At 36.1% G+C, this 72089-nt stretch overlaps 3 protein-coding genes and 2 non-coding genes across 9 annotated transcripts; 1 reads left to right on the top strand and 4 right to left on the bottom strand.

Annotated features, from left to right (window-relative positions):
• Positions 1-961: 961 nt before the first annotated feature.
• LOC145639104 (uncharacterized) lies at positions 962-11632 on the bottom strand. Of its 5 annotated transcripts, none has more exons than XM_081690259.1 (10): positions 11315-11512; positions 10024-10075; positions 8926-8999; positions 7773-7874; positions 6981-7121; positions 5318-5369; positions 4752-4825; positions 3707-3796; positions 2113-2152; positions 962-1177 (listed from the first exon to the last, which is right to left on the bottom strand). In XM_081690259.1, exons 1-9 carry the CDS (start codon positions 11437-11439, stop codon positions 2134-2136), a joined length of 729 nt encoding a protein of 242 aa, XP_081546385.1. In that variant the 5' UTR covers positions 11440-11512; the 3' UTR covers positions 962-1177; positions 2113-2133. The 5 variants fall into 5 exon arrangements, with proteins under 5 accessions (XP_081546385.1, XP_081546384.1, XP_081546383.1 ...); XM_081690258.1 differs by having other exon boundaries at positions 962-1164; XM_081690257.1 differs by lacking the exon at positions 2113-2152 and having other exon boundaries at positions 962-1164; positions 11315-11511.
• A 14593-nt stretch (positions 11633-26225) lies between these two features.
• LOC145640370 (protein FAR1-RELATED SEQUENCE 5-like) lies at positions 26226-26813 on the bottom strand. Its single transcript, XM_081691661.1, has one exon. The coding sequence runs from the start codon at positions 26811-26813 to the stop codon at positions 26226-26228; it is 588 nt and encodes a 195-aa protein (XP_081547787.1).
• Positions 26814-26913: 100 nt separating this feature from the next.
• On the bottom strand, positions 26914-27840 carry LOC145640369 (protein FAR1-RELATED SEQUENCE 5-like). The gene has a single exon (XM_081691660.1). The coding sequence runs from the start codon at positions 27838-27840 to the stop codon at positions 26914-26916; it is 927 nt and encodes a 308-aa protein (XP_081547786.1).
• Positions 27841-43743: 15903 nt separating this feature from the next.
• On the top strand, positions 43744-43850 carry LOC145641197 (small nucleolar RNA R71). The gene has a single exon (XR_014115259.1). It is a non-coding gene; the product is annotated as a small nucleolar RNA R71 (small nucleolar RNA).
• An 18840-nt stretch (positions 43851-62690) lies between these two features.
• On the bottom strand, positions 62691-62797 carry LOC145641405 (small nucleolar RNA R71). Its single transcript, XR_014115434.1, has one exon. It is a non-coding gene; the product is annotated as a small nucleolar RNA R71 (small nucleolar RNA).
• Positions 62798-72089: the final 9292 nt, after the last annotated feature.

The following is a 72089-nucleotide window of genomic DNA, read 5'->3' as shown; positions in this document are numbered from 1 at the left end:
GGCCTTCCCTTCAACACTTTCTCTTTGTCCTTCCAATGAAAGAATTGGAATGCGTACAAATTCAAGCTAATCACCCTAATCATCAAATCATTAGTCGGGCCCACATCTTCAGCATAGTTCTTTTGAAGGCTTCGACATTATAGGATCTAGACGTACACAAACACCCAGTCAGCAAAAGGTCGATGTTTTCATTCGATTCTGCACATTCTACATCACCTAAATCGATTAACCCTCCTTCATCATCAGTAATCCGGAAGGTCGAGCACTTCTCAGCCAAGTCATCGGTCATCACCAGAGTCAACGCAACCATAACGGAGGAAAGCCGCTCGCAGCAGAGCAGCAGAGATACGTTTTCTTTCGAGGAGGGAAACCCTTTCTTTCGAGGGAGTTTTTATGACTTAATTGTCTCTAGCATATTTGAGCTCTTTTTTACATTATTCTTATACTTTATTTTGACCAGATTGAATAATTTTATAAAAAAAAAAGTCATATATTTTGCTAGATCCATCTCGATTTGTTCTATCTTAATATCAAATGCTTACAATTTTACAAATTGGTAGTTATAGTTATAAACACTTGAAATTATGCGTTGCAGAAACCAACGTGAAATAAAAAGTTTTTTAAATAAAAAAAACCGCCAAAGAAATTATTTCTTGTGTAGGACTGTAGGGGATGATATGGTACAAGGTTAATTTACACTTGAGCTATTATTTTAAATATTTGATCAATTTTATTTCAAGTTATTAGGTGTTAGGTCATCACATATTTGAACAAATTTAGAATCAACTCAAATTCAGATTGGGCCAACTTCGTGTTGAGTTGATTTCAAGTTTTTGACTAAGTTGGATTCAACCTAAGTTAGGTTAATTCAAGGTTTAGATTGAATTCAAGTTATCATTTTTGGGTGAAAATCAAATCTCGAGTTAAGTCATACAGGTTGGCTCTATATTTTGGAACCAACTTTTCACTCCAACATCCCCTTCACTAATATAATAGAGATACATATTTAAAATTTGAGTATCACACTTTGGAATACAAATGAAAATCTGAGAGAATTCAAAGTCTTTCAGAATATTGGTGCTCCGTAGCAGTTAAGGTGGGTAGAAAAGCTTGCCTGTAACTTTGATTTACCATACTGTTGTCGTCTCATATCTGCTTTCTGCCCTGCCACAAATAACTTCAACACAGTAAGGAGTTCTGTTTATTGTTGGTTAAAGTGAAGATGAATAACATTACTGAAAATTTGACAGGAAGAAATCATGGGAAAGACACAGACGCGAGCAATACATCAAGAGGAGTATCAATAGTATTGTTCAAATACTAGTTATAGCTGATTTATGGATTAAGGAAACAGAAGGCTGGGAGCGATTCGCTCAAGACCACATACTTAGCTGTACTTTAAATAATTTCCTGTATTTCATGTCTTGTTACTTGTTAGGCAACATAAGGGATCAGTTTTCATCAAAGGATGCCTAAAAAATTTCTGTTTCTTGATTCTCATCGAATTGAAATCCCTTCTGACTTCTTGCAGCAAATCTTCATGAAAGAACCTAATGACAGTAGCGTACAGATTTTCCTTTCAATCTTCAACCCTCTTCACCTTGAACCATGCAGAGAGCTTAATTTACCTTGTATTTCCCTACTTGGCTACTTATGATCAAGTTTGCATAAATCACCAATTTACAGCTAACCAAGTTACATCATAGTTCATACAATGAAACAGTAATAACGTCTGTAGCCAGATTTTACCAGGCATGAAAACAAGCAGTTTGTTCAGATCATAGTTATCTAAATCAATACTATCCACCAGAAAACAGCTTGTTTGAGTTTTCATGTAGTTTTTGCTTTTTAGAAATCCCCAATTGGATAAAGATCATAGACAGGGCATGCACCTAACCACCTATGCTGTTACCTTACATCCCCTTCCATGTTTTCTAGAACTTTAACCTTTTTCAATTTGTTCTGTATAGTTGATGTTATAGAGTGCATTACACAGACATAGCTCTTAGCTTTCCATAACTACTTCAATCTCCCACCAGTGAGAAACAAAGTAAAAAGGAGAGTTTGAAACTAGTATCTGCTTTTGGGATTAGTACGTGAGTAAAAATATACCTCAGAAAAATACAAGAACCCTTATTCCTTGCGCAAAAGCCTCAAACACAGTAGAAGAATTGATGGTAGTATAAATATTAGGCTGCCTGTTGAAACACTTTCCAACCTTAATTAAACATAAATAATATACACCACTTGAAAGAATGAGTATTTACTAGTGTTTGCACATGTTTTTTTTTTTTTTTTTTTTTTTTTTTTTTTTTTTTTTTTTTTTTTTTTTTTTTTTTTCCCTCTGAAACCATCGATTCTATAAGTTTCTCATATAAACTGAAAATTTTCCAACATGAATTGGCAGATAAGTGATCCAGATTGTTTGTAGAGACAGTGGTGTAGAGATAAAATAATCCAATAATGCAGCAATTTAACATAAAACATTATCTTTGTTCTGCAGTTTTCTCTCTTCAGTATTTGGCAATACTAATACAAGCTCAAAGGTATCTCAAACCCAGAGCATACCCCATCCGTTTGTCAAACATTTGAGAAGCATAAACAAGGACCAGCATGTATTCAAGACGTTACCATAGACATTTAAAAAAAAAAAAAAATATATATATATATATATATATATATATATATATATATATATATATATATATATATATATATATATATATATATATAGCTTCTAGTATCCAAGCTATTCCTTATATCTAGTGGCCATTATGTTTATTAAATGAATGAATTTCTTTGACGAAAACAGTTCCAAAATATAAAACCATTTTATCCAGTAAGATATGTATAGTAGCACTTCCAAATGCATTGCATTGTTGAACTTGCATCTTGTTCATGACTTCAAGTAAGCAAGTTTTCTACTATCAAGAAAAAGTAACTATAGAACATGAACAGAAAGGCTAACAGCTGTTATCAAACTTGGTTGCTAAATGAAACACTTCATTACTAGATGTAGATGTCAGAATTCAAAGAGTTCTAAATAACAATGAAACAAGTGATAAAAATATATATGGATAGCAAATAGTGAAAATTTTCAATAAAATTTGCTAAGCAAACAGGGGTATAATGAATTTAGCAAATTTTGGGACAGATGGGCAATCTTTTAGAACCCAGCCTCAGGTAGAAGCTTGATTGATTCATTCAGGATAATTTATGAAAGGAGAGCAGATTACCAGAGTACGATCCTTTCGATCATCATTGGGCTGAAAGAATAGGCCGAAGTATGCACATGAACCAGGTTCTAACACTATCCACTCAATTCAAATGATTTACTCCATATTATGCCAATGGCAAAAGTATTTGACAAAACAAATTAGCAAAGGTCCAGAACATTCGATATATAACTCTGACAAGTATTCATAGAGAGATATAATCAGAAAAGTTCCATTCCTCTTTAATTGCTATTTGTCTAGTATATTATTGCAACCTTTGATACTAAATAGTCTTTTTGTAAATCAGATTAAATAGAATGACAAAGGAAGTTTCCAGCTTGCTTGTCCTACCATCACACCCAAAAACATTTTGGATGATTTCAACAGTAACAATAGAATATAGTATAAAGACAGCAGATTTTACAAAGTTCTCGCCAGCACATCAATAAGATATATTGGAAGAAAATATGAAAAATATACATTAGACTTGCCTATGAAGGTTGTTCAACAGAACAAGGTACAAGGGATCATATGGAGAGAGCAGAAAAAATTGCCGCACGACATATCCACAGGTCGAAATGCTGAAAAGCAGGAAGATGTAATAAGTTGCTTAAAATTAGAAAAAAAAATATATATATATAGCACATGTTCACATTTAAGTATAAAGTTATCAAGGTTCCTCAACTTGTTTAACAATAAAGAAGCAAGAGGTACAATGCAAGAGGGTGTTTACTTGAATTAGAGATTATTTATGATTATTTGAGTTGGAGATTGTTTTAAGATAAAGCAAGGGAACTACAAAAATCGATTGAGTTCTTCCCTTGCTTTATCTTAAAATAGTGTACCTCTAGTTGTGACAAAATCAGCGTGACAAAGATTGAATGATCTTATGCAACACTGAACACCCCCTCACCTCAAAATAGAACAGGAGTATGTATATGGGCATGGTCCATGGAACACAGGGCAGAACATAATAACCAATTATCAGGCTTGTACATTTACATAGAAAGAAGAATAGGCTTGTCATATATAAGGAGAAAGATATTCAAGGTAGGAGCCAGGTGAATAAAAATAGCAGACTCTAACCAATGTACACATTTTCTAAACCAGGGAGAAATCAAGCAATTAACCATACAAAACAAGAAACAACTAGGGAGCTTTAGCAATACAAGATATGGAACAATCGATTGTCTTTTCTTGATTATCTATGCCAACATCAGATGGTGTATATCAATTTATACATAAGAATTTGTTAGCTCTTGTTGGGAGAAGTTTCGCAGCAGCACTTATTATGTAAAAAACAGAACAGGCCTTTCTGCTAATATTTATGCTACTGATTAAAATTGAAGTGAGTAATGATGTGAATCACCATGTATCATAGAAAATGCTAAAAAAGAAAAAATCAGCTTAATCCATAAGAATATGCAATGCTAAAGGTTGCACGAAAAACCCACACAGAATACAACAGCGAGGCAGTTTAGGTAATGTAAACCGTAGCTACAAGTGTAAGGAAACAAGAAGCTTAAGAGAATTTACCTGCCAAAACATATCAACAAAGTAATCCAGATGACTACATTTAACCAGCTTGATTCCTTGTAGCCAACCCAAATCTGCAATCACATGAAACAGAAGTGGCAGTCATGTTTCTGCATAAAAAAAATTGATATTGACCAATGGCATCAGCTTTGGTTATATCCAGGGACAATATGAGAGAACATTTGGAAGAAAAGGACATGTATATTATTAATTTCAGTTCCTAGTCTTCCTACGGAGGAGTACCAAGACCTATTGCCACTTTGCCAGTGATGATTGGAAACATTTTAAGACCTATGCAAGTGTCAAGCACTCAAGCCACTCAATTAGGCTATAATAAAAATGGCATAATTTCCATTCATATGCAATCATCAGTTAAATACCCAACTGACTTATAGCATCAATCTAACAGTTGGAGAAAATCAGTCCCTTAATGACGGGAAGCATCATTAAGCACAAGATCATTGGACAATTATATTATATCTAAAAGAAATATTTAAGATAAAGCAAGAGAAGAACAAAAACCAATTACATGTTTGACATTTACAAAGGAGATGAAGAAACAGTACCGATAAAACTGCAACATTGATGTAGAAATCAATGAGTGTTGCTACCATCCATCTGCATATATATAAAAATTCTACATTCAGAATACAATAGCAATTGGTTACAAAAAAAAAAAAATATTTCGATAAATTTTTTATTATAAATATGAAAAACCAAATAGCCAACACAACTTTCAGGTTTTACACGGTATTCCTTAAAGTTATCCTTAGGACAAAGTAAAGAGGCTATATCAGCAAAACTTTCGAGGATGAGGTGTTGACAATTTGGACATTGCCAAAATAATGAACCTATGAGCTATTTACTTCCATTCCTTCAACACTTCTAACACAAAGATCCCTTTAAAGACAGGGCAATGACAAATTAGTCAACCTATGAGCTATTTACTTACATTCCTTCAACACTTCTAACACAAAGATCCTTTTACAGACAAAGTGTTGACAGAGTTTCAAAGCTACATAAGAAACAAAACTTGAGAAGATGTTTTAGCGTGACAATTAAGAACCACTAACTTGAAAGTGATAATCGGTGCGACTGGGGTGCAAATAGTTTTCACCGATTTGTTTCCTAAGGTCCACACAACACACTCTCACAGTCTCACACAAGCAATTTTGGGTGAGTGTTTTAAGTCACACAAATTTATGCCCAAAATATTACAAAGGAGAAGAATGAGAATAATAGTAGAAAGGAGATTGAATTGTGTACATATTTCTAGTCTCAAAATCAGATGATATATTGGAAAACTCTGATGTGCCAACTAATTTGAGAGGAATTTGATTAATTCTTTTGTAAGCAACATACACAAGAATACATGCTAAACGTAATTGCAATAATTAATTATACATAACCTATTATTCATAATGAGACAGAGAAAATAACCATACAAAAGGAAGTAACCTACTAACCTCCATCAAAAGAAATGTTAATTAATATGATTATCAGAATGTTCATAAAGAGGGAGATATGAAGACAATTCAAGAAAAATAGATTTATCAACCAAAACGGGATTCCAGCGCACAAAAAGGGAGCTCACAAGTGAGTTGGGCTGCAAGCTCCACACCCAACCCATGGTCAAGAGAAAGATAGGAAGCTGACTCCACGACCAACCTGCGACCTCTATCACACAGCCACACACCACACCTAACCCGTAGGAAAGCGGGAACTCCAAGAAAAAAATGACATTGCTTAAAACTTTAATATATTCAACAAAAGGAACAATAACTTCTACCACACATACTATTCTATTGCCAAAATTATTCCACTGAAGAAATAACTCAGCCAAAAATATTTGCACTGGTAATTAGTAACTCCAATATCTCACTTTAACCTTTGTCATCTGATGCATTATTTTAACATGGGTCCATAGAAAACAATGCCTCTCATACCAAAGTGATCAATGAATTGGTCAAACGAATGATTCATTAAGCTGATATTAGTTTATATTAGATACAGTAAAGAAAATGAGTTTAGTCAAATGGTAAGCAGAAATAAGTCACTGCTCTATTCCCAAAAGCTGAGAAGAAAGCACAGAGGCAAGTTACAGTACGTCAAGACACCTCATAATAGAGTTAAGTATTTCTATTAAAATTGTCATATTACTTATTCAGATTAAATATAAGTTAGGAAAATCCAATTAGAGAATATATTGGCAGAATGAGAGAAGCTTACGGTACAAGAAGCTCCTTCTTGAAAGGTGAACCATTAGTTATAAGAGTGTAAACCAAGGTTCCAAGCATAAGGAAGCCTAGAGCACTGAAAATAACTTTTGCGGCGATCAAATGAAGTGCGCTTCCACTAAATGCATCTTTCCTGTTGAGGAAGATACCCGTATATAGAGAGTTAGTTTTTTGTTCTCAGACAATAGCTGGGGAAAAAAAAAAAAGCCACAACTTCAATTCACATAGGAGTATTGATTGCAACTCCACCTGTTTCATAATGTATAATCTCTCCTTAAATGGTTTCACAGAAATTTTATCAAAGATTAAACTGTTAGGCTGTTAGCTACCTTAAGTGGGGACTGATATTTATTATTGAAGATGGAAAAGGAAAGATTTAGGGGGGTATAATAACAGAGAAAAGGGAGATGGTGAAGAATAAGAACAGATTTAACACAGAAAACACAAGGAGATACGAATGAATTGAGGTGCAGATAGGAAGAAGCCACACTGATATCTGATGTCCATATTCAATTTAATACTAGCTGCCTGAAAATAACCCTTAACATCAAATCAAATAGGGGCAATAACTACAGCCAAGCACAGAATAAAATTCATATCTTAAAAGAACTATCGAAATTTTCCCCATAGCCAAGGTTAATTTTAGTGGCTGCAGGATCAAAATCTGACATATTTGATATTTCTATGGATTCTGGCAATGAAATGAAAATGAAACCCGCAAAGTAAAGGAAAAAAAAAAAGTAATAATACTATTTTCTTTATAAGAAAAGAAGATTTAGCTCACTTGTCTTGCTGTCGCAATAAAAGATGATACATAGGATCATGAGCAGATTCTTCAGCTGAAAGCTTGAATAATTGAATGGCAATGTATGTACAAGTAGTAATACTGAAAAGGAAAAAAAATAACACAACAGCAGATTATTTTTTATTTATTTATTTATTTCTCTAGAAGAGAATTGATCTACAAGAGAAATACGAGTATGAGACAACTACGCTACAACCAAACTTAATATATCAACTTAACAGTTAATATAAAAGCCAAATATTTTTTGACAGATTTTTAAGTGGACTTTAAATAAGGGATGAAGGGAGTAATGAATTTTTCCAGCCGCATTAAATAAGGGGACTAGGTTCTCTATGTAAATTCTTGGGTCTTTTTGTTTTAGCATTCTCAATATATCAACTCTTGCCAGAAAATAATTGCAACCCTACAACCTCACCAACCAAAACAATAACTTTTGTAAATGGGAACTGTACAAAACAATTGAAGTGGCAAGGTATAATAAAGGTAAGATATTTGAAATTGGATGGAAGGCGTACACAGGCCCGTCCCAATAATAATGGGGGCCCTGTCCTATGGCAAGAAATTAGGGATTGGTCCATAAATAAATAATAAAAATAAATGTAACTACATTTTATTTTATTTTATTTTTTGCTTTTTTTTATAGACGTATTAGAACAATGCTACTAATTAGACCCTCGATCTATTTCTCATTTTAAAAAATGAAATGAGCAATATTAACATATTTATGTCAAATATTGAAACTTGAAAAAAAAAAAAAAAAAAAAAAAAAAAGGGTAGAATTCTAAAATTCTTTACTTGATTATTTGGGATAGGTTCTCTTTTAGAACAAGAAGGGTGAAAAAAGGAAAAAACTTTTTTTTTTTAAAAAATAAATAAATAAATAAATGATAGCAATAAAAAATTGAACCCTTGACCACCTAAGCATTAGATTTTGGTTTTACATTTTAAAACCACTAGGCTACTACCAAAAATACGATACAATATTGCCACAAATATTCCTTATTAGATACATCAAAGCCTTTAATTTGGAGCCCCATTTTGTTAGGTGCCCTGTTACATGTCCCACGTTGGACATGCAGAGGGCCGGCCTGGGCATACAATATATGAGAAGAACAGATAAACCAAGACATACCTTCCAAAACAAACCAGAAGTATGACCCAGATTACTGATGTGAGCCAACTTGATTCCTTGTAGATAACCCATACCTAATTCAACAAAGAGCAATAGAGCATGGAGTTTTAGCAGCTGTCAATCATGAAAAGGAAAATAAAGTTACACTTACACAGATATCAAGCAGAAATGAAAAACAGGTTACTCAGTTGTCACTCTTAGACCAAGGAGAAAATTAAAAAAAGAAGTGCATTGACAAGGAAAATCTAGTTACACAGATTATAAACTTGCCCAAAATTAGTCTGATGTTGCACTCTAAGTGTTGAATATAAGGGGAATAAAAAAGAAGCTTTTTGTTGATAATGTAGAGGCTTGTTGACAATGGTCTAGATGACCAGAATGAAAACACCACCTTAACACACCGCCACCCCGGTAGCAGAATTTGATCCAAAAACCCTATTACTGGAGGCAGGAGGGTGAACTTCAAACAATTGGGGGCCTTTGGGGCACTTCTTATTTCTTACCAAACTAAGCATTTGCTAACAACAAAGTCTGATGGGATGGCGTTTCAGGAGTGAAGGTCATATAATCCCCCCCCCCCCCCCCCCACACACACACACATTAAAAAAACAAAACTGCCTGCCAAATCCCGGAACAAGAAAAAACAGTATTAAGGTTCTTCTAATAAAGAGTATGTTGCCATTCATAAAGCATGTGTACAATCTGCACAGATTAATGCTTATGTAGAGTACAATATTATTAAACATTTCAAATCCCAATGCAAATTGTTATACAATGTTTGCATATTACCAGATTTTTTGCAGTAATCTAGAATTTCACGTTTATTTAGAATAAATCATTAACGGATGATGGAAATCCCAAACCTTTAGAAATCTTATTACTTTTTTGTTACAGCAATCAAGCCCCTTTGGCCCTTTCAACATAGAATCATTCAAACCGAAAGTAACTGGTACCATCTGGTGAAAGGTTGGCTAAACATGACAATGAAAATAACAGAAAACTTACTTGAAGATCTCATGTGCAACTGTAATAATTAATGAGGAATAGCTTGGGGTTTTAGCCTATTTATCAGTAAGTGATGAGATGTACATATCATACCGCCAAAACAAAAATATTGATATAGAAGTCCACCAAAGTTGCTGCCATCCATCTGCAGAAGATCACAAAAAAAGATTATTAGCAATCATCACCAGCCAAAGTTTAATCAATGGAAAAATAAAGGGGGAAAAAAGAATACAACCGCACAGGATATTTAAACAAAAACAATGAAGTAAAGGCAGGGAAATCAAGCATCTGAGGCAAATGCCCACCTTCTGTAACATATTTGTTCTGCTGCATCTCATAAAAGCTAACAACAACAATATTAACCCAACACAGCTAAAAAAGCTCCCACCCTAGGCATGGGAAATGCAGCTCAATGTCTAAAACGAATGGTCCATCGAAGGCAGTGTTAGGTTCCCCCTAGGTTCCTATCAGCATCATTTTCTGACATTTCCATAGAAAAGCAACCAATAGCTCTTGCCCAGTAATATCAAGTTTCTTAAAACCCAATCATTTACCAATTAGAAAAAAGAGAAGGCCATCTCCAAATGCCTCCATTAAGACGTTATTTGATGTCTAACTTCCATTATAATTACAAAGCAACTCTCTACGACAATCACAATGCATTACAAATCAACATTGGTTTTTCCAATAGTTGGATCTAGGATGTTCCACCCAAAGTAACTTTCTTTTACCTAAAATTTCAACATAAAAGATCTTTACGACGAAGTTTAAGCAAAATTTATTACTCAACTAGGAGAGTGCTATTGTAACGAACGAACCTTAGCAATTTAGCATATGAAATGAAGAATTCTGACTACAAACTCGTAAACTTACACTAGAACTTTCAACACTATACCCCCAACCTTCCATTTTTTGCTGAAAAGGCCAATTACAAAGCCGCCCGCAACCTATTCAATTTGGCTCCCTAAGCCATTTACTGGACATACTTTTCAGCTATTTGATTACACCAATTGAACAAAAGCCACTTTCCAAACAATGCCAATGATTCTGCAAAAATTAACTACTGAATTACATCCCTATTGAAGATGCTACTGATCATTATTGCTACACAATACAACACGCCTACGCCGTCTCAATTCAGTTGTCATATTACTAGTTCAAATTACACGAACATCATCATAACAATCATTTAAATTTTCCAATACAATCATAAATACACAAATATGCAGTAAAAACTGTCATCAATATTCAAAATTGCTGGAAAACTAAGTAATCACAAAATACACAGAGATTAAACTATCATCATGAAATCAACTGAAAAACAAAGTGTCAATTGCAATAACAAATTCAAAGTTATAAAAAAAAAAAAAAGAAAGAAAATTACGGGAAAAGGAGGTCTTTACGAAACGGAAGACCATCAATGGCGATAGTATAGATAAGAGTGGCAACCATAACGCTTCCCAATGCGATGAAGACTGCTTTCAACAACGTGACTGTAGGATTCGCCATTGTTGAAGCTCGAGAAAGTTTTCGCCATTATTGGTGATTAAGGTGCTATATATGTATGTTACGGATATGTTGGTAATGTGTCTTGTACATCATTTTTATTACGACTCGTATGAGAGGATACGGTGATGCCACGCTTGCTAATTTTGACGCAGATGCCGACCTGTCCGACTGATTTCCCCACTCACAATTGAATTTTCAGTTTTCAACCCAATTGTCTTTCAAAATAATATTCCCTCATTTTCTTTTTATTTGCACCGTGAGTCCATGACTCCATGAGGCATGAGCCTACTTTTGGAGTGATTTTCATCAATATTATATTTCCTTCGTACTCCGTATATAATACTATTTCCCTATCTTATATCTTCTTATATAAAAAGTAGAAATTTTCTCTTATTAACAGTGTGTGGACGTTTATAACCTTAAAAAAGTCATTTTACCTATTTGCCCTCACGTCAAAAGCATACAAGTATGAGTTTAATTTTATTTTTTAACCTCTTTCTCTCTTCTTCGTTCAGTTATTTTCTGGCACAACTTTTCATCTTTCTCACTAAAAGCACACCTCTTCAATTCTTTATCCTCATCTCCACCGTCACCACGGGGCACTTATTCTTCTCTATTTTGAAAATTCACTAACCTCTTTCTACAATGGCGTGCATCTTGTTTTCTTTAATCAAAGGTTTCAATTGATTGATTTTACCAATTGCGCCTTTCTTAGGGTTTTAAACGACATGTTCTGAAATCTGATTTAATTTAGCAATACAATTTGGTGGCTTTAACGTTTCTTCCATTGGTAAATTCTTACATCTGTTGATTTTTTTTTAAGTATAATATGATGTTTTTTCTTTTTTGTCACTTGATTATCTTGACAAAGTTATGATTTTTGCTAATTTTTTCATTATTATTGTCTGTTGTTCTTGATTTGTAAAAGGTTTAATTTTATATAGTTATTTTGTGTTTAATTATTTTGTTAATTAATCCGATCATTTCGTTCTATGCTATAGTGTTTATTTAATTTGTTAGATTATGTATAGCCAAAGCTTATTTTTTAGAAAAACAGACAAAATTTAATTAGTCCAAAGCTTATTATTGGTTTTCAATGCAATTCAATATTTTCATACAATTCAATTTACAGTGGATGGGAAATCTGATTGGAAAGGAATGAAGCGATTTTCCGGGGAGGTATTTTTTTTTTGCACGATTCGGAATCCTTTTTGATATCCAAAGACCTCACATTATTCTGATCAATGATTTTTTTGTTCGGGGGAGGTACTTTCTCTATAGGTGATAAACTGATACCATGGAAAGAGGAAAGCTGAGAGTTCAAGAGCATGTTACTTGCCTTCAAATATAAAGAATTAAAAGTAGAGGCTCAACCTGTTGTCTTTGATCCGGGAATTCCACTAGGCTTCCTAATTGCTAGCTTAGGGAAGAATGTAGAAGGTCCTTGTTTTATACAATTTGACGGAGCCTGGAACAAGACAAACAAGAACATGGGACTTGGCTGGGTGCTGGAAATATATGGGTTCATTGGGTTCATCACAACAAGAGGAGGGTGCTCTATTGGTAATGGCATGTCTAGGTGCTCTTAGATGGTGTTTGGATATGGGCCTTCGATATGTAATTATTAAGATGGATGCTACTAACTTAGTAGAGTTACTACAAGATAATGGGAGGGTTGATAAGAAGAGCATATAATGGACTATCTCAGAAATCAAATATACAACAAGGAATTTTAATTGTTGCATTATACGGGCTCTTAGGTGGATGTGACTCACAAACAAGCTAAGAGGGCGGTGTCTAATATGCTTTCTATAAGTAAAATATTAGCTTGGTTTTATTTTGATTATTGTTGCTTTATCCAATGTCAAAAAAATTTTTTTGTCAAAAACAGTAGCTCCATTCTTATTATCATATGCACACTTAATTACGAATCTTGCTTAGTTTGATAGAATTTTGCTTCGATTTACAAGACACTTCACCTTTTAAGATAGAAATTGCCAATGTGACTATTGGAATTTCGCTCCATAAATAAGCTACGCAGTTACATATTAGATTATGAAAACAGTTTATACTCATAATATATTTTAATTAAACATTGAAAGTGTCATCTTTGTTTCGCTTTTAGTAGTATGTTATAAATAGATAGATACTTAAAATTCAATTTACATTATTTCTTAGTAAGGGTTTAAAAAGCCTACCTAACACGCTTCCAATAGTAGGACAAACTTTTACAACTTAAAGATAACGACTAAACATGCCGCGCGCAACGCGCGCGTACGCTCCCCTAGTGGTTAGAAAAGTCATAAATTTCAAGATTATGTTAGTTTTTTAGAGTATGGGCAATAACATCCTCATCCTCTAATATACTCTATCTTTTATTCTTATTTTGACACTTTATTTTCTATTTTATATACCCCACTTTCCACTAACTTCATCCTTTTAACTATTTTTCATCCTCTATTTTCCCCACATCAATTAAGGATCCTCTTTCTCATCTTCCTCTTCTCTCTCTCCTACTTTTTACAAAAATAGCATTGCCAAGTGTCAAATAATTATAGGTGCATGTTTATGTTTTTTTTTTTAAAAAAAAAAAAAAATCCCTTATCTCTCCTCACGTGTCACCCACCCCACAATTCCACCAAAAACTTGGCTCTTGAGCCAATGCACCTTCATCCTCCATCTATAGAGGATCCACCATCATCCTCTTTAATTGAGGATCCTCTTAAAAGGTTATACAACAATCCTAATCCTTTAACTTCACAAAAAACATAAAAAAGATGAGGATCAAATACCCTATTGTGGGTGCTCTTAGATTTTACCTACATATCGTCACTATAAAAATTAAAATTTAGGGCTTTTCTAAGCTATGCCCTCCAAGTTGTTCGGTTTCTAAGTTGTATTCATGCTTTTTCAAAGTTATAAGCCGTGCCCCCTACCTCACGATATTTTATCAACAATACTCTTTGATAGCCGTTAACGAAAGTTAAGTTATTTTATCAATAATGGTATTGTGGCGTTATTAATTTGACACGTGTCCCGTTCTTATAAGTTTAACACTTTAAAAAAAAAAAATTAAAAAATCAAAAAATAAAATAATAATAAAAAAAAAAAGTTATTGTTAAAGTCAAATGTTATTGTTAATAAAAATTAGTGAGGTTGAGGGCACAGCTTAGACGTTTGAAAAAGCTTGGGCACAGCTTAGTAAATGAAGATGTTTGGGGGCATAACTTAGAAAAACCCTAAATTTTATTTTTGTTAAAAAAGTAAAAACGCTAATTAAACGCTTGTTTGGCATTGTTTTTTATTTTCAATTTCTGTTTTATTTTTTTTTTTATTTTTTTTTGTTTTGAACAAAAAACCAAAAATAGGAAACGAAAAAGATGTTTCCACTTTTCTTGTCAGCTTTTAAAATCTTATATATATATATATTTCATATACGGCTAGTCGTACGGTGCGACCCACCATAATTTTTTTTTAATTCTTCTTCTCTCTCCTCTTTTCTTCTTCCATCACCATTATAATTTCCAGATCTGGTTTACTATTGGAAATTACTATTGGAAATTTATATTCTACAACATTTTCCTTTTTTCCCTCAATTTTATTTCTCTCTCCTCTTTTTTCTTCAAACTTCATTAATGCTGTCGTCTTCTTAGCCCAAATTTCTCAAACTTCATTAATGGTTTACTATTGGAAATTTATGTTCTACGAAATTTATGTTGAATTCAAGCTTATTTGCTGAAGATTTGATTATATAACTTGTAAGTTATTCAATTTTATTACTTAATTTTTTGTTAAATTGAAGAACGAAGAACAAATTGTTTTCGTGGATAGTGGTGGTTTCGTGGGTGGGTAGTGGTGGTTTGGTGGTTCTGGGTTCTAGATCTGGTTTCGTTGGTGGTTTAGGATGGTAGTGGTTTGTTGGTGGTGGTTGTTGGTGGTAGTTTTTTTTTTTTTTTTTTTTTTTTTTTTTTTTTTTTTTTATGGTAGTGGGTAAGGGGTTACTAGATCCGGTCAGGGGTTACTAGTTCGGTTATGGGTTACTAGGGGTTACTAGGTCGGGGGTTACTAGGTTGGTTAGGGGTTACCAGGGGTTACTAGGTCTGTTAGGGGTTACTAGGTCGGCGGTCAGGGGTTACTAGGTTGGTTATGGGTTACTAGGGGTTACTAGGTAGGTTAGGGGTTACTAGGTCAGTCAGGGGTTACTTGGTCAAGGGTTACTAAGTCAGTCAGAGGTTACTTTTGTCTTGGGGTTACTTTGTCAGGGGATACTTAGTCATTTGCTGATTTGGTACTCTGCCGCATGCACTAGAAACACACTACATACACACACACACACACACACACACACACACACACACACACACACACACACACACAAGACCGGGTTATAATGAGAACCTATTCTAGAATAGGAACTAGGAACAAATCTGGACCGTCAGATGTAGGAGAAAGAGGCGCGCGATCTGACGACCCATATTTGTTCAGACAAATTAAATGAAAAATTCAATTCAGGCGCCTTTTCTCTCTCATCTCTCTCTCTTTCCGCAATTTTCTCTATCTTTCCGCGATTTTTTCTCTCTTACTCGCCATTTTCAACTGCAAAAACCTTCGAAAACCGTCATAACCATCAAATCAACGACTCAATTTTACTATAAAATAACAATTTCATGTTTTACTGTCTACATTTTTCAATTTCGGAACAAAAATTTTCGATAATTGGCGAAAATTGACGAATATAAGGTATTTTATCACAACTTCGAAGTTCATACTATTTTGTTTTTTTTTTTTTGCAATTTTTTACTTATATTTGTGTTTTTTGCTTGATTATGTTGGAATTGAAGTAGCAGAACTTGAATCGGAGAAATTCGAAGTTCAATTTTAGTGTTTTCAGTTCAAATTCTTCATAATTAGGTATTATCGCAAATTAGTTCATTTTTGTTCAAATTATGATTAATTTACTTATCGTTTCTGTGCAAATTTGTTGTAATTTAGGTTAAAATCGACATGCATGAGAAAATTATTCAAAGTTTTACCTATATTTGTGTTTTTTTTTTTTGCTTGATTATCTTGGAATTGAAGTAGCAGAACTTGAATTGGAGAAATTCGAAGTTCAATTTTAGTGTTTTCAATTCGATTTCTTCATAATTAGATATTATCGCAAATTAGTTAATTTTTGTTCAAATTATGATTAATTTACTTATCGTTTCTGTGCAAATTTGTTGTAATTTACGCTAAATTTGACATGGATGAGAAAATTATTCAAAGTTTTACATAAATTAATATTAGGTTTTTTCATAAATTTTGGTATAAAATTATAATAAAGTGTTTTTGAAATAATATTTGAAAAACTTTAGATCTGTTTATATTTATGAACTTAAGTAATTTTACTTTAGCTCATACTAATTTAGAATAATTTTGGTTAATTTATGAGTAATTTTTGAGTGCATTATTGTTGCTATAGTACTTCTGTTCTACTGAGTGTCAGAAATTTGCTAAAAGTAGATAAAAGATTATTAAAAGTAGATAGAAATTAACTAAAAGTAAATTAAAAGTAGTTGTTTGAGTTTCTATAGTTTTGAGTGCATAATTTTTTAAAAGTAGATAGAAATTTGTTAAAAGTGTAGATAGAAATTTGTTAAAAGTACACAGAAATAGCCTAAAAGTTAATTGATTAATTGTTACTGAATTACTATGAAATTTATAGCTATTGTAGCTTGTGTATAAATCAATAAATTGATGTGACTTTTGTATTATGGCTTGTGTATAACATATCAAAAATGATGATAATCCTTGCTCATTACATTACCCTATACATTATTCTTGGTCATCTCATATTTGTTTTGAATTGTTCACATATTTAAATGGCCAAAACTACAAAGAAAAAACCCGCAACAAAACCAGATCCAGCAAAGGATATTGCTGCAGCAAAGAAGGCTGCTGCAAGTAAAAAAGTTACTGCGGTCAAGAAATCTCCTGCAACCAAAAAATCTCATGCGGCCAAAATGACTCCTAAAGCCAAGAAAGTTCTTGCAAATACAAAGCAATCTCCAATTAAAGGTATATAATATAAAGTAAATGGAGACTGTTATAAAGTAAATAGAAACACTTATAAAGTAAACATTTATTTGTATAAGTCTGTGTTTCAAATTTAAAGATGCATACTATTACATAATTGAATATAAAAAGTAAATGGTTAGCGTAGTAACGTAAATAAAAAAGCGTATAAAGTAAATATATATGTTTTAAAAGTTTTTTAATGTGTCTATACTTATAAACTGATTATGTAAACTAAAGGTAATAGGTGCTAAGCTTCAAAGGATTTCAAAAAAGCAAATATTGAAAAGAGAAGGATTAAGAAACTAGAAGCATCAAAAGGTTCATAAAAGTATATAAAATTAAATTCATATGTTATGTATTATATTTATGTAGTAAGGAATCTATTACACCAAGGTATTACATAAAAGTTTATAAAGTAAATACAGACTGTTATAAAGTAAGTACAAATTGTTATAAAGTAAATAGAAACTCTTCTAAAGTAAATGAAAACTATTATAAAGTAAATTGTTATGAAGTGAACTATTTACTATTATATGTCTATGATGTTTATTGATAACTTTAATAAAGTTAACAAAAATGCTTATAAAGTAAATATAAATGTTTTCAAAGTTGGTTAACATGTTTTAACAAATTATAGGAACAAAGAAAAGGCTAAAATCTGAAGAAGATCAGAATGAGGATTCTGATGGTTCATCAGAAGAAGACAGAAAAAAGGGAAAAGCCCATTTAAAAAAAAATGAAGCTTGACAATTCTGACCTTGATGTACATGAAGTTGTTGATGTTAATGATGATGATTATTGTAATATGGAAATCAAGAAAACACACTGCAGACCTAATGCAGTTGTTGATTTAATCAAGGATTTTAGTGAGAGGCAAAAAAAGATGTCATAAGTATTGGAGGACTGCTTGAACTAAAATTAACAAGAATTTCAACAAAGATGCTTCCATGGCTTTGTCATCATTTCAATGAAAGTAGCTGCATGTTCAAGATTGACATGTTGAAAGAATTTTCAGTGAATTCCTACGATGTTGAAAATATATTCTTGCTTCCACATGTAACTGAGAACAAAGTGAGTTTTCAGTTAAGGAAGCAACCTCTATCAAACTTGCTGATTCAAAAAGAATGGAAGAAGAAGCTAGGAATTCCAGAAGATGATGAGATAATTGTGAATAATTTGGAGAACAAATTAAAGACTCTAAAGGAAAGAGGGGAGGATTTTAAAAGATTCTTTGTGATGTATGTTTGCAGCACATTCTTGGCCCCTGTTGCAAACAGAGTGATTGATTACAAGATAATCAATTATGCAGACAATGTGAAAGAAATACATAACCTAGATTGGTGTGGTTATGTGATGAATAACCTATGCAAATTAGTGGGGAGCTTCAAGAACAATAAAAACAAGGAATCAAGATTAGGAATCAGTGGATGTGTCCTGATTCTTCAACTTGTCTACTTTTATCATCTAACATTCAGAGGGCAGCCTGAACCTACAACACTGCCATTGATCCAACATTGGTTAGATGAGAAAGTCAAAGAAAGAATTGTAAAAGAGGCAAAGACATCTTTTGGTAAAGGAGAACTTCAAAAAGATGACTATCCAGTTTGTAGAAAAAAAGGAAAGCAAGCATTCTTGGGAGATGTAATTGAGAATGCTTATAGAAATTTTACTGATAGAGAGAGAAGATTGGTGTCATTCAACCTACCAGAAGGTGCGATGATAGATAGTGAAATACATGAAGCTGCAAAAGATGTAAGTAATTTTTTTTTTTAGTTACAATGATTTCTTGTATTTCCTTTAAAATGAAATGTAGTTACTTTTATCTCATATTTGTTTACTTTTATTATATTGAATTGCTCTGCTTCTAGTAGTAATAATATACAGTAAATGATAAACATAAAGCAAATAATGTTGACTTAAAAGTAAACAAATTAACTTTAAAAGTAAATATTATTTGTGTTAAAAAATAATGTACTAATAAATTGTTGTTATTTATTTTGAAGGAAATTGAAGAAGAATTGCATTTGTTGACTAGAGATTCACAACTCTTTGCAATGATACATGCTGAGCGTATAGCTGCCTTAGGAGAGAAGATGAAAAAGCAACAAATGAATGTGTCTACATCTAATTATCAACAGGTTTCTGAAACACAAAGGCTGATGGAAGATCGTAGAGTACAAAGGGCTATGAATGAAATAGTCAAGCTTTATGATGATCTAAGAAATGTATCTAGTGTGATTCTGTCAACATGGGAGGAGCAACATAAAACTGAAACAGATTCTATAACTATTGAAGAAGATGCAGTTGATCCTAAAATTGTCCATTTGGATGTTGATGATGAAGATTTTGAAATAGAGGATCTGGATGATGAAAAAAAAGAGAAGGATGACAAAAAAGAAGAGAATGAAAACAAAAGGCAGGAGGAGAAAGAACAGGATGAGGAGGAAGAAGACAAGGAGGAGGAGGAAGAAAAGGAGAAAATTAAGGAGGAGGAGGAAGAAAAGGATAAGAAGGAGGAGGAGGAGGAGGAGGAGGAAGAAAAAGAAAAGGAACAAAAAGAAGATGATGACAAAAAAGAAAAGGAGGAGGAAGAAAATAAGGAAAACAAAGAACAAGAAAACTAAGAGGTGGAGCAAAAAAAGAATAATAAAAAGAAAGAAGAGAAGAATGAAGAGAAAGGAGAGAAAGATGCTGATAATCAGAATGTTGATGCTGATAATCAGGGAGAGAAAGATGCTGAAAACCAGGGTGTTGATGGTGATATTAGTAAGGTAGTACACTAGTATCCTAAATCAGCCAACACTTACAAAGGAAGCAACACAAAAAACAATTAAAGGTAAGTTGTCAACTTTAGAAAATATTTAATCAATCCATAGTCAATAGTGTATCATTATTTTGAAACTATATCTGCTATTTTATTACAGTTGTTGCTGAAAAACGACTTCAGGCAGAAACAACCACAATTGAGTTTAAGGACATTCATGGAGATAGTTTCAAAAGTTAAAATCAATTTAGATTGTGGAGAGAAAGATGTTGACATTGCTTTTGTTTCTAAGACATTGAAAGGAAACAAATCAAGAATGAATGAAATGCCAGAGCTTTATCAAGTAGTGACTGAAAACTGCTTTGTGAAGTACAACCCATTCAAACAGTAAGTTATATATTATTTAATTTCAAACATATTATATCTACTTTAAATTATATTTAGTTTACTTTAAATAATATATTATTTACTATAAATATTTAATTTTGCACAGTGAAGTGATTGTGAAATTTGAAGGTCCTCTCATGATAACAAGAGATGACACAACATCCCTAGCTCCAACAACCCTTGCTCAAATGATAAAATCTAATATAGTTCAATGTTGGTCATTTCTAATGAATGATTCTCGATTGAAAGAAGATCCTTCATGCTTTTTCTTTGGCATTGATCACAGTGTGAGGGTTAAAAAAACTATTAAGCTCAATCATAATTAAATATGTATGATCTCATAAAGTAATATGTTGTATTTTCTCATTAATTCACAGAGATCTCTAGAGCTGTCTCTCAGGTCACAAGATGCTTCCCAGCCAACAGATAAAAAAATAGAGGTGAAGTCTCCTTCAGTACACTCACAAGAATTGAATCAGGCATGGTACGATTGGATGTGCCTATGTGATGCAAAAGAGAAAATTATGACAGCTCAGTTGGTATGTCTTATTATTCATGTTTATTAAACTACATTGTATGGAATTATGATTTTGAATTTGTAGACTAATAACTGTAATTTTAATGACAGATTTTTGTTCCAATCTGTATGAGTAACCACTATAGTTTGATAGTGGTTAACTTTATGAATCAGACCATTCAATATTTGGATAACAGGGAGTATGATGACAGGCACAAGCCTTTCTATAGAATTCTTGGATCTATTGTGATAAGATTTTTTTTTGGTTTATAAAAGTAAATTATTAAAGTAAATAAGAGTACTATTAAAGTAAATGAAAATGTATTAAAAGTATAGATTATAATGACAGTTAAAAAATAAGATAAAATATAAAGTAAAAGATGTTCTGATTAAAGTAAATAATATTTTTATTAAAGTAAAATAATATCTATTAAAAGTACACATTATATTACCTATAAAAATATAAAGTAAAAGATGTTCTGATTAAAATAAATCATATGTTTATTAAAGTAATTTATACTATAAATTTGTTTTACTTATATATTACTTTACAAATGTTAAAGGTGGAGAAAATGTCAAACTTTCTAAAGAGAATTAATCATGAAAAAGCCGATGAAATTCTTGAATATGAGTTTGATGAAGTTAACTTCAAGTGGAAGACACCAAGATATACTCTTGATTGTGGTGTTTTTGCAATGATCCATATGCTGTGTTTTTCTAGAGAGACTTTTGATTCTGACCTTGATTTAGCAAATAGGAGAAAGGTGTATTATGCAGAAATATGTGCTACTCTTGCTTTGGCAGACATAAACACCAAAAGAAAACAACTTGAGAGAAAAATTTCAAGGTTTAGGGTGGTTAGAAAACTAGAGAACGAGAAAGGGGTAGAAGATATGATTTGTGTTTCCGATTTCTTGAAGAAACACAAGGAAGTAATGGATAACATGAGTTTGCAATGCTACCAAGTGATTGACTACTTAGCAATCAATGATGGTGAAAACTTTCCAAACAAGAGGTATGTTTTAGACTTCCTAAAAAACAAATAATCATATTGCATTATATATAAAATTTTTTGGCATAAGTTTAACTTTAACTTTAATTCTACATTACAGCGAAGTAGTTGGCTGGTTTATAGATTCAATTGAAATAGGAAGGCAAGATTGTAACGCTTTGCTCAATGAATGGAAAGTTTCAAGTAATGTGATCACTGCTTGGTCAAACCACCTGAATAACATTGAAATGGAAAAAGACAGGTCTGAAAATGACTTGGTCAGATACTTTTTTGGATTTAACTTCGTGGTAAGTTTTTCAAATTAACTTTTATAATTTAAAATTCTGCATTAAATAAATATTAGAAATAATAATTGGTTTTTTTTTTTTTTTGGAAGGATGCTTTAACAATGTGTTTGAATGCTCATGGAAAAAATGGAGTAACAAGTCTGCAAAAACTATGGATTGATTGGAACACTTCACAATCATTAGACTTGGATGCAGCTGAATGTGTAAGACTGAATTAATATTAAAGTAGAACAATATATGTTTAAAGTAATTAAAAACAGGTTTAAAGTAAATATGTGTAAAACAAATTTATATGCAGGTATTTATATCTCTGAAGTTAGAAGATCATTATTTTCTTGCTGTGATAAACTTCAAAGATGAAACAATTGATCATCTGGACAACACTTTGTACGAGACAAATGAAGAATATGAGCCTGTATAGAGTTTTATCTTAGAAACGGTAAAGAATCAATAGATTAAAAAATTATCTTTAAATTCATTTTTCAATATCTTATATTATACTAATATTCATTGCATTGCAGGTGATACAAGTACAGAAGTTGTTTAAAAAAAGGAAGCATCCACAGGCAAATGATATGCTGTCCTACAAGCTGAGAATAATTGAACTTCCATTCCAAAAAGAAAGAGAAGATAATTTCTCAGCAAGCTATCTACTGCTGCATTTGAAGGTTTATGATGGTGCAAATGACATAGGATTAGGAACAATAACAGAGGTAAGTTACCATACTTTTTTTTGAAGTCGTTACACTCTAGAACTAATCTATACTTAGAGTATAATTTATTTATAATTTATTTTTTTTATAGGAATTTGCAAGACTGAATCACCATCATATAAGAACAGTGCTTGACCTACTTCTCAATGAAAGAAATAAAATGAAACAGAAACTGCTAACAAATGTTGAGGATTGGGAATAAAAGAAAGAATCTGAACAATTGTAAATGATATCAGTAGACTTGAATATATCATAGATATTAGAGTACTTGAAGTTGTGTAGTATTAATGCAAAACTTTTGTTAAGTAGTGGTTGAAGATAAGTTACTGGTGCAGCTTCAAGTTCTGCAACTTCTAGTTTTGCTGCTGTAGCTTCTACTTCTGCGGCTGCAGCTTCAAACAGTGCCGCTAATGCTACAGTAGCTAATGCTATGTATCTGTAGTTTTATGTGTTTTTTTGTGATGGATGAAAATAGATTTTGGGTTAGTGTAGGTTTAGGGAAATGAATTTCAGGGACTGTTGTATAGCAATTTGGTAGTTCTAGTATAATATTAGGCCTTATTTTGGTTAGCATCAATTATAAATGTAAAAATTATGTGATGCTATTTGTAATTAAAACTATGGCTTTAGCCACTTAATATAATATTTCCAGTTTGTGTTAAAAAAAGAATACATATTATATATCTAAGTTAAATTACTAGGATTGTTCTTTCTCAAAAATGATGGTAGATATAAAAGTAAATGTAAATGGTGTTAATGTAAATAACAATGTGTTTAAAGTAAATGAAAAAAGTTTTAAAAAAAAATCTTTCTGAAATGTGGTGTTCGATATTAAAGTAGAGAAAAATACTTTTAAAGTAATAAAAAATGAATCAAAAGTAGAGATGGAGATGGGAAAAAGTATTAAAGTCAAAAATATGTTATTCGATTATAAGTAAATGAAAATAATGTTTAAGTAAATAATACTATGTTTAAAGTAAAAGGAAAAAAGTTTTTAAAAAAACTTTATGAAATAAGGTGTTCAATTTTAAAGTACAAAAAAATACTGTTAAATTAATAGAAAATGGATATAAAGTAAAGGGTGAAATGGGAAAAAGTATTCAAGTCAAAATCGTTGACCCGACCCGAATGACCCGATGCATGACCCAAAATTGACCGAATATCATTGACCCGAAAAATGACCCAAAACCCAAAATTAACCCAACCCAATCCATACCCGACCCGAAAATGGAGTTGACCTAATCCTGACCAGACTCCCAAGCTCACCCGACTCGAAGTTAACCAACCCGAATTTGACCCGAAGAGTTTGACCTGAAGTGTTTAACCAACCCAAATATGATCCGAAGTGTTTGACCCGAAGTGTTTAACCAACTCGAACGTGATCATACACCAAACTGGCCTGGGGATGGGTCAAGTCTCCTACTTCATTTGCCTCACTGATATCCATAGGTGGAGGTGGTTAATCGAATTAATACCATAACCTATGTTGATCGAATTACAACCGGCCTTACATCTTATTAGATTTGGTACAAGTTTAGGTGAGTTTAATAACCGGTCAAATTACATTTAAGTAAAGTCAATAATTAATGGTTAGAAAATTAACTCATTCTAGAATTTTAGTCAAACTGGGTTCAAGTCAATAATTTTACGGGTTATAATAAAGTTGAAATCACCAAGTCAATAATATATGGGTTACATTTGGGTCGGGTCATTTACACGTCAATTCATGTTCAAAATCGGTATCAAATACTCTTTTCAACTTGGGTTCCATGAAAAATGTGACAAGTATTTTAGAACAAAAAATGGATATGGTAACAAGTATTCTAGGACAAAGGGAATAATACAAGAAATTATCTTTAATTTTGTAAATAAGAACATTATATAAATCAAATAATTCATATGATATAAAATGTGATAAAAGTAAATGAAATATTTCATAAAGTTAATGTATAATAGCTAAAAGTAAGTAAACTAAACTTAAGTTCTGTAGTACAAATACTAATAGTAAAAGTAAAAATATTACAATAATAAAAATAATAAAAAATATTTGTTCATTAAATCTTGATCTTGATCTTCCAAAACATCTTCTAATTTCCAGGTTTATTATAATAATTGCACAAAAATAAACATCAGTTATTTGTCACAAATTAAAGTAAATAAATTAGAATGTAAAGTAAATAAAATTACAACTTAAAGTAAATAGAAAACGTAAAGAGGAAAAATACCAAATAAAAAAATACCAAGTATAATAACACCTGCACAAAATAAAAAGTAAATGAAGTTACTGTTAAAGTAAATAAATAGAAGTTTAAAGTAAATGGAACACACTTAAAAGTAAAAAACCTAAAAGACTACTTGTTTGGACAGTTTCTACTATCATGGGAAACACCAGATTGCCCACAAGCTCTACAGGTTCTGCCTTTTTTAGATTTTTCTTCAGTAGCTATTTCTTTTGCACTCTTCAACCTCTTTGAACTTCTGGCAGAACCTTTACTAAGACACTGATTTGGAGGCAAAATATTTACATCAACTTCATTTGACCCAACCAAAACCTAAATATCAGCATCTTTCACCTCTTTTGAACTAGGTGCATTTTCAGGATTATTCTTTGATATAATTGCTCCTCAAATGAAGATAATGTCCTAATAAGCTCAGATAAATCATCCTCAGATTGGTCAGTTAAACTCACACAACTGAAAATCTTGGACCATACATCATTGACCAATTGCTTCTTCTTATCATACTTAGAAGCATCAACCAGAGCAACATCTATGGCATAAGCTTTCTTCAGAACATCTTTTCTCCAACGATTCAAGATATAAGCATCAGGAATTTCACGTATACACTTGCCTTTCATAACAAACAAAATGTGTCTACATAAAACACCTTGACTCTCAAACATTCTACAAGTACAACTTGACTCATATGTTGCCAAGTCAAAATTTACATCAAAATTTTTCCTTTTCTCATGATCAACAATAACAGAAAAATCCACACCATCTCCATACAGAGAACTACAACTTTCAACACCACATGAAAAATAGGCTCCCTAGCATTCTTCTTGAAAATCATAAAATATGGCACGAGTGTAAACAACAACAACATGCTTTTCCAAGTGTAAATTAGTAACCAATTGAGGCTCAAGTTTATTAAGCCTGTACAACTCATCCTGTTCATGCCTTTGAGCATCAAGAGCAGTTTCATAACGGACAAAGAATTCAACACAGGTCACATGAGGGTTTGTAAAATTACAAAAGAAATTGTTTTCACCTTCAGACGTAGATGTAGAACGTAGTAGCCCACCTATAAATAAGTCCCTAAAATATGCAGGAATCCAAAGATGTTTAATCTTGAACATGTATGCAAACCACTCATGATTAACAAGATTAAACTCATCCATTACACTATTCCAGCCATCAACAAATACATGAGGATCAATCTCTCTATCCCAAACTACTAAACTTAGCTTTTTTAGGAAATCATTTTCATTACAAAAAGCAGTTCCAACATTTTCAGGTACCTTCCTCATTATGTGCCACATACATAGCCTATGTTTAGTCTTGGTAAAAACCTTTTCTATGGAAATACCCGTTGCAAGATCTTGATCAGTGATAATACAAGAGGGTTCTCTTCCCATGCACTTCAAAAAAGTTTGAAATAGCCACACAAAAGAATCTATGTCTTCTTTAGATAATAGAGCAGCACAAAATGTAACACATCTCTTGTGATTATCAACATCAGTAAAAAGGACAGAAAATCAATGAATATTTATTTGTATCATAGGTAGAATCAAAAGATAAAGAGTCCCCAAATAATTGATAATCTCTTCTACCAATAGCATCAGCCCAAAAGACACGGGTCAAATGCCTAATTTCATCAACACAGTAATCAAAATAATAACCCCCTTTACTGGTTTTCACTTTTTGTTCAAGGTTCTGAACAAACATTGCACCATCAGCATTAGAGATATAAACTTTCAAGTCCCTAAAATTTTTTTTGAAATCATTTTTACTGCCCCTGACATTTAGAAACCCATCACAAAGTTCTTTCATGATCCTATAAGACATAACAACCCCTATATTTAACTTTGAGTTGTCAAAAATAAACTTCTTATGAGCAAAATTTAAACCAACTTCATGTTTAGTAACCTGCCTAGTAATAGGTGTAGAAAAAGGGTGCGAATAAGATTCATAAAAACAATACACCATATACTTCCCACTAGTACAAAACCTAAATTTTATCTTAGCAGGACAACCAACTCTCTTCATAGTCTTTCTCTTTAAACAAGCACCTTCAACTTGTTTACCAGATTTCTTGTTATTTGTCACATACCCTTCTTTGCTACATAATAAATATTTAATTACAGTAACTCCTCTACCAGCAGGATCATTCTTATTCTTTTGTGATTTAGTAGTACTAGAACGGACTTTAAATCCACACTCATTATCATATTTGTAATAAAAGGCAATACCATCTTGAAGGGTATCAAATATCATTCCAACAAAAGGTTTGTTTTCAGAAGAACAACATGGCATATACTCTTTATCACCTCCAGAATTATAATATATTTTAGGAAGCAAAGGCTGAGTGGGTGTTTTGAAAATTCTTACATTGTTATCTTCAGTAGTGATAGAAGAAGAACAATGCTCTATGCTTTCAGACATGTTCCTGAAAAGTAAATGAATAGAAGGAAAAAGTAAATAAACAATAAATAAAAGTAAATAAACTATAACTAAAAGTAAACAATATTTTTTAAAAATATGCTCTACGCTTTCAGACATGTTCCTGAAAAGTAATTGAATAGAAGGAAAAAGTAAATAAACAATAAATAAAAGTAAATAAACTATAAGTAAAAGTAAACAATATTTTTAAAAAATAAACTAATAAAAACTATTAGAGATATACTAAAAAGTAGATGACTCAAAGCATAAAGTAAATAAAAAAAATTTAAAAAACTTGAAGAAACTAAAAAAAATGAAGTTATAAGAATTAAGTAAAACTAATAATGAAAAGTTAATGACTGAATGCAAAAAGTAAATTTAAAACAACAACAAATTATACTACTAGATTAATAACAGCAAGCAATATAGCAACTATATGTAGAAAACAAATACATTGAATCCGTGAGTGTAAAACCATAAAATAGGAATTAAAAACCAATATCGTAAAAATAAAACCCAAAATCAAACACTAAATTATATAGAATAATTCAAAGAACAATTAATAAGCAAAAATTAAGAAAAATTACAATAAAAAACCCTAAATCGAAAAACTCAACTCAAAATAAACAATGAAATCAAAATAAACAAACAAAATACAAATATAATTACAAAATTACCTCAATGAATGAAAAAAATCGAAGAATACGGGATAGGCTTAAGTCGTATTCACCTAAACAAAAATAAAACCTAAATCCTCTAACTATGTAGATAGGGAAGAAGGGTCCAACCACAGGGAAACAAGTCAATTTATTCCTAATTAATTAAATGCAATCTAAATTATCAAGTAACCAAATTGTTGTAAAAAGGTAATTAAATACTAAAAGGTAAGAGTAGGAAGGGAATAAAAAGGGATGTAATTCAATGAAGGGAAAACCTAGGGCATAGGTTCACTAATAAACAATATTCCGGGGTAAATCATAATAAGCAATCATCAAGCATCAATTAATCAGATTATAAAGGGCTCTCGCTACGTATTACAATCACAGAGTTAATTTACCGGTATTAAATCTCATCTCTCGAATCTTGACTTAACCATTTATAAATTAATCCGCCTATTGAAACTAAGCCTAAACATCAATTCTCATCTGTCAAATCTCGAATTAATATTGCTAAACTCATACAATTAAATCTGGCCAAACCTAATTGCATAACATTAAATCAATCAATAGGAAATTAATCAAGCATTGAATATCAACAATCATAAATTACCTCTTCATATTATTTATTAGATCCCCATAAACCCTAGAACTAAAACTACTCAAACATAATTAAATCTAAACTAATCAAAACAATAAAGCAAGACATGATGAAAGAATTAAAGAAAATAACTAAAATTAAAAGAGAAGAAATTGTTACCAAAATAAATCTGGATTAAGGAATGGAGTTAAGAACAAAGTTGAGAGAATTTAAGAGAGAGAAAATATTATAAGTAGAGAGAGAAAGTCTAAAAGAGAAGGTAATCAAAATTACGTACAAAAATCGTACTTAAACTTCCCTAAAACAAATCCTAATTGAAAACTAAAAATCTCGACAATCAGGTCCTCAAAAAACACGCGCCCGATCGGGCCCGCCTTTTTTCTCTCGCTCTTCCTGGTGCACTGCGGCTGATCGAGCTTACTCTCACCCGATCGGGCGCGACTTCATGCTGATGCTTCTTGTGCGCGCCCGCCCGATCGGGCCCGGCTTTTGCTTCGAGGCTTGGACTTCGATTGGGCTCGATTCTTTGGCCTAATCCGGATTTCCTCTTCGGGTCTTGAATACTCGATCCAATTTCCCCGGCATTGCATACCGAGCCCTTAATCACCGGCTCTAACCGGTCCTGGGCTTCAAAAATGGTCGTGTCCTCCTAATGCTCGTAGTTGCTTCATGAAAAACCCGGAAAACGCTCCAAAAGTGCAATTTCCTACAAAACTCAAGCAAAACTACAAAAACACTAGAAAACACTAATTAGTAATAAAAGTGGCTCTGAAGAGACAAAAACACTACTAATTATGACCAAGGGACGGGGGTAAAACACTATATAAATTGGATATATCAAACTCCCCTAAGCCAAACCTTTGCTTGTCCCTAAGCAAAGAGCTCATCAATGAACATATAAAACATGCTTCATCCAAATAAACAAAATCAAGCACAAACGATTCAAGGCAAATCTAATGAACATGCTTCAATGTCAATCAATCTCATTCATCTAATCATTCTTCCACCCCAACAACTGTCAAGTAGAGCAAACCACATGAGTATATAGAATTCAAGACTAGTGCTCACACACTCAACTCTCATTTATGTGGCGAGTAAAAGATGTACTCGATCGCTCTCCAACCAACCCCTTTATATATGAACAATGCCCTCCCAACTCACACTCTCGTGTGTTTAAAACAATGTATGCTCAACCTACTAGTCGACTCGAAATATGTCAAATCATAAATTGCATTGATAAAAAATACTTTCACATTCATACAACTCTTATGCACAAAGGTCGAAAGGTCTTTAAAGCTTATAATGTAAGTTTACGGTAAAGGGTAGGATAAATTTAGGAAAATGTGAGAGTAAAACCATGCTTAAGGGAACCATATCCTAATAAAACCCAAGGTCAAAAACAAGTGATGACCAAAACATCTCCAATCACAACTTAACTGCACAAAAATTCACCAATCATATACACAACACAATCCCAACACTTACATATTCACTCACAAAGTATGATAATATGAAATAGAGTGAATTAAAATAAACTTTGAACTACTTATTCTTTTTCTTTCTTTTTTTTTTTTTCAAACTTTGAACCTTTTTTTTTCTTTTGATTTTTTTTTTCTTGAGCAACCTTCAAATAGAACATTTGAACAATTGAAACAATTCTTTTCTTTGCTCTTTTTTTTTCTTTTTACCTCATATTGGAAATTTTCAACTTTGAAACACAAAACATCAATATTTTCCAATCATAATATCAAAGAACAATCACTCTTCTTTTATTCCCACATTGTGCAAATAATATGCACACTACAACTCCCTCACCTCACCAACTAATAGCTCCCTCAAGCCAAGCTTGGGACTAGTAACCAATGGGGCTCATATAGGCTTGTAATGTGGCTTAATAAACAATAAAAAGGGCAAAAGCAACAACATGGGTAACTGTAGGGAATAGTTTCAAGCCTTTAAAATCCCACTAGCTTGAACCCCACTGTGATCATACACTAAAGTACGGTGGCGTCCAAAAGGGAAGAAGATAGAGCAAAAGAGTCGCCAACAAGTTTTTTAGGAACTTGTAAACCATTCACGAGGTGAAGGTTACACCCCTTAACGATCCAAGAGATCGTCAACTCCATAAGGTCATGAACCAAATAAGGGTCCGGGGATGAAGGTACAAATCCAACCTAAAAGAGATTGAACCTGCCCTAATAATAGGCCTCTACTTTATTCTGATCGTATTCATGTGCGCTTTCTGACTAACATACAATCAATAGGATTAACCCTAAACCTGTTTAATCTATGTTGGTTGAATATAATGCACACATAAACTATTATTGGCGATCACTTGAATTATAATCACAATTAACCCTAACAAGATTATTAATTATCTTATTAAGCGTGGTTGCAAGTACAAATTCCCTTTAAACATGCAATAAAGGTGATCAAGCAATAAATAATAAATATAATACATATCAAGCAACATAATAAATAATCATCAATAATCATAATAACCATAAATTATAACAATTATAATCATAATCATGTTCATGTTAATATTAAAGCATAATAATAATAGCAAGATCCTAGGCATGATACTAACAAGATTAATAACAAACCCTAGCATGTCACTAAGCAATAAAAATCAAATATTTAACCCTAACATGATACTAACAATCATAAATATTAGGAAGAGAATAAAAGGCATCATACTTTTAATCATACTTAATATTAAAGTTACCCTAGACATGATACTAGGAATCAAAATAACAATCTAAGCATGATTTCTATATCATAATATCAATTAAACCATTAAATTACTTACTTTGATGCTTCGTACCTCTTTCTAATAACAAAATACACACGTTAGTAACTTCAAGGAAAATAATAATCAAAACAATTAAATTAAATAATTGAAATAGAGATTTGGGACCAAACCCTCAGAAATTAAAACCTTTCACGTCTAGGGCGAAGGCAACTTCGAATATGGCTAGGTGTTTCAAGATCTTGTGAATGCGTAATTATTTATTAAAAAGCAAAGAAGAAAGAATGCATAAATTAATGTTATTGAAAATTGATGAATGAATGATGTAAAAAAGAATTGAATATTGGTAATTGAAAAAAGTGATTGTTGATGATTGAAACCGGAGTTTTAAATACGATATTTATAGAGAAAATCATCCAAAAAAGATAATTTATCAAAACAGAGTCTGAAGATCGAAAAACTAACTTGGTGCCAGCCCTGGCTCATTGGCGCCAGGACCAGTGGCTAGCGCCAGGCGCCAATGGCTGGCGTCTGGCGCCAATCCTGATTCCAGGCGCCAAGGCCTGGGGTTGGACGCCAATTTAGATTTCAACGCGTTTTCGAAATTCTGATAAATTTCCCGTACTGGAAGATAAAATAATATAATTTCAGTCGAAAATGCTATTTGATCTAATTAAAACTCTGAAGAGTCCTAACTGAATTAAGAATGATAAAACCTTCTAGAATGTTCTAGAAGACCAAAACCATTCCTAATTACATTACGAATGATAAATCATATTAGGCCCTCCCCTAGATCATTGGGCCGTACTTAAAGCTCAAACCGGGCCCAGTTTAGTAAATTGGCCATAAATTCCTCAATATTCATCGGAATTGGGCTTATAATATATCGTTGGAAAGGTCTTTGCAAACCCCATCCAACTACACCACTATTGGACCCATATCATGGACCAACCAAACTGGATTGGCTGTTTTCTTAAAATAAAGTTTTCAAAAACAGAGAGAAGAGAAAAGAAAAGAAATAAAACTTTCCGCAACACTAGACCTTTCCACACTTTCGTTTCATTCGATTATGATTCGACGTGAAAGGTACTCATCACCGGGTTTGGTTTTGGGGAGACACAAATGGGTGTCTACAGTAACAAGAAGGGAACAAATGTATCTAATATCGTCTGAAGGCTACCTAAGAGAACAAATGCCTTCGTCCGCCTCAATGTGCATAATATTGAGCCATACAAACATTACTAATAGTTGCAAACCAATACTCAAATTCCTTGACATACCAGGAACTATCATACATTCCTAACCAAATCAAGTAGTCAAGCACTATATTCACAATTAGTTGGCAAAATTGACGCATGTTTAGGAATCCAAACAATTAAACTTCAAATCATGATCAAAAAATTCACAAACCTCATTATCATATACCAAGAATCAAAACAATATTTTCCAAGTATGGGACATAGGGAAGCATGATTTACAATTTTTTTAATTTTTTAATTTTTTTTTTATTTTTTCATAAAGGAAAGCAATAAAAACTACACTAGAAAGAAATAAATCTATTCTAGAAAAGCAATAAATAGAGAAAAAAGAGAAAGAGGTACCATATGTACAAGAAATCTCCCCGCAAGCCAAATCAAGCAATCCCCTCATTGACTTGGGAGTGTAGCTAGGAGAAGCTACTCCTCGTCATCATCCATACTCTCGTAGCCTCCTCCATAACTCGAGCCGGCACCACCCTGACTCGTGCCAACACCACCGTAGCCCGAACCACCTGCAAAGTAGTTAGGATCTACATTTCCCCCCATACCCCCAAAAGGAGCATCGCCCCCATATCCATGGACTGAAGAGTAGTGCACATAAGTACCAAAAGCTCCGGGGGTCGAATACCCTCCTTGGGGGTATTGGAACTAATTCCTCGGGGGGAATAGCCCCTCGGCATGCATAGTCATCGTACATAGGGTATAAATGTAACACCCCCAAAATTCGAGTCTTTAAAACAATAAGAGTAACCTTTAAATTTCAAAAACCCAACCATCGAACTCTGGGAGTGTTACTGCTACACTTATTTTCCGTAGAAAATAAATGCAAAGCAAAAATAACATAATATTTAAATAAACTAAGTGGTCTAAGTTGTGGCAAAATAAAATAGTCATTACATCAAAACTGCAATTATTTGAAACCAATAATTAAATTCGGGAATAAACTAAATTGTCTTAGCTATGTGATTATTCTAACGTCTCCTCACACGTAACCGAGTACCCTTTTTACCAACCTGCAAAATAAATCAGAAACAAGAAAAGAGAGAAAACTCCCAAAAATCAGATAAACTGAGTAATTCCAACTCCATCCCGTAAAATAAATAATTTTAGTTCAAAACATTATATATATAATATAGTCTCATAAATATTTTAATACTCAACCAAGTTCAAATAGTCACATAACATATTATTACTTTATTTAAGATAGGGAAAGAGAACGCCAGTAAGCCGGGACTAGTCCCTGTCACCACCTACTTTACAGAGGGTCGCGCGTAACCCCAATTGGCCATAAAAAAAACAGAATGTCCCTAGTGTGCACACCCCTAGCTAATACCCAGTGATTAGGAGGAAGACTAACAGCAATATACAATAATTTAAACCAACTAGTAGCAACCATCACTACTAGTGGGCAACCTGTTCTTCACCATTTCGAGTTTCATTTCCCTTCTTAAATTAAATTTCACTGTACATTTTATTAAATTATATCATCCCATTACACTGTACACAAGTATTGCACAAACCAATTTAATTTCAAGTAACAATATTTCAATTTCAGTATTATTAGACCATAGTCATCCTACATGACATATAGACCATCAATCACGTATAATCAATCATCCAATACCCAAGATTATATAAAAAAAAAACTCGTACGATAACAAATAATCATATTTTTTTTCGAAATTACATATACTAGTACACAAAATAGAAAGCTCATATATAATATATGATTCCATAATATCATATGATAGCACACTCATCACATATAATTACATAAGCACGTATTTGACACATAATATTTCAAAATAATTTCCTAACGGGATTCTAAAGATGATGGACATTGAAAATTACCTTGATCGTGCGTAAAACTCAAGGTAATCAACCTCCGGAACGTTCACTTAGTAGCCTCCGTCTACAAATAAACGATTCTAAGTTAGATAAATATACGACTATATATAAAAAAAAAATTGAGGGTGTGATTAATTTATCACAATCCATAATCTAGACACCCCAAAACAAAATATAAACAACTAATTATAGAGTTAGATGGATCGTATTATATCATCATCATCTCCACCATTATCATCATCACCATTCACCACCATCATTCGTCCATCATCATCACTAAAATCCCCAAATTTCCACTAACCCAAATCCCAAATTCCACTGAAACGAATTTTTTTTTTTTTTTTTTTTATTATTATTTTTTTTTATATAGAAGAGATAGTTTACCTAAGAAAAGATTGAAAGTACGGTATTGAAATTTGAGGTTAAGGGGGCTTTATATAATTTGAGTTGTTTAGCATTCTAGAAATTTCACAAGATAAGGGTCAAACTTATCTTGAGTTTGTTACATAAACTCAGTAAACAGATTTTCAAAATTCTTTTTTATCAGCTTTCAAACCAATCTCTGTATGTTATCCAAAATCAGTTTTTTTTTTTTTTTTTTTTTTTTTTTTTTTTTTTTTTTTTAATCAAATCCGAAAATAATAATAATAATAATAATAATTTTTTACAATTTGAAAATAATAATTAGTTTTAAAGTTTATTTATTTATTTTTGAAAAGAAATCGTTGACTAAAAATACTCCAAAATTAATACTCCAAAATTTGGGGTATTACAATAAACCCCTCCCGAGATTCCTCTCTACATGACCTACCCTCCTATCTAAAGTGCTTAACCTAGAGTCTAGGTTTTGCACCATGCCCTCCACTCTCCCTTGCCCTCGCTCTATGCGGTCGAGTTGGCTCCGAAAAGCCGAAAAGTCATAAGGGGCATGGGGGTCGATATTATAATCGATGGAGGAGGTGGGCATGCCATAGGTGTAGGGTTGGGGTGGTGGTTGGTAGTGTGGTGAATGGTGGTGTGGGGAATGGTGGGGTTGTGGTGAAAGGTGAGGTTCATGAACCTCGCCTTGACCGTTTATCTCAAAAGTGTAAGAAGGCTTCCCCTTCTCAAATTTGGTCAAGGCGGGGTTGGGTAGTGTAAATGCTTGGTCTCTCCTACCCGATTCCCGGTGGACTATCCACCAAGTCTCACCGCCCATAGGTTGCACCCAGTTTAGGCCCTCTAAGTATGCTAGGTCCATGAGGGTAGAACCCTCCACTTTCCTATGCCCGGTCGGGTTCCATCCTAGGTGTTTCACAGCTATATGGGTCACCAACCCCCCAAAGTAGATAGGCGCCCTAGACCTACCCCCCTCGGCCGCATTGGCCGCCCTTTGAAAATGTTGGGCTATCCTATGTGGTATGTTTAGTTTCTCAGCGTTAGGAATCATATAGGAAGCCAACAGTTCAAGTTCATCCCTCCTAACGTTTGCCGGTTCATGCCTCCCAAAAATTGTGAGGCCGACAAACCTTTGCCAAAACTTTGGGACGGGATGTTGAATCCACGTCCCTTTGACGTGTTGGAGGTTAAGCAAACCCTCCGCGGTGAGTCTCTTGTTGACCACTGCAATGTGGTCTTGGGAGGGTTCAATAGTGTAGACACCCATTTGTGTCTCCCCAAAACCAAACCCAGTGATGAGTACCTTTCACGTCGAATCATAATCGAATGAAGTGAAAGTGTGGAAAGTCTAGTGTTGCGGAAAGTTTTAATTTCTTTTCTCTTCTTTCTGTTTTTGAAAACTTATTTTAAGAAAACAGCCAATCCATTTTGGTTGGTCCATGATATGGGTCCAATAGTAGTGTAGTTGGATGGGGCTTGCAAAGACCTTTCCAACGATATATTATAAGCCCAATTCCGATGAATATTGAGGAAGTTATGGCCAATTTACTAAATTGGGTCCGGTTTGAGCTTTATATGCGGCCCAATGATCTAGGGGAGGGCCTAATATGATTTATCATTCCTAATGCAACTAGGAATGGTTTTAGTCTTCTAGAATCTTCTAGAAGGTTCTTTTCATTCCTAAATCAATTAGCATTGATAAATTGACTTTTGACTTTTCAGAGTTTTAATCAAAATCAAATAGCATTTTCGAAGAAATTATATGATTTTATCCTCCAGTACGGAAAATTTATCTGATTTTTGAAAACGCATTAAAATCAGGCTTGGCGCCTAACCCCAGGCCTGGCGCCTGGCGCTAGTGCTGGTGCCTGGCGCCAGCTAGCCAGGGTTGGCGCCAGCTCTGTTTTCTTAGCGTCAAACTCTGTTTTGTTTATTTTATCTTTTTGGCTGATTTTCTCTATAAATATCGTATTAAAAACTCCGTTTTCATTCATCAACAATCAGTTTTCATTCGCAAATCATTGATTCTTTAGCATTCTCTAACTCATTCATCTCTTTCTTTCTTCCTTTTCTAAACTTTGTGTTTTAATACAAAATTCCGCATTCGCAAGATCTAGAAACACCTAGCCATATTCAAAGTTGCCTTCGCCCTAGACGTGAAAGGTTTTAATTTCTGAGGGTTTGGTCCCAAATCTCTCTTTCAATTATTTAATATAATTGTTTTGATTATTTATTTCCTTGAAGTTACTAACGCGTGTATTTTGTTATTGGAAAGAGATATGAGGCATCAAAGTAAGTGCTTTAATGGTTTTAATTGGTTTATGATGTAGAAATCATGTTTACATTGTTATTATGATATTCCTAGTATCATGTCTAGGGTAATTTTAATATTAAATATGATTGTTACGATGCTTCCTATGCTCTTCCTAATATTTATGATTGTTAGTATCATGTTAGGGTTAAAGATTTGATTTTTATTGCTTAGTGACATGCTAGAGTTTGTTATTAATCTTGTTAGTATCATGCTTAGGATCTTACTATTTCTATTATGCTCTAATATTAACATGAACATGATTATGATTGTTATAATTTATGATGGTTATGAATATTATTATTATTATTATTTTGATGATGATTATTTTATTTATAATTATTATTCATGGTGTTGATTATTTATTATGTTGCTTGATTATATTTATTCTTTATTGCTTGATCACCTTTATGCATGTTTAAAGGGAATTGGTACTTGTAATCGAGCTTAATAAGATAATTAATAATCTTGTTAGGGTTAATTGTGATTATAATTCAAGTGATCGCCAATAATAGACTTATTTGTGCATTAATATTCAACCAACATAGATAGACAGGTTTAGGGTTAAACCTATTGATTGCATGTTAGTCAGAAAGCGCACATGAATACGATCAGAATAAAGTAGAGGCCTATTATTAGGGCAGGTTCAATCTCTTTTAGGTTGGATTTGTACCTTCATCCCCGAACCCTTATTTGGTTCATGACCTTATGGAGTTGACGATCTCTTGGATCGTTAAGGGGTGTAACCTTCATCCTATGAACGGTTTACAAGTTCCTTAAAAACTTGTTGGCGACTCTTTTGCTCTATCTTCTTCCCTTTTGGACGCCACCGTACTTTAGTGTATGATCACAGTGGGGTTCAAGCTAATCGGGCAAAATTTCCCTTGATTTTCTTCCTTTCTTGCGCGCCCGATCGGGCGTGCCTCGCTCGACCGGGCGAATTAATGCTCCGATAAAATCCATATTTCGCGCCCGATCGGGACTCCATGCCCGATCGGGCATATTTGGCTCGAATTTTGACCTCTAGGTGCGTGCCCGATCGGGCGAGCCTCGCCCGATCGGCCCGTACCCAATCGGAAGCTTCCTTTTTTTTCAAACTTTTTCTCTTGAAGATTCCTTACTTTATGATCTAAAACCTGTACAAAAACACTTATGAAAGGTAAAATTTCACTCTCCTCACCTCTCTAAAAAAAATAAAAATAAAATAATATAAAAAAATAAGAAAAACTAGTCTAGAAAGCAAGAAATACGGGTTGCCTCCTGCAAAGTGTTGGTTTATCTATGTCTCGCACGACCCTCTTACCATATTGAAAATCAAAATGAATCGGAACCGCTTAGGTGAAGTAGTTCAACTGCACCAATCGTAGCCCCCTCATGATATAGCTTGAGTCTTTGGCCATTAACCTTGAACTCGTTACCATGTTTATCGAAAACCTCCACAGAACCAAATTTATTAGCCCTTTTTACAGTAAAAGGACCTGACCACCTTGACCTCAACTTTCTGGGAATAGTTTAAGTCTAGAGTTGAACAACAAAACTTTATCACCCTCTTTGAATTCTCTCGGAAGGATCATTTTGTCGTGCCATCTCTTTGTCTTCTCCTTGTAGACACAAGCACTATCATAGGCCGTCAACCTAAACTCATTGAGTTGGTTAAGTTGAAGTAACCTCTTTTCTCACGCTAATTTGGCATCCAAATTGAGCTCCTTAATAGCCCAATATGCCTTGTATTCTAATTCGACCGGGAGATGACATGCTTTACCGTACACGAGTCTATATGGAGTAGTACCTATTGGGGTCTTAAACGCAGTTCTGTACGCCCAAAGGGTGTCATCCAACTTATCGCTCCAATCTTTCCTTGACTTTTCCACCACCTTCTCTAGAATGGCCTTGATCTCACAGTTGGAAACTTTAACTTGGCCACTAGTTTGGGAATAGTAAGCTAAACCTGTCCTATGGTAGACACCATACTTTTTGAGGAGGGTGTCTAACTTCCGCTCATGAAAGTGAGATCCTCCGTCACTGATTATCGCTCTAGGCACGCCAAATCTTGGAAAGATAGTCTTCTTAAAAAGTCTTTGGACCACCTTGGCATTATTAGTAGGAGTAGCGATGGCCTCAACCCACTTGGATACATAGTCGACGGCGACAAGTATATAGCGGTTCCCTTTTGAAGAAGGGAACGGACCCATGTAATCAACACCCCAAACGTCAAAAATTTCAACTTCCAAAATTCCAGTTTGAGGCATCTCATGCCGCCGCGAGATGTTGCCAGTCCTCTGGCAAGAGTCATAAGCCTGCACAAAAGTGTTAGCATCCTTAAACATGGTAGGCCAATATAAACCTGACTCATTAATCTTGGCCACCATTTTAGTGGGGTCGTGATGTCCTCCATATGGTGAGGTGTGGCAACTAGTAAGCACACCGTGAACTTCCTATTCGGGAACACACCTGCGAAATAATCCATCTGCACACTCACGAAACAAAAAAGGATCATCCCAAAAATAATGTTTAACATCAGAAAGGAATTTCTTTTTTTGTTGGTAGGAAAAGTCAATGGGTAGAGTACCACCCACTAAATAATTAGCAAAGTCAGCATACCATGGGTGTTTCTCTACAACTGCATATAGGTTGTCATCAGGGAAAGAATCATCTATAGGAAGAGAATCCTTACCCTCATCATACCTGATACGTGACAAGTGGTCTGCCACTACGTTCTCTGCTCCCTTTTTGTCTTTTATCTCGATATTAAAATCTTGGAGCAAAAGAACCCAACGGAGTAGCCTTGGCTTTGATTCCGCCTTAGCTATCACGTACTTCAACGCTGCATGGTCAGTAAAAACAATGACTTTAGAACCAACAAGATATGATCTAAATTTTTCTAAAGCATATATAACAGCAAGAAACTCCTTCTCCGTAGTGGAATAGTTGACTTGGGCTTCATCCAAAGTTTTGCTTGCATAATAAATAGCGTGCAAAACTTTGTCCTTTCTTTGTCCGAGCACGGCTCCTAGTGCAAAGTCACTTGCATCGCACATGATCTCGAAAGGGAGATTCCTATCGGGAGCACATATGATGGGTGCTGATATCAAAGCCTGCTTAATCCTGTTAAAAGCCTCAAGACACTCGTCAGTAAAAATAATAGGGGCATCCTTGAGTAAAAGCCGAGTCAGTGGTTTAGCAATTTTAGAAAAATCTTTGATAAAGCGACGATAAAACCCCGCATGACCCAAGAAACTTCTAACTCCCTTAACATTAACTGGGGGAGTTAATTGCTCAATCACTGAAATCTTAGCTTTATCTACTTGTATGCCCTTGTCAGATACAATGTGACCTAGAACTACTCCCTCTGTCACCATAAAGTGACATTTCTCCCAGTTTAGTACCAAGTTGCATTCTTCACATCGTTTTAAAATTTTAGCGAGATTTATTAGACATGAATCAAATGAAGAACCATACACGCTAAAATCATCCATAAAAACTTCCATAATAGACTCTATGAAATCAGAAAAGATGCTCATCATACAACGTTGAAAGGTAGCAGGGGCATTACATAAACCAAAGGGCATTCTACGATATGCAAAAGTGCCATAAGGGCATGTAAAGGTTGTCTTTTCCTGATCTTCAGGGTGAATCGGAATTTGGAAAAATCTCAAATACCCATCCAAATAGCAAAAGAACTTATGGTTAGCTAACCTCTCAAGAATTTGATCTATAAAGGGGAGGGGGAAGTGGTCCTTTTTAGTGGCAATATTTAGTCTACGATAGTCAATGCACATACGGCACCCTGTTACAGTTCTAGTGGGAATTAACTCATTTTTCTCAATAGTGATCACAATCATCCCACCTTTTTTAGGCACTACCTGCACAGGACTTACCCACTTGGAGTCAGAAATAGGATAGATAATACCTACATCTAGTAATTTCATAACCTCTTTCTTGACTACTTCATGTATGTTAGGATTCAATCTTCTTTGGGGTTGAATGCAGGGCTTATAGTTATCCTCTAAATGTATCCTATGCATACAAAAATCAGGGTTAATACCCTTGAGATCATCAATACTGTACCCAATTGCTTTCTTATGGGTTTGAAGAACCCCTAGAAGTTGGGAAGTTTGTAGGTCATTAAGTGCAGTACTGATGATCACGGGGTGTAGTTCCTGTTCATCTAGAAAAATATATTTTAAGTGAGAAGGGAGAGGTTTTAGTTCAGGTTTCTTGACCTCTGCAAGTTTCAATTCCTGAACTAAATTTACTACCTTCATTGTCTCCTTGGGGTCTAACTCCTTTAAGGAAAGAGCTCTTTCAATATCCTGTACTTCATTACCCCAGACGCTTACATTATCTGCAGATAAATTCCCACAAAGAATTTCCTCTAGGGGATCCCTTGCAAGAACATATGGCAAGCTATCATCACAAATATCGTCCATTATATCAATTACATCAACATAACAACAATTTTCCTCTAGCATAGGCCCTTTCAAAACTTTACCTAAATTAAAAGTAACATTATCATCACCAATAGAAAGGGTTAGTTTACCATTTTTCACATCAATAATGGCTTCTGCAGTATGGAGGAAAGACCTACCTAATATAATGGGTATTTGTGTATCCTCTACCATGTCTAAAACAACAAAATCAACAGGGATAAAAAATTTACCAACTCTGACAGAGACATCCTCTAAAATACCTAGGGGTATTTTATAGAACGATCTGCCATTTGCAAAGTTATATTAGTAACTTTTAATTCTCCCATATTAAGTTTAGCACAGACAGACGATGGCATAACATTGACACTGGCACCCAAATCACATAAAGCTTTATCAATAAAAACATTCCCTATATGACAAGGGATAAAAAAACTACCGGGATCCTTTAATTTAGGAGGGGATTTATTTTGCAATAAGGCACTACACTCCTCTGTAAAAGCTACACTTTCTACCTCATTAAAGGCCCTTTTCCTAGTCAGAATGTCTTTCATAAATTTAGCATATGCAGGAACCTGAGTGATTAAATCAGTGAAATGAACTGTTACCTGCAAGTTTTTCACAACCTCTAAGAACTTACCAAATTGTTTATCAAACTTACTCTTCAATTGTCTATTAGGGAATGGTAGTTTGATAACCGGGCTCTGAACATCTACTCCCTTATCCTAGGATTTACCCTACAAAGAAACATTATAAGGGTTAGTATCTGTTTGTAGCCCTACAGGGTTAGCAGGATTAGCGTTTGGTATAGAGGAATCTGGATCAGGAACTGGACCATCTTCCTTTGGCGTAGGAGGTCTATCATAAAGTGAACCACTCCTTAGAGTGATTGCATTGGCATGATCTGTAGGATGGATTGGTAGTGATAGTAGAGCTCCATGCTGACGGGATTGTAGGGTAGATGAAAGTTGTGCAATTTGATTATCCATGATTTTATTGTGGGCTAAAATAGAATCAATTTGCGCATCCCTATTCTCCATATGCTTTTGCATGTTAGTAAGCATTGCTCTAATTTCTGTCATAGCAGGGTCAGGAGATGATGAGGATTGTGCTTGGCTATTCTGGCCAGAATTTGGATGGTAATATTTCTGTTGCGGTGGGGGTTGCCGTTGTGGTTGTTGTGGAGGTGGAGGGTTTTGTACATTGGTACTCCGGTACGAAAGATATGGATGGTTCCGGTAACCAGGATTATAAGAGTTGGAATATGGATTATTCTGCCTATAGGTTTGGAAGGCATTAACTTGTTCCATGGAACTCCTACAATCTTGCTCCCAATGCCCTACAATTCCACAATTTTCACAAAAAGCTTCATAATTAGAAACAGCAGAAACATTAGCTACAGAGTTAGGAGTAGTAGTAAGATTATCTAATTTTTGACAAACAGATGTTATTTGAGCTTGCAAAAAGGATACGGAATCAACATTATGCTTTCCTTTATTTGCAAACCCTCTCGGATTCCCGTATTGGGAATTGTGTATTGCCATATCTTCGATAACCTGTCCGGCATCATCCACATTTAAATTCATGAATCTCCCACTAGCTGCAGAATCTTGAACTGATCTAGATGAATTTCCAAGTCTATTGTAGAAAGCTTGGATCAATTGCCATTGTGCTAGATTGTGGTGGGGGCATTCTCTCTTTAGATCCTTGAACCTCTCCCAAGCCTCATATAAAGTTTCATCGGCCTCTTGAGCGAAAATCTGAATAGTACTCTTTAGTACAACTGTTCTCTCTGCAGGGTAATATTTATTATAGAAATTCAAGGCAAGAGTTTCCTAGTCGGTAATACCAAGTGCAGTTCTATTTAAACCATTAAACCATAATTTAGCTTTTCCACATAATGAAAGGGGAAAAAGAATCTCCTTGATTTGGTCCTACGTGACCTCGGCTTGTCTAATGGTGTTACAATATTGGCAGAAATCTGCAATGTGAAGATTAGGATCTTCACCCTTAGCTCCACTAAATTGCTTCCTCTCTATCATAGTGATAAATTGGGGCTTGATCTCAAATTGAACTCCATCAAGAGCCGGAGTGGGAGTAAGGTGCAGAAAGTCTGTGAGCTTCGGCTGCGAGTAGTCACTGAGCTTCTTTTGGGCCGTCATCTCTGATTCTGAATCTAAAGGAATTTCTGCGTCGCTAGAATCAGAGGGAGGGTCTCTTCGATTGTTGTCTTCCTCAGAACCCGCCAGGATTTGTCTATAAAGACTCCTTTGCCTATAGAACGAGCGCTCGATCTCAAGATCGAATGGAATGTAACCTGATCTGGAACACCTGGGCATAAACAAGGAACTAGAAGACAAACATGAGAATTGCCTCAAAGAACTAACGTTCTCTGAGACAAGAGGGGATAATCTAAACTACAAAAAATAATCAGAAAATAAAAATAAAACCGTTTCCCCGGCAACGACGCCAAAATTTGACAGGCTCAAGTCGTATTCACTTAAATAAAAATAAAACTTAAATCCTCTAACTATGTAGATAGGGAAGAAGGGTCCAACCACAGGGAAACAAGTCAATTTATTCCTAATTAATTAATTGCAATCTAAATTATCAAGTAACCAAATTGTTGTAAAAAGGTAATTAAATACTAAAAGGTAAGAGTAGGAAGGGAATAAAAAGGGATGTAATTCAATGAAGGGAAAACCTAGGGCATAGGTTCACTAATAAACAATATTCCGGGGTAAATCATAATAAGCAATCATCAAGCATCAATTAATCAGATTATAAAGGGCTCTCGCTACGTATTACAATCACAGAGTTAATTTACCGGTATTAAATCTCATCTCTCGAATCTTGACTTAACCATTTATAAATTAATCCGCCTATTGAAACTAAGCCTAAACATCAATTCTCATCTATCAAATCTCGAATTAATATTGCTAAACTCATACAATTAAATCTGGCCAAACCTAATTGCATAGCATTAAATCAATCAATAGGAAATTAATCAAGCATTGAATATCAACAATCATAAATTACCTCTTCATATTATTTATTAGATCCCCATAAACCCTAGAACTAAAACTACTCAAACATAATTAAATCTAAACTAATCAAAACAATAAAGCAAGACATGATGAAAGAATTAAAGAAAATAACTAAAATTAAAAGAGAAGAAATTGTTACCAAAAGAAATCTGGATTAAGGAATGGAGTTAAGAACAAAGTTGAGAGAATTTAAGAGAGAGAGAAAATATTCTATGTAGAGAGAGAAACTCTAAAAGAGAAGGTAATCAAAATTATGTACAAAAATCTTACTTAAACATCCCTAAAACAAATCCTAATTGAAAACTAAAAATCTCGACAATCAGGTCCTCTAAAAACACGCTCCCGATCGGGCTCTCCTTTTTTCCCTCGCTCTTCCTGGTGCGTCGCGCCCGATCGAGCTTACGCTCACCCGATCGGGCGCGCCTTCATGCTGATGCTTCTTATGCGCGCCCGCCCAATCAGGCGCAAGCTTGCCCGATCGGGCCCGACTTTTTCTTCGAGGCTTGGACTTCGATTGGGCTCGATTCTTCGTCCCAATCCGGATTTCCTCTTCGGGTCTTGAATACTCGATCCAATTTCCCCGGTATCGCATACCGAGCCCTTAATCACCGGCTCTAACCGGTCCTGGGCTTTAAAGACGGTCGTGTCCTTTTAATACTCGTAGTTGCTTCATGAAAATCCCGAAAAATGCTCCAAATGTGCAATTTCCTACAAAACTCAAGCAAAACTACAAAAACACTAGAAAACACTAATTAGTAATAAAAGTGGCTCTAAAGAGCCAAAAATACTACTAATTATTACCAAGGGACGGGGGTAAAACACTATATAAATTGGACATATCAATACAATGTAATTGAAGATCAAAATAAAAAAAATTGAGCAAAAAATTCGCTAAATCGACGAACTCAGGTCGCGGCGGAGAGGTCGATGTTAGAGAGAGAAAATGAGGACGCGAAGAGAGAGAAAATGAAAGGAAGAGAGAGAGAAATAAAGTAGCACTAGTAGAAAAATACAAATAGGCAACCCCCAAATGGCACCGGTTCAGGCCAAACCGGTGGCCAAAACCGGTCTAAAAATGGGCGGCATATTAGACCAAGAGCGATTGCACTGGTTCAGCTCAAACCGGTGCCAAAAATGCAACGGGGACCGGTTTGAACCGGTGCCACTGAACCGGTGCCATTTAAAAAAAAAACCCCAGCCTCTTTTCCTTCTTTTTTCTTTTTCTCTTTCATTCATTTCGGCTGCTTCAATTCTCTTCTTTCTTCACTGTTCGATTCCTGCAAGCCCTCACATGCGAAACCCCTCACTTCACCTGCACTCTTTCCGCCACCGTCGCCGGCCACCATCACCGCCGCCACCCCTGCCCTTCTCTTTCTCCCTTAGCCTTCTCTTTCTCCCCTGCCGTGTTGTTTCTCCCCTCAACCCCCTCCACCGACCTCATCTCTTCTTTTCCCTCTTCATTCCATGGGAGCGCCACCGCCCTGAAGGTCGCCGCCGCGCCACCGCAGCGCCGACCACGGCTGCTACTCAATCTCTCCTCCCTTTAAGCTACATTAAACTACAATAATTTGAGTGTTTTAGGTATAATTTTTTTTCTTTATTCACAATAATTTTCCATTTATGTACTTATATTAATTTGTTTTGCATGTTGAAGAGTTGTTAGGCAAATTAAAATTTAGGTTAGAATATACTTTTACTTCAATTTGTTTCAATTATTGGTTTTTTTATTGGGAAATTGTGAAAATATTAGAAATTAGTAACCTTGTTACACATTTAGTTGGATATTAGTATGTTTTAATGGTTAATTTAATTTGTTTTGATGTGTAATTTTGAATATAGTAGAGAATATTAGCGTTGTTACTTAATTAGTTGAAATTTGGTTTGTTATAATGGTTAGTTTTAAGTTGTTTTGATGGGTAATTTTGAATAAATTAAAGATTAGAAATCTTGGTATTAAATTAGTTGAATTTTGGAATGTTTAAATGGTTAATTTAAAGTTGTTTTGATGGGTATTTTTGATTAAATTAGAGATTAGTAACCTTGTTACTAAATTAGTTGAATTTTGGAATGTTTTAATGATTAATTTTAAGTTGTTTTGTATGGGTAATTTTTAAAAAATTAGAGATTAGTAACCTTGTTAGTTTAGCAATTTTGAATAAATAAAATGAATTTTGAACAAAGTAGTGAATACATAGTTTAGCAATTGTTAGTTTGACGAATGATGTGTTTTAGCTTAGAAATAAGTTAGTGAATTGACATGTTATGAGAAAGAAATAGCTAGTACATACATAATATTTAACCTAATTTTTGTTTTTTGTTTTTTTTAATATATAAATTCATATGTGAATTGAAGCACGAGTTTAGCTTGAGGACTACATATTGAGCTCAAGTGGGTAGTTGCTATATTGGTATGACTTATAAACTTTACTTAGCTATATTTCTTTCTATTTATCCATTTAATAAAAGTTTATTCATGAAACTGCAACTTGTGTATTGTTTAATTGCAAATAAATACAACAATATATAGAATACTTGCATCATCATATGCCTAGATTCCCGTTCAAGGCTTTCTCATTAGGAGAAAGTCTTGAATAGTCATGATGTGTCTATTTTATATAGTATTTTACCCCCGTCCCTTGGTCACAATTAGTAGTGTTTTTGGCTCTTTAGAGCCACTTTTATTACTAATTGGTGTTTTCTAGTGTTTTCGTAGATTTGGTTGACTTTGCAGGGATTTGCACTTTTGGAGCATTTTCCCGAGATATTATGGAGCAATCACGAGCACTGGAGAAGCACGACCAGTTTCTATAGTCCAAGACCGGTTAGAGCCATCGAACCAGTGATTAAAGGCTCGGTATATGTGATATCGGGGCATTTGGACCGAGTATTCAAGACCCGAAGAGGAAACCCAGATTGGCCCGAAGAATTGGAGCCCAATTGTAGTCCAATTAGTGGCCCAAGAGAGCCGCCCGGCCAAAGAGGCTGGCTCCCGAAGGCGCGCTCGGCCGGGCGAGGGAAGCAAAGGTCGGCGCCCAAAGACGCGCCCGGACAGGCGCGAGACACGTAGCTGATGAGCAAAAAGGGCGCGCCCGATCGGGCGGTGCCTCGCCCGATCGGGCGCGTGTTATTATTAGGAGTTAATTTCGACGTTTAAGTCTGTTTTAGTTTAGGATTCTTACGGAGTTGTAGGCGTCGTTTGAAGTGCGCCTACGTTAAAAGCACGTTGTGAATATGCTTGGCACTCATAGGAAGTGGGAATTGACACATACGATTAGGGACAAATAAAGTAGGGAGCCGCCAACAAGTTTTTAAGGAACTTGTAAACCGTTCACGGATCATAAAAGGCAACCACGATAAGGGACAACGATAGGCAACAACGATTGACCCGTGAAGGTTACACCCCATTCATAATCCATGAGATTACTAACTCCATATGGTTCGGAACCACGAAAGGAGGATCGGGGATGATGGTACGAAGTGAGTCATGGAGTCACATTCGCCCGTATTGGCCTCTACTCGATTCTTATATTGAAAAGCATTCCTGTGATCTCAATGGCATACAAACAATAATTCAATTCGCTCCAAACTATTATTTAACTAAATTGGTTCAAAATTAATGCAACATAATTCTAAAAATTTGGTGATCACTTCAATTAATAACAAGATTAAAAAGGATCCTAAACCGGTTGTCCAAATTATCTTATTAGGCGTGATTTTCAATTACATATTCCCTTTAAACATGCAATATGGTGATCAAAATAAATAATAGAATCAATATTAATATAAAAACCAATTTAATCATAATTCCAACAACATAAAAATCGTTAGAAAAATAATAATAATAAAAAGAGCATGATCCTTACTTTGAATCTGTTTGCTTGCAACTACAAAATAATAAACGAGTTAGTAACTTCAAGGAAATAATAAAACAATAACTAAATTAAATTAAATAAAATAAGGTTGATTTTGGGGCCAAACCCTCAAACGATTCTACCTTTCACGCCTTGGCTTAAGGACAGAACCTCGAGTGAAATATGGACTCCTTTGAGTGCTTGAAGAAGGAATTTTGAAGTGAAAAGGGTAGGCTAGTGTTTAGGTTAATAGCATAGAAGAGAGAAAATAAGAATAATAAAATTCTGGTTGCCCCGTTCATCAGAAATGAGGGGGTATTTACAGGGAAAATGTGCTGAGGGAGCACACGGAACCCTAAAATGATAAAAACCCTAAAAATGTATCCCGTGACACGGTCAGACTGTACCGTGACACGGTCAGACTATACCGTCAGACGGTACACTTTCCCGTGACGCGGTACAGTTTTGGAGTAACGCGGGAAATTTTCAGAAAACGGAATGAAAAACGCGTTAAGGGTTTACGCGGAAAGGACACGGAACATCCCGTGTCACGGCAAACCTCCCGTGTCACGGGAAGTCCCACCGTCAGACGGGAATGGTTCCCGTGACACGGTCAGACTGTACCGTGACACAGTCAGTTCCAGTCCATTTTACCGTCTAAATTCATTTTTAACCCTAATTTCTTTCGGCTTTTTAAGTGCCGATTGATAATTTCGGGCTTTTTTCTGACTTTTATTATTCGAGCTAAAATAAGAAAATAATAAAAATAAATAAAATAAAACGTTTGGGCCAAAAATAACTAATAAAATAATAAAATAAAAAGGTTTGGGCTTAAAATTAATTAATAAGCTTGGGCTAAAATTAAAACTATGCTTTTACCAAACATCGAGACTGATCCATGGACCTTTCAAAAAATATGAATTTAACAAAATACGATTTTTTAAGCACTCTCGGGATTAAATATTAAACCCGACCAATAGTGGCGGTGAAAGGTTATTTATCATCGGGTTTGGTTTTGGGGAGACATTTTTAGGTGTCTACAGAAGCCCCCACTTTGACTGAGTTTGCAGAAACGTCAGTTTCGAAAACGATAGTCAAAGTAGCCGATAGGGACGGAGAATGATTTAAGACGTTCTGCGATCCTAGATCATTCTGTGCACGCCGATACCTGCAGAAAAATGTTAATTCCACAGATAAAAGAGTAAAGGGATAGAATACGTATCTGGCACCAGTGTGTCGGTGACAAACGAATTTGGCAGCTTCCTAAGCTTGAAGGAATCTACCGAGTGACATTGATTGAAACGCTTTCCATGCTTGAGGAAAGCCGACTGAAGAGTTTGGCAGGTTTCTAAGCCTGAAGAAAACTACCGGATAATACCTTCCATGCCTGAGGAAGGTCGACGAACGAATTTGGTGTCATTCTATGCTTGAAGAATTCCACCGATAATGCCTTCCATGCTTGAGGAAAGCCGACAAAGGAATTTTGTGGTTTTCTATACTTGAAGAAAAATCCACTGATGATGCTTTCCATGCCTGAGGAAAGCCGACTTGGCGGTTTTCTATACTTGAAGAAAAATCCACCGATAACGCTTTCCAAGCCTGAGGAAAGCCGTTAATTGCTGAAATTAGTAAGTGAATGCTTAAAATGCCGAAAAATAGGCTTCGACGCTTGCCAGGGGTAAAATGGTGATTTTAGTCCCCCTTATATATCAGTTGGGATTTTCCGCGAAACTGTAGCGAAAAATAATCGCCCAATAAACTCGGAAAATCAGTCAAACTAGTCAAAAAGCCAAGAATATTCCCTGACCAAGCACAGTTTTGCCGCGCCACGTCAACAAGTTCCCGTGACACGGTCAAGGCTTCCCGTCAGACGGGACTAGAATCCCGTGTCACGGGACTCCCATTTTCGACCCTCTACAAACATTCATGTAAGTTTCCTTTGATTTTTGCTTTGAATTTGCTTCACATAAACAATTTCATGACAAACCCTAAAAATCAATTTGGGTTTTTTTTTTTATTTTTTTTATTTTGAAGCTTTATGTTGAAATTCTTGCCATGATTTTATTTGTATATGTATACATGTGTGTTTGTGAGAAATTTGGGACAAAAATTTCATGATTTGATGGAGAATTGAGCAAATCACCATTTTTGGGTGCTACTTTGTGAAATAATGTTCATGTTTTGAAATGGTGAAAAAATGGTGGTGAATCTTGTGAAATGATGTGTTGATTCATATTTTGCATATGTACTATATTGTCATGGAGAACATAGTATCATGCGGCTAGGAGAACTGTAGTATTAGTTTGTCATGGAGAAACTAAATACCATAATTTTGCCAATTTTTAGCCTTGAGGTAAAAATTTAGCATATAATTCAATAAACAACTAAATAACTTAGGAAATGATGCTAAGTATTTAGATTTTTATTATAAATATGCAACTTGAATTAAATGTTTAGGAAATGATGCTAAACATTTAGATTTTTATAATAGCATGCCTAGACGACGATATTGCGACCTTTCTACCCGCGGCCGGCGTCGGGCTTTTCGGGAGGACACTCCCACTGTCCTTGAGGGCGTGGACGACGACGTCTTGGAGTCCGAGCCTCGGACTTCTACGAGTAGGAGCAGGTGGGTTCCACCTCCGCGGATCCCAGACCAGTTGGTTTTCTGCCGTGAAAACCACGTCTCTCACCGCGCACTCTCCGGCATAGTCGATGGCACACTTCGCCAGTATGGTTCCGGGGCCGGTGATTTGATCCCTCGATTTCACCAGGTCATTACGAGGGATCCTGCTACGAGCGTCCTATGGGAGTCGTCTGGCTTGGTCGATTTCTACGCGGCGGTTGTAGGGTTTCGCAGCCCCCGGGGTTGCGGCGCGACGGTTGTTCGCGCATTGTTGGAGTATTTCTGGGATACTACCAACACGTTTCACTTTGCTTGGGGGGAGATGACGGTGACACCCCTGGACTTCAGCATGATCAGCGGACTGCGCTTCACTGACCGGGCTGTAGGCCAGATGTCCGATCTATCTTGGACATCGGCTGAGGTAGCTGATTTGTTGGGTCCGGTTGTTCAGCACATCAGGACCCGACCGGTGTCTCGAGGTGGTCCTAGGAGTGGACGATCGGAGTCGGCTTCAGTTCTTGCTCGCGGCTTCGAGATGGAGGATACGACGGCCGAGCAGCGGGTGCAGATCTTCATCTTGATCCTGATCTCTATGACCCTCTCTCCCGACAGGAGTTCACGCGTGCTCCTCTGCTACCTCCTCTCTTTGGCCAGGATTCCCGAGATAGGATCCTACAGCTGGGCCAGTCTTGGGTACGCGGATCTCCTTCTATCTCTACGTCATGGCTGTCGTCAGCTGAATGACGAGTCCCCTATCACCGTTTACGGCCTGTGGAGAGTCCTAGAGGTGATGATCTTTTCCCTTCTTGTTTCATTTCAGCTTGTTCGATTCGTGTGCTGAATGTTATTTTTGTTGCAGCTATGGTTCTACGAGTACTTCCCAGGCTTGGCTCCTCGCCGGCGTCGGGGAGCGGTCCATGACTTCCCCGTCGGGGCCAGCTGGCGTGACCGAGGAGAGTCACGGGTGGAGTCTGTTCCGGCACTTCGTGGGCTACTACGCCGAGGCACCTCTTCCGTTGGCGTAAGGATTAGCTTTGTTGCGTTTTTTCCTTCTGATGTTGTTTCCGTTGTTTCACGCCTAACTTTTTATGGTTTCCAGGTTCCCATCAATGTCCAGTACCGTCCTTGGGCCAGGATGACTGATCTACCCGAGGCCCTACGTCTTTCAGTGTACCGTACCATTTTGGTTGGTACTGGGCGCTTCGTCTGGTATTTGGGGGAGCGAGTCGTCCGTCAGCATAGCGGCGATCGCTTTGTGGTGCCTTCATCCCCCCCAGGGTCGATGCTGGACTCCCGCTTGATCAGAGAGTTGATTAACAGGGGAGAGCGCTACACTCTTCCATGGCAGGAGCTCGTTCACATGGAGAGCGACTATGCGCGAGATTTGCTTCCCTCTCTGGCTCCTCCACCCCGTCTTCCCGAGGTATGATTTCTTTCGAGAATCTTCTTTGCTAGTCTCTGTTTTAAATAGTCGAATAACCTGATTATTCGATCATATTTTCAGACGACCATCCACCCTGTGGGGAGGATTCAGATTCCTCCTCAGTCTGTCCGCTACCCTGGGTCGATCGGTATCACGGAGGACCATATTTCTCACGCGCCGGAGGGTTATAGACAGGCGCAGGAGTCAGTGCCCGAGGTTTTTGAGCCGGTGAGTTTTCTTCGACGCATTATCCACTCTTTTAATGCTGCTTATTACTGATTTTTCTTTGTTTTATCCTCAGCCTAACCGCCCGGAGGTGATCGGAATCATGAAGCTGGTGGACGCGCTGAAGTATTGCATCATCAAGCTTCGACGTGGGGCGAGTTGTCGGAGCTCTAGCGACGTTCTTGAGGTATCGCTTATTACTTTTTCATTTCTACCATTTGTTTTATTTTGCATTGTTGACACCTTTTGATTTTGTGTCTTTCAGGAGCGACGGAGGTCCCGCTCGCGCTCGAGGCCTAGAGGCTCGGACGAGGAGGAGCTTGGTCGTGGTAGACGATCTCCTGAGGCTCACCGGCGTTCTCAGCGAGAGCCTCAGACTACTCAGCCATTCCAGGAGGCTCAGTGGCAACAGGGTCAGTCTTCTCAGCGTCAGTCATTTTCACAGCCTCCAGTTCCCGAGTTTGGGTCTCCTTTGGATCCTGGTTCATTCTCGGCTCCATTATCCGGGATTCCTCCACCGCTGTCGGGCTTGTTCTCGGTTCCGATGTATGGGACGATGCCTTCGCCGACGATTCCAGTATCTTTGGGCCAGTCTACTCCGTTTTTCGATTGGACGGGTCCTGCCTTGAGCTTGGCTACTGCCGGGCCTACGGGGACTAGTAGGGACGCTACTCCCCGTACTCGGATGGTCGAGGGACTCTTCGGTTCGCCGTTCCCATACACACAGGGTGGACCACATGCACAGGGTCGAGATGAGACTGATTCTGATTCTAGAGATTTTTGACCGAGGGTTTTTGTACATACTGTGATGACACTTGACACATTTATGTATTATGACTCTTTGTACATTATTTACAGTTTATATATCTATTATTGTGTGTATTAGTGTGTGTTTGAGACTCTTTGTGTGTGATTGTGTATTTATTAACGACACGACGAAAAACATAAGTGGAGTAATGGAGGGTACCGACCTTCCCCAAAAGAAAAGAAATAAAAAAAGACACTCAAAATGAAATTACTTTCCCCGAAAGAAAAGAAAAGAAATAAAAACAAAATGATGAATATAAAAAATATCTTCCCCAAAATAAAAATAAAATAAAAAATAAAATCTTAAAATAAAATAAAGATAAAAATAAAAAAGGTGAGAATTTTATTAGAAATAAAACTCTCAGAGAAGACTGAAAAATAAACGTTAAAGATAAGAAAATATAAAAAATCCGGATAGATACGGAAAAGATGAAAAAATAAAGCGCGTAAAGTGCCGTGACACGGCACTGTTCACCGTGTCACGACAAAACCTTCCGTGTCACGGCAAAGGTTCCCGTGACACGGTGGAATTTCCCGTGTCACGGGACGCGTATTATTCAGCGGTTTGTTTTACGCGTGGGAAAAGATAAATTCTGGGCAGTTTCGAGCGCATTTGCTATAAAATAAGACCAGATTATTCACGATATGCATAATTACGAAACACAAAATAATTTAGAATTTCATATTTCAATAATCATGTCTCAGAATTTTGATAATACATTGCGCGACTGGTCTTATTCTTTGACCAATGCTGAAAAAAGAGAGTTAGAATTATTTCATGTCAGGGGTGTGCTAGCCCTGCGACATGTAGCTATTGAACATGATTTTCTTAGAGCAGCATTAGATTATTTGAGTCCAGAAACGCACTGTTTCAAATTTGATTATGATGAAATCTGTCCTCTGCCGGAGGAATTTGGTGCAATCTTTGGATTTCCTGCTAGAAATCTTATAGCCATGCCTACCTTACGTGAATATTATTACCAAGACTTTGAACGCCATATGAATCTAACAGATCCAGATTTAAATAGAATTGTTTGTGGTAATGAAGTAGACTTAGAAAAACTTGCTAACTTATATTTTAATCGTCCTATCTCTGAGTCTTATCATGTATATCGTAGAAGGGCATATATTTTTTGCATGTTTAGCAAGTTACTATTTGCAAACGGTAGGGTAGGACATGCTTGCCTAGCGTCTGTGCTTGAGCATGTAGAATCCGGAAGATCTCCTATGCCAACGTGCCTTGGAGAAACATTTCGTGGCCTTGACGAGGCAAAAGCTGACTGGAAAGCCATCAGGAAGGGCTCTCTGGTATTATTACAGGTAAAAATACGCTCCGAATAGCCTCCGTGACACAAAACAGGCACCGTGTCACGGTTGGGGTCTGCCGTGACACGGTTAAAACTGCCGTGTCACGGGAATCTGTAGTATTTTTTTTTTTTCGATTTTGATTAATTTTCTTTTTTTTTTCTTCTTTTTTTTTTATTTTTTTATTTTTTTATTTTTTTTTTGCAGATTTGGTTGATGGAGCGTTTGGAATTATTTGAAGCCCCCGACGATATTGAAAAATATGGCCCTAACGACTTAGTCCGTAGGAAAAAGAATTACTCTGCGAACATGTCGTACGAAGATTGGAAAAATTTCTTTGCAAAGAGGGAATTTTCCATTCGTTGGGTGGTGCCTTGGTGGAGGCTTACTAGGATGGTTGGCACGAATGAAACTCCATATTGCCGTGTTCCTAGTATCTCCAAACTGACCTTTTACTGTCCCTCTCGACTGATGCGGCCGTATGGACTTGAACAAGTAATTCCACGCTATAACGATAGTCCTCGTGAAGTATCGTTGCATGAAAGTAACGTTCACAAGTACGAGGCTTATTGGATTGGAAGACCATTGTGGACCGTTTCTGCAAGTGACCAAGCTCCTCCTCCTTTATCTAGTGCATACAAGGCATGGTTGAACCCTAGAAGTAGGAGGGAACGATTCGGATCACGCAAGTCTGATTTAAAGAGTCGTCTTGGAGATAAGAAAGCTCCTCTTAAAGATCGCCTAGGTCCGAGAACACAAGGAATTGAGTTTAAGACCCCTAAGATGCCAAGAAAGAAGACCTATGTGAAAGGAAAGGGTAAAGAAAAGATGGTGTATAGGGAGAAACAACCGAAAAAGTTCAAGAAAGGTGAAAGGGGTGAAAGTTCAACTAGGGGTGTGACGGTTCGGGCTACAAAAGACACACTAATGGTGAAGGCCGACCTAATTGAGCAAGAGAAGGATGTTCCTAAAGAGAAGAGAGATTAGATCAATAGTGCTTTGCATTTTATTATTTATAATTTTTATTTAAAATAAGGCATATGATGCCAATACTTGTAGTCGCATTTATTTAAATAATAGCACATTTATTTCAGCCTTAAAAATAAAAATTACAATGACTTTTATTCATTATTTAATTATCCGAGTCAAGGAGTCGGACGCAATGGAAGAACGAAAATAAAAACTCAAACAATAAATTCGCAACGAATGCGCCAATAAATAAAACGGGAAACTGAAAATCCACCGTGTCACGGTTAAAGGGTCCCGTGACACGGTACAAATTCCCGCATCACGGCAAATTTTTTGTTTTTTTTTTTTTTTTTTTTTTTACTGACAGAGGTGACGTGGCACGGGGCATTTTTCCCGTCAGACGGGATAAATTCCCGTGTCACGGGAGGTTCCCTTTCTTTTTTTTCGTTCAGAGGTTGCCGTGACACGGGAATTTCTCCCGTCATACGGGATTGAATCCCGTGTCGCGGCATTTCCCCCCCCCCTTTTTTTTTTTTTTTTTTTTTTTGTCGTGACGCAATGCTGAACTGACGCGGATATTTAATCAACAGAGGGAGGATTTTTTTGTATTTTAAAGTGGCCGGGCCCCCTTGAGGGGTTGCCTACGTATCCTAAAAAGGAATCAGGCCAGACGTAGCTTTATTCTCAGGTCGAGGTTCTAGAAATGGTCCGATTGGCATAATCAGTCCCTGACCATGAAGACGGTCATAAGCAGCATCATAAGTCATTCCCAAAGGCGTATAAACCCTCCTTTGCCTTTGGAATCTTTGAGGAGGAGCATTAAGGGCCATCACATCATTGATGTTGATATTGTTGGTAGCATTATTGGGCTTAGAAGACGAAGAAGAAGGAGTGTCGTTCTTCTTGTTTTTCCAAGTGCTGTTGTTATTGTTGCTACCAACAGACTTCATCAGTTCATCTTCGATATTGATTCCAATATCGTATACAGCTTCAAAGGTACTTAAAGGCAGAAACTTCAAGTGTTGCTTGTATTTATGCGTCAGATTGGCAATGAACAAGCGAACCATTTCCTTCTCCTTGGAAGGATCCACCAAGAGCGCAGCTGTTTCTCTCCACCTGCTTAGGTAAGTGGTGAAGCCTTCATTCTCTTTCTGTTTGAGAATGGAGAGTTCACGTTCAGAAGTCTTGGCCTGGATGTTACACTTGTACCGGTTCATAAAGCTTTCAGCAACATCTTCCCAGGTCGCGACATGCTTGGATTCCAGAGAATAGAACCACTGTTGACAGGCATGCTCTAAGGAAAGAGGAAACACCGTAGGGAAGAGTGTCACATCTACTCCCTTAAGAGCCATAGTTGCAGAAAAAGCCTTCAAATGGAAAAGTGGATTATCAGTAGGCTTGAACTTGGGAATATCAGCAGTGGAAAACTTCTCAGGAAGCTTCTCTCTTATAGACGAGGAGGTGATAGGCTGTTCCACATAAGTGAACTCTTTCGGAAATCTTGCTCATTTGTTCCTTGATCTTATCCATCGCAGCAGTAGTGACACTGTTTTGCTTGTCTTGCTCTACAGTGCTGACCCTAGTATTGAGTGTCTGCATCATGTTAGACAATCTTTCGATTGTCCTGTTGAGGTTCTCGATGTCTTCCTTAGTGGCCATTGGTTGAAAGTAGACTGGAGACGGATCTTGTGGAGATGACTGAGGTGGTTTCCTTGTACGCCACTTTGGTATAAGAGGTTGTTGAGGTATGGACTCGAACCGTAACAATCTACCCTTGCTTCTTGCCCAAGCGCTGTGACACCGAAACAAACATACCTTTAATGACCAAACTTAACCTTAACCTATCCGGATTAAAAAAGAAAAGAAAAAAAAATTTGAAGCTCTACTTATTATTTTTTTTTTTAAAAAAAAAGAAAAACTTGGGAGGATACCATCCGACTTACTCCGAAAAAAATGACACAAAAACGAGACTTCCCTAAAATACGGTCAAAAGTGGTGCACGACTAAAAAAAGTGTGTGGACATAACATGTGAGTGATTAGGTGAGGTTATAGACGCGTGTTTTGACCGTATAGCTAGACACGACTCAATACTGGACACAAAAATCGAGAAAAAAGACTGACGGGACACTTTCCTGGGCACCGTGTCACGGTGCAGACTGGCGTGACACGGTGCAGCCTACCGTCAGACGGTAGACTGTCCCGTGTCACGACACTGTTCACCGTGACACGGCAGAACATGCCGTGACACGGTGCGCAATTCCAGGTCAGTTTTGTGATTTTTTTTCAGATTTTAATCGATTTTAAGTCCGTACTAATTACTATGTGAGAATAAAAACCCTCGGTCATGGGTTAAACAAAAAGAGAAAACGCATGAGGGTTAGCACCAAATAACCACATAGCATTTAGGCACGATGATGTAAAAAAAGTTCGCAACCTAAAGTCAAGATCTATGTTCAACTATTGGTCAAGCTTTTGGGTGTCAAAGGGTACCATGGTTAAGAGTTTGGACGCGTTAGCAAGGCAGCCTCCCTTGAGGGTGTATGCCAACGGGCGGCTCCGCGAGTTCGTGATGAAATCGAACTCGACTCCATGGTTTGGGTGGATTTAATGACTCGGATGAACCCTTATTGCCATGAGCGTTTTCGGGTTGATAGAGCTTAAATCCCCCGGGGCTAAGACGCATGTAGAACACATACGTTTTTTTCAGAAAAATCGAAGGAAGTCGACTGTGAGAAAAGAAAATAGGCCACCGGACTGATTTTAGGACTGTCGTGACACGGCAGAAATTCCCGTGTCACGGTACAGTGTACCGTCAGACGGTACATTGTACCGTGACACGGCAGACTCTGCCGTGACACGGCAGTCAGAAAATCTGACTGGTGCCCTGTTTGCTTTTGCGCGCAACCAAGTTGTCCAATTTTTCCTACGGGACAGACCTGAATGCGACGTTAAAACATCTATGCAGATGCAAAAAATGCCAAATTAATCACAGGAATAATTTTTCAAGAATCTTTCAAGTCTCATCCAATCATCTTAATTAAATACCGATCACTCAAATCGATAAATAATTAAGAATCCTCCCCAGTGGAGTCGCCAAATTCTAGGCGTCGTTTGAAGTGCGCCTACGTTAAAAGCATGTTGTGAATATGCTTGGCACTCATAGGAAGTGGGAATTGACACATACGATTAGGGACAAATAAAGTAGGGAGCCGCCAACAAGTTTTTAAGGAACTTGTAAACCGTTCACGGATCATAAAAGGCAACCACGATAAGGGACAACGATAGGCAACAACGATTGACCCGTGAAGGTTACACCCCATTCATAATCCATGAGATTACTAACTCCATATGGTTCGGAACCACGAAAGGAGGATCGGGGATGATGGTACGAAGTGAGTCATGGAGTCACATTCGCCCGTATTGGCCTCTACTCGATTCTTATATTGAAAAGCATTCCTGTGATCTCAATGGCATACAAACAATAATTCAATTCGCTCCAAACTATTATTTAACTAAATTGGTTCAAAATTAATGCAACATAATTCTAAAAATTTGGTGATCACTTCAATTAATAACAAGATTAAAAAGGATCCTAAACCGGTTGTCCAAATTATCTTATTAGGCGTGATTTTCAATTACATATTCCCTTTAAACATGCAATATGGTGATCAAAATAAATAATAGAATCAATATTAATATAAAAACCAATTTAATCATAATTCCAACAACATAAAAATCGTTAGAAAAATAATAATAATAAAAAGAGCATGATCCTTACTTTGAATCTGTTTGCTTGCAACTACAAAATAATAAACGAGTTAGTAACTTCAAGGAAATAATAAAACAATAACTAAATTAAATTAAATAAAATAAGGTTGATTTTGGGGCCAAACCCTCAAACGATTCTACCTTTCACGCCTTGGCTTAAGGACAGAACCTCGAGTGAAATATGGACTCCTTTGAGTGCTTGAAGAAGGAATTTTGAAGTGAAAAGGGTAGGCTAGTGTTTAGGTTAATAGCATAGAAGAGAGAAAATAAGAATAATAAAATTCTGGTTGCCCCGTTCATCAGAAATGAGGGGGTATTTATAGGGAAAATGTGCTGAGGGAGCACACGGAACCCTAAAATGATAAAAACCCTAAAAATGTATCCCGTGACACGGTCAGACTGTACCGTGACACGGTCAGACTATACCGTCAGACGGTACACTTTCCCGTGACGCGGTACAGTTTTGGAGTAACGCGGGAAATTTTCAGAAAACGGAATGAAAAACGCGTTAAGGGTTTACGCGGAAAGGACACGGAACATCCCGTGTCACGGCAAACCTCCCGTGTCACGGGAAGTCCCACCGTCAGACGGGAATGGTTCCCGTGACACGGTCAGACTGTACCGTGACACAGTCAGTTCCAGTCCATTTTACCGTCTAAATTCATTTTTAACCCTAATTTCTTTCGGCTTTTTAAGTGCCGATTGATAATTTCGGGCTTTTTTCTGACTTTTATTATTCGAGCTAAAATAAGAAAATAATAAAAATAAATAAAATAAAACGTTTGGGCCAAAAATAACTAATAAAATAATAAAATAAAAAGGTTTGGGCTTAAAATTAATTAATAAGCTTGGGCTAAAATTAAAACTATGCTTTTACCAAACATCGAGACTGATCCATGGACCTTTCAAAAAATATGAATTTAACAAAATACGATTTTTTAAGCACTCTCGGGATTAAATATTAAACCCGACCAATAGTGGCGGTGAAAGGTTATTTATCATCGGGTTTGGTTTTGGGGAGACATTTTTAGGTGTCTACAGGAGTATAAATACTTCTCCGTAAAACGAGCTTAACATCTTTCTTTACTCTTCTTTACTCCCTCTTAATCGTTTTCTTATATTTTCTCTCTCTACTTAGCTTTTAGATTAGTTTCTTTTTCTTATACCTTTGTTCTTAACTCTATTCTAAATTCCAGATTTATTTTGGTAACGATTTCTCTTCTCTTAATCTTAGTTGTTTATTTTATTCCTTTAATCATGTCTTATTCTATTGCTTTGATTAGGTTAGTTTTTATTATGTGTGAGTAGTTTTATTTCTAGGGTTTGTGGGGATCCATAAATAATATGAAGGGGTAATTTATTGTTGTTGATTGTCAATGCTAGATTAATTTCCTATTGATTGATTTAATGCTCTATGACTAGATTAGGCCTGATCTTTTATGCATGAGTTTGACAATATCGATTCGAGATTCGACAGATGAGAATTGATGTTTAGGTCTAGTTTCAATAGGTAGGTTAATTTATAAATGGTTAAGTCGAGATTCGAAAGATGAGATTTAATACCGGTAAATTAATTGTGTGATTGTAATACGTAGCGAAAGCCCTTTATGATCTGATTAATGTATGCATTGATGATTGATTATTATGTTTTACCTTGGAATATTATTTATTTGTGAACCTATGCCCTAGATCCTTTTATTCATTGTTTTCTCCCTATTCTTAATCTTCGTAGTTTAGTTTCATATTCAAATTTATATATTGGTTACTTCATAATCTATATTATATTAGTTAATTAGGAATAGAAAGACTCGTTTCTCTGTGGATTCGACCTTATTACTTCCCTATCTACATTAGTTAGAGAATTTAGGAATTACTTTTGATTTGGGGATACGACTTTACCCTGTCAAAATTTGGCGCCGTTGCCGGGGAAACGGTTTTATTTTTGTTTCTGATTATTTTTGTAGTCTAGGTTATTTCCTTTTGTCTCAGAGAATGTTAGTTCTTTGAGGCAAGTCTCATATTTGCTTTTAGTTTTTTGTTTATGCCCAGGTGTTCCAGATCAAGGTACATCCCATTCGATCCTGAGATCGAACGATGCTTCCATAAACAGAAAAACCTTTACAAGCAAATTCTGGCGGACTCTGGTGATAATAATAATCACCGCGATCCTCCAACTGGTTCTAGCGATTCAGAGGTATCATCAGATCCGGAATCAGAGATGACGGCTCCAAAGAAGCTTAGTGATTACTCACAACCAAAGCTTACAGATTTTCCACATCTCACTCCCACTCCGGTTCTTGATGGGGTACAATTTGAGATTAAACCCCAATTTATAACGATGATAGAGAGGAAGCAATTTAGTGGAGCCAAGGGTGAAGACCCAAATCTTCACATTGCAGATCATTATCAATATTGTAATACCATCAGGCAAGCCGGGGTCACACAAGACCAAATCAGGGAGATTCTCTTTCCTTTCTCTTTAACTGGAAAAGCTAAATTGTGGTTTAATGGTTTAAATAGAACTGCACTTGGTATAACTGACTGGGAAACTCTTGTTTTGAATTTTTATAAAAAGTATTATCTTGCAGAGAGAACAACCGTACTAAGGAGTGCAATTCAGAACTTTGCCCAAGAAGCCGATGAAACTTTATATGAGGCTTGGGAGAGGTTCAAGGACTTACAAAGAGAATGCCCCCATCATAATTTAGCACAATGGCAGTTAATCCAAGCCTTTTACAATGGCATTGGAAATTCATCTAGAATAATTTTAGATTCTGCAGCTAGTGGGAGATTTATGAATCTTAATGTTGATGATGCAGGTCAGGTTATTGAAGATATGGCGATACATAATTCCCAATATAGGAATCCTAGAGGATTTGCTAACAAGGAGAAGCATAGTGTTGACTCTGTATCCTTTTTGCAAGCTTAATTGACCTCTATCTGCCAAAAATTAGATAATCTTAGCACTGCTAATGTAGCTAATGTTTATGCAATTAATAATAATACTAATGAGGCTTTCTGTGAAAATTGTGGAATTATAGGTCATTGGGAACAAGATTGCAGGAGTTCCGTGGAGCAAGTTAATGCCTTTCAAGCTTAAGGCAGAATAGCCCATACTCCAACACCTACAATCCTGGGTATCGTAACCATCCATACCTTTCCTACCGGAGTACTAATGTTCAAAATACACCACCACAAGAACTGCAGGCGTCACAGCAACAACAACAAAAATATTACCATCCCAATGCTAGCCAGAAGAACCAACCACAACAACCCTCCTCATCTTCCGACCCCGCTTTGGTAGAAATTAGAACGATGCTGGTTAATATGCAGAAGCACATGGAGAGTAGAGATGCGCAAATTGATTCAATTCTAGCATATAATAAAATTGTAGATAATCAAATTGCGCAACTTTCCGCTACTCTACAAGCCCGCCAACAGGGAGCTCTACCGGCACAACCGACCAGGCCTACGGATCAAGCCTATGCAATTACTCTAAGGAGTGGTTCAAACTATGAAGGGCCCCCTATGCCCAGAGTTGATGAACCTGTTTTATTAAATAATGCTAATCTTGATTCCGTTAAACCAGACAATGTAGCTAATATCCCTACAGGGCTAAAGCATAGTACTAACATATCTAATTCTACATTGCAAGGTACGACTCCAGAGAAGGTGGCCACTCCAGATAAGAGAAATAATGCTCCAAAGGCAGTTATCAAACTTCCATTCACCAATCGTCACTTGAAGACAAACTTGGATAAGTAGTTTGGTAAGTTTCTTGAGATGGTAAAAGATTTGAAGGTAACAGTTCCCTTCACTGAATTAATCACACAAATTCCTTCATATGCAGAATTTATGAAAGAAATATTGACAAGAAAAAGGTCTATTAGTGAGGTAGAGACAGTAGCTTTCACTGCAGAGTGTAGTGCCGTACTTCAAAATAAATCTCCACCTAAATTAAAAGATCCGGGTAGCTTTTCTATCCCTTGTCATATAGGCAATCTAATGATTGATAATGCATTGTGTGATTTGGGTGCTAGAGTTAGTGTTATGCCATTATCTGTGTGTTCCAATTTGAATATGGCTAAATTAAAAGCTACTAATATTACTCTATAAATGGTCGACCGTTCTTTCAAATACCCCTTAGGTATCTTAGAGGATGTCCCCGTTAGAGTAAGTAAATTTTATATACCTGTTGATTTTGTTGTTCTTGATATGGCTGAGGATATGCAAACCCCGATTATTTTGGGTAGACCATTCCTTAACACTGCAGGAGCAATTATAGATGTGAGAAGTGGTAAATTAACACTATCAGTAGTGGACGATAAAATTATTTTTAATCTCAATAATACCCCTAAAAGCCCCATGATAGAGGAAAATTGTTTTAGTGTTAATGTGGTTCATAATTATTCTAACAAGCCCCAAGCTCTTGTAAAAGATCCCTTAGAGGCGGTATCTTGTGTCGCATCTCTTTCAGATGAGATAGACAAATGGCAGAAGGAAGTTGATGCAATAGAAAGAGCCCTCTACACTGTTGGTCTTGGTTTTGAGGACGAAAAGGTGGAATCCATCAAACAATTTGTGCAATTTGAGCCTACGGTAAGTGTTCCGCCAGATCGAGTTGCAAGTGTTAAATGCAATGACAATTTGAAGCAACCCTCGATCAAAGAAAGATCTTTAGTGCGTAGCATTGAAGAGCCCCCAATCCAAGTCAAGGAGGATCCACCATATAAGGTGAATTGGCGTCCCACAGGCTATGTCAGGAAGCCGCGTCGTAGCCTAAACAACGCTCGACCGGGTGAGAAACCACCCGACAAAGCGTTAGGCCAAGGGTCCTAGTTCCTGTACTTGGTAAGAAGGTCGTGCGGGACCTAGATAAACCAGCGCTTTGCGAGAGGCAACCTGTATTTTTAATGCTTTTTAGACTAGTTTTTCTTTCTTTTTTCTTATGAGAGGAGAGATGAGGGAATTTAATGAGTTTTATGAGTTTTTGTACAGTTTTGAAGGAAAAGAGTTAGCAAAAAATTGAAGAAAAGAAGAAAGCAAATAAAATCGTCAATTAGCCTCGGGCCCGATCGGGCGAAGCTCGCCCGACCAGGCGCGAGAGCTAGGTTTAAAAATCGAGTATTTTCGCCCGACCGGGCGATGGGCACCCGACTGGGCGCGAAACTCGTCGTATACGGACATATTTGTCCGCCCGATCAGGCGAATCTCGCCCGACCAGGCGCGAGAAGAGGTGAAAATTTGAGCGTAAGATCGCCCGACTGGGCGAAGGGCGCCCGACCGGGCGCGAGAGTTGAAGCAAAACAGGCATTTAGATCGCCTGACCGGGCGAATGCCGCCCGACCGGGCGCGAGAGCATGGCAGATATTGAAAATCAGATCGCCCGACCGGGCGAGCACCCGCCCGACCGGGCGCGACGCACCCAACCCCCTTTCTTCTTCTTCTTTCTTCGGTTTTTCTCATTTCATTCTTTTTCCTCCATAACTTTCTCTCTCTAAAACTCAAATTCTCTCTACCTTCTCTCTAAGATTCTCTCTTCATTTCTCACCCAAATCTAAAACTTTTTACATATTATTAATCCCCTCTTCATCCTCCACATTTCTATATCAAAATTTTCGAATTCCATTCAAATTAATTTACATACCCATTTTTACCATGGCTTCAAAGAGGGCTCGGTCTATTTTCGGTAGGAGTTCTAGCTCAAGGGAGGAGTACAACCCAGATTTAAAACCCCCATACTGGCCGACGATCGGCATTGCTACCCAAGAGCAAATGGAGCGGCTAAAACACCTAGTCGGGCGCGAGGTAATTCTTTGACGGTGGTTACACCGCCCTACTTTAGAATCTTATGGTTTGTATGATTTTGTGAAACGATTTTTAAATGACATAGGCATGAGAAAATTCGTTGATATGCATTGTAACACCCTAGAAATTCCTTTATTTTAAAATACCTGTTTTGCCCTGTATAAAACTTTAAATAGGAATATCTAAGACATTACCGCCACCGTGAATTGCTTGTAGCTTGAAGGATCGAAGTTAGAATCGTTTGACTCTTCCATTGGTTTAGGTGATTCAGGTTCAGGTTCTACTGGAATAAACTCCCCTTCTTTTTCCTCATCCGATGAGATATCTATAATTATTGGAGTTGGAGGTGGATTTGGATCAGAAATGTCCATAAGTGAACTATCACCCTCTTGTTGTTCTCCATTCTCTGCTGGATTTCCCCCTGACGAAGAAGAAGAAGAAGCGGAATTTTCTGGTTGTTGATTTGGAGGAGGATTGTTCTCTGCTGGGTTATCAAAGTAGTAGTCAGGGTAGGGAAGGTTTAAGCGCTGACAATAAACTTTCTCCACCCTTACGAGATATTTGGTTAAGAAAATATAGTCTGGATACCACTGGCCATAATAGTCTCTGTATTTGTGGTAATTTGGGATGTCTCCTGGAAGATAAAAATCAGAGAATCTTTGTTTGACAGCAAGGTAAGGGGGCTCCTCTGGAAGACAATGTACAATCATTGATGAAATACGATCAGGGGTGTCATAAACTTTCTCCCGTAGGACATTGCTCATGTAGGAACAAAAGTATCTGATCTTTTCTACAAAGTCATAGGGGTGTTCATTATTTTTCTTTACGAGAGATCCCATTTGGGTAAACTTGCCAGGAAAAATTGGCATCCTGTAGAGAAAAGGTTTAGAAAAGATTTCCCTCCCCTAAAGGAATAATTAAAAATTAATTAGATAATACAAAGTTTGGTGTTCAATCATACAATCTGAAGAATCACATAAAATAATCCATATATTGCATGCTTTCATCACAACATTTAGTCATACAACATGCTTGAATATTCTAAAATAAAATTTATGCACACAGGGAAGAAATTAAATTCTAGTCTATATGCCCTTTTCTTTCCTACCCAAGCTCACCAATATATTAATAAAAGCTTTTAACACATAATTCTTACCTTAATCCTTGCTCCCTGCAAAATTAACAAACTAAAAAAAATATTTTACCCTGCTTAAAAAAAAAAAAAAAAATTTATAAAAAAAAAATTTCGGACACTAAAAAAAAAATCGAGTGTCCCCTTAAAAAAAATTTCGGACCAAACTAAAATAAAATGAAATAAAAAGTTAAAAAAAAAATTTCGTCCTACTTGATAAAATAAATTAAATAAAATAAAATCGGAATGAAATTGACATTGCAAAATTAAATTAGCACTTGGCCAAGTTTAAATCATAATAAAAACGTTTTCGTGTTAGTGGTAATTTAAAATCTCAACCTAAGCTCTGATACCACTTTGTAACACCCTAGAAATTCCTTTATTTTAAAATACCTGTTTTGCCCTGTATAAAACTTTAAATAGGAATATCTAAGACAATACCGCCACCGTGAAAACGGTTAAGGCAAATATCAAAGATACACAGCGGAAGACTTAAAAACCAAAACTATTTAAATAACACAATTTTCAAAAAAAACAACCCAACAAAACAAATTTGCAAAACAACAAAACCAAAGTCAAATAAAACTCACCACAACTTGGAACCATTTAAGGCCCTTATTCAAAACCAAAACAACCCAACTTTTAGTGTTAGTCCACAAGGTGATATAATAAAACATTCAATGCATAAAGCAAAACATATCCTAATGGAAGCTAGCATGATTCCCTCTTCACTCATGCCCCGTCATGAACATGCTTCACTACCTGAAAGCGTATCTCTACTTGCCCCCACTACTCTCCATTTAAAATGGATCATCGTAGGGCCAAGATAAAGACATGGCCAGACACAAACAACACACACAATCAGCAAAGCTGAGTACATAAGCGTAACTAAACACACTAGCATGCATTCTCCTATCATCACACACACTTACCTTATTGCACCTGTTTACAAGCACACCCAACAACCAACAAGACACAATGACTAGACAATAATTAATTCATTTTGCCTTGATTACGCATCGAACGGGTTTCCACCTCTTAACCTCCCCCAAATAAAATTTGAGGTTAACTGGCACGGGAGCTAACCGTGCCAGTGAAAAACCACACAAAGGTGGCGGAATTCCTGCGCATAATAAATAATAAAAAGGAATATACAGCGTCCTGTACTCCATTGGAAGTTATGGTTAAATATAAAACCCCATAACCCCCCCCATTGTTCATACTCAAGGTATATACGTTCCAAGAGTTTTGGTGCGTAATCTCTTTCACTTTACGTTATTTACATATTATTAGACTTGGTGATGACTCTCAAAGCATAATAAATCAATCAACAATAATTATTCTATCAAACAAACTTACCAATTTAATTCTTGAATAATTAGTGACCACATATGATTTAATGTTGAACCCTTTTTAATTCTACCTCAGTATCAAAGACACCTTAAACGCATAATGCGCCACAAATCCTATCCCTCGGTGTTAAACACACCTTAAGTGCACAAAGGCACCGACATACAATTTATTCCTCGTGTACATAGACACTTATCTAGCTCCTTCCTCATGCTTAAAGCATCAATATAAATTATATGAACCATAATTAAATTTCTTTTCAATATTCCAAACATAATTAAACAATTAGTTTAATTTAACATGCTCTCTATCATGCCATAAATAAATATGTAGTCCATATAATCATGCCAAAATATAATTTTCCAATCCATAAACCATCACAAATAATTCATGCTTCACAATTCAATCACCAACACCAATAATTCACAATTTAATACATAAACCTTAGAATGATACTACTTGTAATTGATTGAAATTAAACCTAGCATGATTCTACATCATCAAAATATGCTAAGTACGCGAACGTACCTTGAATACGATCTTAAAATCGTCACAACTAATAAAAATTGCTCACTTCGAAGTCTCCTACACATTAAAATTATAATAAAGCATTAAAACCCACTCTAAACAAATTTCCAGCAATATATACTATCCTAAAATCCCTCTTAGAATAATTAGAATAAGCTGTAATTATATTTAAAACACTCAAATTAAGTCCCACTTGATGGGTAATTTAAATTTCCTTCAAAAACATAATATTTAGGGTTCTACATAAAATTCCAGCACTTTATTTCTAATTAAAACTTGCTGTAATTTGGTTTCAAAGCACTTAAATTGAAGATCTAAACATTCATACATCATATACTTTCATAATTTCATAAATCAAGAACCTAGGGTTTCAAAAATTGGGGCTTTTTAAATTAAAACCAAAGCTGAAAATTAATTAACATGATTACAACATTCAAACATCAAAATTTAATCCCAAAATTCATAATTTATAAATAGATCCAAGCATAGATTAAATTAGAATAAGAAAGATTAAATCTTTTTTTTTTTTTTCGAGGAACACCGAGCAGCAGCCACCACGGCACGGCTGGGCTGCTGCCGCCTATGCCGCCGCGGCTGCTGGTCGTGTGCTGGTGGCGCACGGTGATGCGCGGTGGTGGTCCGTCCACGTGTGTGGTGGTGGTGGTGGTCGGCCGTGACAAAGGGGAAGGGAAAGAGGAAGAAAAAAAAAAAGAAAGAAAAGTAAGGAGAAAAGGGGAGAAGCTTACCTTGGGTTTTCTCCACTCTGGGCAAAGTTTGATTTGCCTCATAAGTGGGATATTTATACCCCTTCTCTACCAACCCTTTACCCTAAACTTTCCTCTTTTCGTTTTTCCTAATCCCTTTCCTAAAACTTGTTAAAATTAAACTTTCTTTAAAATAAAATCCCCAACTTTTAAATAAAATACTTAAATAAACTTTCCTTTTATAATAAAATACTTTAATACTTTATTAATTAAAATACTTTCCTTTTATAATATTAATTAAAATACTTTAATTAAAATAATCACAACTATTTAAATACTTTATAAAATACATACTTTAAATAAAATACGTATAAAATACGGGGTATTACATGCATTATCCTACATACCGTGAATTAATTATGAATTCTTGTCTTCTCTGAAAGTTGTAAATAGTAGAAATGGACCGAATTTAATTTTTAGGTTGAACAATAGGAATCTTAGTTTGACTTATGTGGAGTTTTGTAAATTGTTTGAATTAAATTCTGAATTACCTCACCAATGGCATGCTGAATATAAAATGGGTGACATTTATTATGCTCTGACTGGTTTGCATACTCCCGACCCCCAACATGCTAGTACCAAACCTATTCATCACCCTATCCCAAAAATCAGGCAAAGATTTGCGGGTTTGTGTTTTTTAGGTAGGAACGAGCCCCATAACTCCCAAACTAACGAGCTAGCTGTTATAGGTCACTATGTGTATGGGTTTGGGAAATTGAACATAGGTAGGTATATTATTCACCACCTGAGCAGACATGCCACTGCCAGTACCCAATCTCGCACCCCCATTCGTATAGGAGGCCTTATCACTAGAATAGCAGTGAAAAAGGTCGGTTTTGTTGAGGGTGGACCCCACCAACTGACCAACTGTGGACTAGATACCTATATGACTGCTAGGTATTTTGAGGAGTTGGGGTGGGTACGACCGGATACTGAGCAGACACCCCACTGGTGTATTAGGACTGGGACCGAGCAGCCTTTGCCCATCTTTCCCCTACCTAGTCCTGACTTGACCGCCTTTCCTCAAGGCAACCATCCTACACATATGACCTTTTAGTTGCCAACGCTAAGGGGCAAGCACCACCAGTACCACCACCAGTTCCACCACCCAGCCTCAGCCTCAGCCTGAGGTGGCGTTTTCTCCACCTCGCATGTCTCACTCTGTCCCTCATGTTGACTTTGACCCAGTTTGGGACCTTCAGAGTATAGGTCAAGCCTTAGGACGTATTGAGCATTCCCACACTAACCTTAGGAAGATGGTAGGCTCTATAGACCAGAGGTTAGGGTACCTGGAGAGGAACCAGGGTAGAGCCCTCTACCCTATGTACGATGATTATGCTCGTCGGGGCAACATTCCTGACGATGCTATTTACCCTAACTGGTTTCATCCTCCACCCCAGGGATACGATAGGGATCCCACTGCCCATGGTATTTACACTGACTATTCTGCCTTCCATGGGTACGGCCAGGACATTCCTTTCGGGGGACCGGCGGGGGGGAGTTTTCATGCTGATTATTTTGGTGGTAGCTCTTTTGGTGCAGGTGGTGCAGGTGGCAGTGGAGGTGCAGGGTTCGGCTCCATGGATGAGGATGATCAGGACTAGCTATGCTGGGCTAGTTCCCGAGCCAATGAGGACATTGTCTGATTCTGGCTTGGGGGAGATTTTGGATTTGGTATCTTTCTTTTTCTCTTTTCTTTTATTTTTGGTGTGTTTTCTTAGTTTAGATTTATTGCTTTCTAGGTTAGTTTTATTGTTTTCTTATATTTGAAAAAAATACAAAAAAATTGAAAAATAAAAAAAATCCAAAAATACGTTCCAATGAATTGTAAATCATGCTTCCCTGCGCCCCATACTTGAGAAAAAATTGTTTTGATGCTTGGTATATGATGATAAGAATTGTGAATTAGTTGATCATGATTTGATGTTTGATTGCCTTGAAACCTTTACATGTGTCAATTTTGCCCAACTACTTGTGAATATAGTGCTAGACTAGTTGATTTGGTAAGGAATGTGTGTTAGTTCCTGGTATGTCAATGAATTTGAGTATTGGTTTGCAACTATAAGTAATGTTTATATGATTCATTATTATGCACATTGAGGAGGACGAAGGCATTTGTTCTTTTAGGTAACCTCTAGATGATTTTAGATACATTTGTTCCCTTCTGGCTACCCATGTTGTTGCCTTGACTTTTTATTGTTAATTAGCCACATTACAAGCCTGTTTTGCCCCATTGGTTACTAGTCCCAAGCTTGGCTGGGGGGGAGCTATTAGTGAGTGAGGTGAGGGAGTTTGTAGTGTGCTTATTATTTGCACAATTTGGGTGGGATTTGAGAAGTTGTTTTGTTTTTGATCATGTTTATTTTTGATGAGTTTGAAAAAAATATTTTCTTGAGAAAAAATAAAGCATGATGTT

Source organism: Chenopodium album, chromosome 7 (genome assembly GCF_948465745.1).
Source record: "Chenopodium album chromosome 7, dcCheAlbu1.1, whole genome shotgun sequence".
NCBI lineage: Eukaryota > Viridiplantae > Streptophyta > Magnoliopsida > Caryophyllales > Amaranthaceae > Chenopodium > Chenopodium album.
Note: the sequence above shows the minus strand (reverse complement) of the source record. Positions and strands in the feature narration are given on the sequence as shown.

Excerpts from the sequence above, each read along its gene's own strand:
- LOC145639104 (XM_081690257.1), bottom strand. The coding sequence starts at position 11,439 with ATGGCGAATCCTACAGTCACGTTGTTGAAAGCAGTCTTCATCGCATTG. Across the intron at positions 7,122-7,772 it reads TTATTGCGACAGCAAGACAA|GAAAGATGCATTTAGTGGAA; the intron begins GTGAGCTAAATC and ends CTTCCTCAACAG. Across the intron at positions 3,797-4,751 it reads TTGTTGATATGTTTTGGCAG|CATTTCGACCTGTGGATATG; the intron begins GTAAATTCTCTT and ends CCTGCTTTTCAG.
- LOC145640370 (XM_081691661.1), bottom strand. The coding sequence starts at position 26,813 with ATGGGAAGAGAACCCTCTTGTATTATCACTGATCAAGATCTTGCAACG.
- LOC145640369 (XM_081691660.1), bottom strand. The coding sequence starts at position 27,840 with ATGTCTGAAAGCATAGAGCATTGTTCTTCTTCTATCACTACTGAAGAT.